General features: G+C 44.5%; 1 protein-coding gene and 1 pseudogene across 2 annotated transcripts; both read left to right on the plus strand.

Moving 5' to 3' along the window:
• Positions 1-776: 776 nt before the first annotated feature.
• HS3ST1 (heparan sulfate-glucosamine 3-sulfotransferase 1) lies at positions 777-42,853 on the plus strand. 2 transcript variants are annotated; one of them, XM_049886503.1, is made up of 2 exons: positions 777-1,019; positions 40,297-42,853. In XM_049886503.1, exon 2 carries the CDS (start codon positions 40,410-40,412, stop codon positions 41,358-41,360), a length of 951 nt encoding a protein of 316 aa, XP_049742460.1. In that variant the 5' UTR covers positions 777-1,019; positions 40,297-40,409; the 3' UTR covers positions 41,361-42,853. The 2 variants fall into 2 exon arrangements, with proteins under 2 accessions (XP_049742460.1, XP_049742459.1); XM_049886502.1 differs by lacking the exon at positions 777-1,019 and adding an exon at positions 1,030-1,717.
• Positions 42,854-46,293: 3,440 nt separating this feature from the next.
• Positions 46,294-46,404, plus strand: LOC126077640 (uncharacterized; annotated as a pseudogene).
• Positions 46,405-72,089: the final 25,685 nt, after the last annotated feature.

Genomic DNA, 72,089 nt, shown 5'->3' on the forward strand with positions numbered 1-72,089 from the left:
TGTGTGTATATATATCCTTAAAATAGCCATGTCAAGATTAATCTGATGCAAAGTAGGTCATTAAAACCCCTAAAATGTTATGCTTCCAAAGGCAAGGCGTTGCCTGGGCCTTCAATTGTCTTCTGGCCTTAGCAGGTAGCCAGAAAATGCTGGTCATATGTTGCCTTTAAAAGGAGTTCAGATAACTACATGAATAAAGGGTTCAATTTCCTGTAGAACTTCCCTGGTATGGGAGAATATTTTTAAACTAAAAGAAGCTAGTGGTGGACTTCTTAAACGTAAATTACAAATTCAAATTCTCCCCAATATTTAAGATGTGGAAGATACATTGAAATATCACCTAAACTAAGTTATTTTGATGTGCACTTGGCTTTTTCTTTGAGAGTGGGAACACTTGCTCCACTGCCTTTCCGACTGATTTGCTTTGGCTCAGGTAAGCAGGCAGCCCAGCTTCCCCCAGGTTCCAACCCCAAACCCGTTGCTGCCCAGTGGATTCTGACTGGTCGCTAAGCTAAAGGGCTTTGATTAGAACTCACCAGCTGCTCGGCGGGAGAAAGATGTGGCAGTCTGCTTCTGTAAAGTTTACAACCTTGGGAACCCTATGGGGCAGTTCTACTCTGTCCTATAGGGTAGCTATGAGTTCCAACACCGCCGGGGCCGATTTCTTAACGCTGAAGGTGACCTACAGGATGCTGGTTGCAGCACAAAACTGCCCAGCTTCCGGCAAGGGGGGCGGGGCAGGGAGATCCTGCTTAATTTCTTCGCTGACGTTTGCAGTCCTGGTGCAGTAGCACGGGCAGAGAGAATTCTCAGCGCTCTCCTTGTAAATCGGCCTCCACTCCAGGACGCGAAACCAAAGAGGGAGGGCGTGTTCAACGGCGACCCGACGCGCTAGGGAGCTGGCTCCTGGCGCGAATCCCGGCTCAGCCCGCCGCCCGCGTTCCAGCGGAACCGCGGTGCGAGCTTGGGAGGATGGCTTCCTCCGCTTCCCCGGCGGCGCGGGAGCACCAGCGCCTAAGGTGGGTCACCTGCCGGGAAGAGAGAACGGGTACCAACGCACGTGGAAGGGAGCGCAGATTCCGGGACCTTGCCAAGCTGGGGGGCGGGGAAAGGGGTGGGATCTGGGCTCGGGGCTGCCCTTTCCGAACTGGGCTGAAGGAGAAGGCAAGCCGTCCCCAGGTTTATTGCGACGGCCGAGTCACCCAGCCCACAACCGGCCCCACCCAGCCTCCTCCCCCTGAACTGAAACCCGAGGAGTCTCGGTGCCTGGTGGGCGGGATCGACTCGCTCTAGACACGCCCGCGGGAGCTGGGAGCCAGGTCGCGCCTCCGGGGGCTGAGTGCTCCGCCGGGCGCCCAGCGGGCTGGGCTCGACACAGCACCTGAGTTGCCGAGCAGCAGTGGGCGCTCGCGATCCTCCTCTGCCCAGTGCGCGCTCCCTCCGGGCCGGACCTCCTTCTCTCCTCCTCTCGCGCCAGCTCCTCCTCCTGCTCCTCCCCTCCACGGTCTGAGTGCCTAGTCGTCAGCCTGCAAGGTCCCGGCGCTCGGGCAGCCAAGAGCCGTCGCCACTGCCAGGTCTTACCGGGCGCCAGCACCCTTCGCCGCCTGCGTGCATCGAAGCTCGCTCCTCCCGCCGCCAGGACTTGGCGGCGCTGCCCATGGCCCAGCCCCAGAGTCGACCCCGGGCGCCCGACGGGCTGGACGGCGGAGCCGCTCAGGTGAGTGCCTCGCGCGCGGGGCGGGGGCTCTCACCTGGTTCCCTGCACTTAGTGCAAGCAGATGGAGTGGATGCAGGGACAAGGAAGGAGATGTCCGAGGCTTTCCCCTCGTCATTACCTCCTGCCCTGGCCCCTTCGCACTGCAAGTCCCGAGGGCAGGGACCCGCGTTTCTGACGCTTAGGGGATTGGATATTATTTTCCCCCTCGCGTAGTCGGAAAGGTTCGCTCCTGCTGGCCGCCACGCGCCCGCCGCTTCTTTTCAGCACTGTGCCAGGTAGGGGGAGCGCGGTGCTCAGCGAAGCCCAGTACCGCCGAGACTGGGAACTGGGCCAGGCACACAGTAGGCAAAAGTCACCCGGCCGAAGGAGCATCTAAGGTGGGAGAGGCTGGTCTGTTTTGCCTCTGCCTTGGTTGGAGTGGGAAGGAGATGGGGCATCTCCCGAGGGGCGGAGATGCTCCAGCAGAGAGAGGAGGCAACAACCCAGACTGTGAGTGCCCTCTTTTCTCCAAATGTCAATTATACAATTGTACGCGACTCCTGATTTTTCGTGTTGCTTTTTACTTTTTTCCTTGGTTGCTATTTCGGGCACCGTGGGTAGGGGCGGCGGATGCGTGTGAGGAGAGACAGCGTGTGAACTCTCGGTGGGAGCGCGTACCCCGCTGCTCAGTGCTCGGGGAGACTCGCCAAGCGTGCGGTCTCCAGGTGCGCTCTCCCGGAAGGCGGCCGGCGCGCGCTGCTCCCCCTTCTGGCCTCAGCCTTCCCTGGGAACTGGCGGTGGGCTCGGAGAGCTGGACCGGGAACGTGGAGACACGGGCGCGACCAGAGCCGGGATGCGGAACGTGAGGGTGGCGTGTCCGGTTATTTGCCCGCGCCGTAGGTCTTCCATCTCATCCCCTTCTCCGGGCAGGCATGTGCACACTCTTCCTTAGGGTCGGGGTTGCATCCTTCCCCGCGGTCCCCCACTTTGCAGGACCAGCCTTATCCTTCTCTAGTCTTGCGCGAGTCTGGCTCCACCTCCTCCCCCAGTCTTTTCGGAGGGCTATTTTTATCCACAACTTGTGTCAGGATGCTTTTCGGGGATTCTGGGAAGACGACTCCAAATCCTGCTAGCAGGGAACGGCAGGGAGAGCGGCGGAGGAAGGAGTGTAGCCAGAACTCTCCGAGGGAAACCCCGCCGCGACTGGCCCCAACGCGCTGCCCGCCTTCCGCCACCTGCTAGAGGAGCGGGTTCCCGGACCAGTACACGGGCGCACGGGCGCCAGGTACTCGGCGGGCCGCTGTGGCTGCACACCGGGGCGTTCTTGCTTGTACCCAAATCTCACCGTTTTGTTGCTGTTCTTGTTCAAATGCAATTATCAGCTTCTACCCAATGGTTAATTCCCGGAATTCTGTCTTTTCTATTGATTTAAGAAGGGGAAATAACCCAATTTCTGCCTCTCTCCATTTCTAAAACTCATCGTTTGACGTTCAGAGAATTATTCTTGTTTGCCGCTTTCTGGGTAACGACTGGGTGGAATCAGAATGAGCCTGACCTAGTGAAATGCCAGGGGATGAAAGATTCTCCTGCAAATTGTCCTTACCTTTTGTATTTCCAGTGCTTACACTGCATCCCCCACCCCCCAGGATTGCAGAAATAACATATTGAATTGGACCATTGTGTTACATAAGATTTTTTCCAGCGCTAGGCAGGCAGAGAGCTTCTAAAGGCACCTTTCCCAGCTTCTGTTACCCCATCTTACTCCTTCAACCGAATTTGACTGTGATGGACAACTTCATGACGAAGCACTCGTAAGTCAAAGCAGTTAATTATGAAGGCAGCTTGGAGTGATGATTCCTTCCTAAGGCTTGTTGAGTGATGTTCCTGGACTGAGGGTCCAGGCTGAAGCCTTCTGGTGTAAAAGGCACTGTAGCTTTAAGATGGGAGATTTTTGCTCACAGAAACTGGTGCGAAAGTGGTACCTTGAACTTAAAAATGGGTGTCAGGGAAAAACAGATCTTTGTTCTCTTCTTGGTACTCATAGTAAGAAGGCTCATATCGTCCTGCATAAAGCAATGTCTGGTGCAGTATGGAGTCCTGGTAGTACAGCAGTTAAGCCCTTGGCTGCTAGCCCAAAGGTCAGTGGTTTGAATCCACCAGCTGCTCGGTGGGGGAGAGTCAGCTTCCATAAAGATTACAGCCTTAGAAACCCTATGGGGCAATTCTGCCCTGTCCTATAGGATCTCTATGAGTCCAGATGAACTGGAGGGCAGCCTGAAGGGGTGGGGGGAGGCACAGTGTAGATCCTGAGCGAAGGAAATGGGATCTACCTTACATGGACTCTGCAACAGAGTTGGGGCTCATCCTTTTGTTTTTAAAAGAAGAAATCCTTTTCATAGAAAAAATCCCCGGAACTCTCTGAAGGGAAAAACTATGTGGAAGCTTTTCTTGCCTTGAATTTAAAATTGAGGGTGACTAGAAGGGGATTACTCTGTCCTAGAGAGTTGCCGTGAGTCAGAATCTACTCGAAGGCAAGTTTTGGTTTTTGATTTAGACGGGGGTTAGCAAAATGGGCTGGGTGGTGTAAAGTTGCTTGAGCAGGGTGCCTTTCCCAGACTGTGGCATCTGCCCACGGTGGCAGCTACTTACCCGCGGTGGCACCTACACTCCCAAAGTGGCACCTACCCACCGACTGTGGCACCTATGTACCAAACTGTGAACCATGAGTTGTGTTCCCTGTGTTGAGGCTAGAGTATGGAGGGAGAGGTAGTCAAATAGTAAATGTATTGATTGATGTCTTGATAGGAGCTGAGTTTGTTCCCCTTGTCAGCGCTCAGACACTGAGTTCTCAGGGGACGCCTCCAAACCAGGGTCCTTGTGAAACAGTTGTGGAGGAGCCAGGGCACAGCTGGAGAGCAGTGACTTCCTAGCTGCTGCCTGGAAAATGCAGCCACTTTCCATCTTGAGCAGAAGGCAGTAACTTACCAGCTGGTATAGGAAAATACCAGGGTTGTTCCCTATCAATTTGGTGTTAGTATCTTTCCTCGCCCCTCTACTTGATCTAGTGCTTTCTTTTCAGGCTGTCCTTTTCTGGTAGAGGAAGGGCAAGAGTGTTTGTGAAATTTGGAGCCAGCTCCTTGCCCCACGACCTTACGCAGATTTTTTTTTCCTTTTGGCACCTGGGCTTCTTACTCTGCAAAATAGGGCTAGCAGGATTATTGAGAAAGAGACAGTATCTGTGAAAACCATTTTGACAGTTCTAAAATGCTGGTGACATTCTGCAGGGTCGTTTCATTTGCCCTTCCTGCAATTTTAATTTTCAGTCTATTTTAGTGTACATTTTAATTGGAGTTTCTGTGCATCTGTGTGAATTACATATATTAAACATTCAGCAAGGGAGAGGTTTTCGTACAATGTGCCAGTGTCTTCTTGTCATCGCTCCACCTGAATTCCATCAGCCCCAGACCTCACTGCTTCTCAGAACTATGGGTTTCTTGTTTTCAGAATCAGAGTTAACTTTTTAGAGGGCTTTTTTTTTTTTCCCCTCCTTTTAGCTTAATGTGTTTTATATATCTTCAAAGAACCTATGTTTGCAGGAAGGACCCTGATATTAATTCATTAGAAAAGGAGAAAAGTGAAGACGAGCGATTTGGTTGAGGAAAAAGTGTTATGTCATCACGCTCACAAGATGGTCTGGGTCTCCCTTGTCTAAAAAGAAGTGCTTACGGCCTGTGAACTGCTGTTCAGGTGTCGTTCAGAGCTTGTCCCTGGAACCTAGCTTAATGCCTGGCACTTAATAGACATTCAGTAAATATTGGGGATAAGTGAATAAAGGATTGAACTGAATCTTCACAGCAACCCTGTAGAGCAGATGGCAAAGTTTCTATTTTAAAGACTCGGAATCCGAAGATCAGAAAATGCAATTAATTTTCTGAAGGTACAAAAGATTCCAGATTGGAATTCAAGTCTGTTCTCATTCAGCAACACTCTCTGGCTGGTAGTGTACTCCCGTCCGTGACCATTTGAAATCCTACTAATCCGCAGTGGATTTTTGCTGGGCCACCAAACACCCTTCTTATTTGGGGCACACACCCCCCACCATTGAGTGATGATTTTGGTAGGAGGTGGGACTCTCTCTTCTTGTCCACGGCTCCTCACCCTGCACAGAGCTCAGTTTGGATGATATCATCTGACTCCTGGACTCTTGCGGGACTAGCTAAAAGACACAGGGGCAGCTGAGGGTTTATTTGCCACCTTGGGCCTTGAAACCAGTGACGTCAGCAGCAGCACATCCAGGTCCCAGGGTGTGGTCCCAGGGGTGCCGTTTCTGTGGCGTGATCTTGGCGGGTTCCCTGGTGCTCACTTTCCCTTCATTCCTTCTCATTTCCAAGCCTGTCTTCCCAGCTTCTCTGTAATTCCTAGAGGTAACCCACCGTCTTCAAGCGAATCCCTTTTTCTCTCTGAGTTAGCCAGAATTGAAACCAGCTGATGCACAGCCTCTCAAGATTTATCTTCAGGGCTGCTTCTGGCATGAAGCATTCTCAGCTTCCTCTCTCCACAGGGAGTTAAGTCCATAGCTTTTGCAGGCCGTTAGAATATTTATTGGGCCATAGTTTGTCAGTAGTTATGTGGTACCACTAGAGGTCTAGAAAAATGAATACATTATTCTTACAAGGAATAGCTTGAACATAATGGAAATAGATCCCAATGGGGCATGCTTTCCTCCTTTTTTTTGTCGGAATGTATGCTTTTTGGTAATTTTCCAGCAGGGGGTCGCAAACTCAAGTGCCTTCAGAGGCCAAGGAAGTAACAACCAGAGTAAAGCATGAAGCAGGTTGTGTGTGGGGCGTGTGCCTTGGTAGAGGGAGAAGTTGTTTGCTGTGGGCTCGCTTAGTCCCAGCATACTCTTGTGAGTCAGACCTCAGGCTCAGTCTTACCAGATCTGCTTTTTTTTCCCCCAAGATAGGCTGTAAGTTCACGATTATATGTGCAGTCTCCGGAATTTTAAGTGTGGGCTACAAATTCAGCATTTCTAAATAACACCAGGTTGGCCAGACAAAACGCTCTATAAGCTGTAGCCCTCATCTCTGCTGCCCCCCCCCCCCACCAAAATGTGTGTGTATGTATTCAGTTGCCATCAAGTTGACTTCAGCACATGGCGACTCCTTTTGTGTCAGAGTAGAACTATGCTCCGTAGGGTTCCCAGTGGCTACTTTTTCAGAAGTAAGTCTCCAGACTTTTTTTCATGGTGCTTCTGGGTAGATTCAAACCACCAACCTTCCGGTTAATAACTGAGCACTTAACCATTTGCCCTACCCAGGGATTCCTCATTTCCCTCCCACAGGCCTCCAGTGTCTGACTTCCAGTTTCTGGGGATCGAAGGGAAATTTCTTTGGAATATGAGATACAGGAGAACCAGATACCCGGAATACCAAGGCACGTGTTCTAGTTCATTAACATCCCTTCACTTGACCGAGGCAGCATTTGTAGTGTTGTTTTAACACCTGTTTGTGGCACTCCTTCCCTTCGTTTTAAGAAGCAGTCACAATGAGCACATTTATTTCTGTAACACATGTTTATGGAACTTCCACCACGTACCAAGTATTGTTCTACTCACTGGTGACACAGTTTGGAATAAAACAGATAAAAATACAAGATAAGTAAATTTTCTGTTGTATCAGATAATGACGTGGTAAGGCTAAAAAATATATCGGGGAAGGGGATGTGAAATGTCGGGTGCTAGGGTGAAGCCTTGGACAGGTGGCCAGGAATCTTGCAGTTTAGCCTCCGGCGCCACATAACCAAAATGAAGCTTCATTGTTCAACCCTAAAGATTTTGGCGCATGGGAGTTTGGACCTTAGGTTATATCCTGGGCATGGCTCTTGTGGCAAAATCCCTGATATTGGATTATACTTGTAATTAAAAAAACAAAAACAAATCTGTTAAGCACCTTCTGCTGATTGATTCAGTATCACTATGTGCCAGACACACGAATATTAGCACACAGTGATGAACAAAACCAGTCAAGGCCTGGCCCAAAAGGAAGTGATAGACCAGCGCAGGAGACGTTAATAAATGATCCAGAGGGATCCCAAAAACCAAAAACCTGTAGCTGTCGAGTTGGTTCCTACTAATAGCAACCCTATAGGACAGGGTAGTACTGCCTCATAGGGTTTCCAAGGAGTGGCTGGTGGATCCCAACTGCCGACCTTTTGGTTAGCAGCCAAGCCCTTAACCATTGCTCCACCAGGGCTCAGATGATTGAAACGCGTTCACACCTGAACTAAATGGAGTTTGGATGCTCAGACCTCTTCCATTCAGCACCTTTTTAACTGACCATCAGGTGCCAGAGTCAATTTAGACAAGTGCTTCTTGGCACTCAGCTTTGACCCCATCAGAAGGGTAGGTTTTTTGGAGCTTTGAGTTCTTTCTCCGGCAATGGAATTTTATATTACTGGCAGTCCGTGAGTTGTGAACTTCCGACTTAAGTACAACCCATAGTTTTGTACCAACCCTGGTAAAGCCTAATTGTATTAAAAATTCGAGGTACATACACTAGTTCATAATAACAAAGGGGTGCTACTTTGTGATGTTAAAGATGTTTTAGTGTATTTGGGAGTGTTTCTTGAATGTTTTTGATGCATAGAAGGGTACGCCGTATACCATGTACTAAGACAAACATCTGACTGACATTTGATACCAACCGTACCTAACTATTGTGACTTGCGTACAAATTAGACTTAAAGACATATTTAGAAATGGAACTTGTTCGTAATCTGGGGACTGCCTGTATTACCAAAGTCCATTTTCGTACAAAAGCAAAACATTTAAGAAAATATGTTCCAAGTATGAAGTATAGTTGCAGTCTTGGAGATACTGATACACTTTCCCCCAAATCTGCCTCAACCATTGATACTGACTGTTGTAGGCAGGACAATTGTCCAGAAGATTAAGAAAAAATAGTATTGTTCTTGAGAAACGTTATTTATATCCCAAAATCCATTGCTGTCAAGTCGATTCTGACTCACAGTGACCCTATAGGACAGGGTAAAACTGCCCCAGAGGGTTCCCAAGGCTGTAATCTGTAGGGAAACAGACTGCCACATGTTTCTCTCGCAGAGCACCGACCTTTCAACTTCCAGTCAAGCACTTAACCACTGTACCCACCAGGGCTGATATTTTGGAAATAGATCACCGGGACTTTTTTCCAAGGCACCACTGGGAAGACTTGAACCTATAACCTTTTGGTCAGCCTCTGAACATGTTAACCATACGCGCAACTGACAGACCATAATTCGTACGTACCAAAACAAAACCAAACCCGTTGCCAGCGAGTTGATTCCGACCCATAGCGACCGTAAAGGACCGAATAGAACTGCCCCATAGGGTTTCTAAGGAGCAGTTGGTGAATTCAAACTGCCAACCTCTTGTTTAGCAGCCCAACCCTTAACCACCACACCACCAGGGCTTCAGTTCTTAAATGAAGATGATAAATGCATAGCGCTCTGGCTGCCTGATCAGACAGACCCTCCCTGAGAACACTCCCCTCACCCTCCCCTTCTGCCATCATCCTATTTATTTCTTTTGCAGGAAGAATTTCGATTGTAGCCGTGGTGTTTGTCTGGAGGCATCTTATTACTTCATCTGCTCTCTTGACTATTATCCTGCAGGCCCCAACCAGAATACATGCCCCTAAGAGCAGGGACCCTGGAGGCGTTTGTTCACTTGTCCTACCAGTTTCTAGAACAATGTCGGGCATAAAGTAATTGCTCAGTGAAGAAACAGCAGGCAGCATTTCCGCCTGGGGGCTTTAGGGAAGGGTTCATGGAGGAAGATGTATTTAAGAAGAGATAGAGGCACTGAGACAAAAGCCAAAGAAGAATGATACAACTTGTCAGCAATTTGTTCAGCCCCGAAAATCTCACGGAGAACTCATTTATCCGTTTTGTTGTTGTTGCTGGTTGCCATCAAGTCAGCTCAGACTCACGGCGACCTTATGTATAACAGAACTAAGCATTGTCTGGTCCTGTGCCATCTTCATGATCATTGATGTGTTTGAGTCCATCTCTCAGTTATTGTGTCACCCACCTCATTGGAGTTTTCCACGTTTTCGTTGACCCTTACTTTACCAACATGGTAATCCTTTTCTAGCGATTGGTGTTTCCTGATGACATGTCCAAAGTAAGCGAGCCGAAGTCTTGCCATCCTCGCTTCTAAGGAGCATTCTGCTTGTATTTCTTCTAAGACTGATTCGTTTATTCTTCTGGCAGTCCATGGTATATCCACTATTCTCTGCCAGCACCACAGTTCAACTCATCAGTTCTTCTGGTTCCTTTTTCATTATCCAGCTTTGGCATGCTATGAGGAGATGGAAAAGACCATGGATTGGGTCAGATACACCTTACTCATCAAAGTGACACTTTAGCTTTATAAAGCTTTAAGGAGGTCTTTTGCAGCATTATCTATTTTTTGTATCTTCATTGTGAAAAACAGGCATCTTTGCACAAACTCTTTGCTGAGTAGGTCTGGGCTGTGCAAAAGTACTCTGAACTAGAAGAATGTAATAACAGCGATTTTGACTTTCATATAGTACAATCGCATCTACTGTCTCCATTAACACCTGTATCGTTCCGGGGAGGGAGGCCCTGAAGCTTTTCAGTGCCTTGTCTTTATATATAAGGAAACTGAGGTCCAAAGAGGTGAAGCAACTTCTCCCAATCCCCAGAGTGTAAACGGCAGACCCTGAGTCCGAAGCCATGTTTTTTCTGCCTGCAGCGAGCAGATGTCTCAAGCTGGAGACTTGTTAAATCCCCGGAGGACTGAGTAGCCAACATTTGCTATATAAGCAAAGACACGCATTCACATTTAAGGCATTCGCGTTTCCTTTTATTTGTCAAGAACTTTCATTTCAGCACTTTCTGAGATACGTTTTGCATCTTGTCGAATTTTTCCCTAGAATTCCTGCAGATGAGATCCACATACACCGTGCAGGAGGTTGTTTTATGTAAATGTCTTTACTCTTTAGTTTGGGAGAGTCAATCAAAGTCCTGTATCAGCAGTTACAATACAGTGGGAGAAAGGTGATTGCCGATGCAGCTGAAATTCAAAGGCACATTAGCCCAGCTATGCTCAAAAAAATCAGCCCTTGAGTGGCATGGAGTGAAAGTGGGCTGAATGCCTTCTCTGGAAAAGTTGCTTGTGCTTTATTTAAATTATTTCTTAAACTGGGTTTTTCCCAGCGTCCTGGTTAGGAAGGAGGTGGTGGTTGTGTGTGTTGGTCGCCACTGAGTTGATTCCAACCCACGTGTAACAGAGTAGAACTGCTTTATAGTGTTTTCTTGGCTGTAACCTTAATGGAAGCAGTTCACCGGTCATTTCTTCCATGGTGCGGCTGGTTGAGTTTGAACCACCAATCTTTAGGTTAGCAGTAGAGTGCAAACCAAGTCTAATTCCAGAAATTCTGAAAATTTCTGATGTGTCCCTTACTTACTGTGTCATCCTGAGAAATTGATGACTTTTCTGGGTCTCAGTTTTCTCAACATTGTTATAAGGATTAAAGGTTGCCAAAATAAAGTGCCTAGCATGACGCTCAATAAAAGGTATGTTCTCCTGAAAGGTTGTCAGATTTAGAGAATAAAAATACAGAACGTCCAGGTAAATATGAATTTCAGGTGAACAGTGGATAAGTTTTCAGTAAAGGTGGTGTCGTTATCGCTGTGGAGGCGGCTTCCACTCCAGGTGATCTGATGTGGAACAGAACGGTACCCAGTCCTGTGCCATTTCATGATCGTTGGCATGTTTGGGTCTCTTTCTTTAGTATAGGGGTGTCCCAAATAATACTAAATACTAAGAAAGTATTCATTGTTTATCTGGAATTTAACTCAGCATCCTGTATTTTATTAGGTGTCCCTGTTGTGGCAGGAGCTCTGTTGGCGCAGTGGTTAAGAGCTCAGCTGCTAACCAAAAAGGTTGACAATTCGAATCCACCAGACACTCCTTGGAAACCCTACGGGGCAGTTCTACTCTGTCCTATAGGGTCTCTTTGAGTTGGAATTCACTCAATGGCAACAGGTTTGGTTTTTGGTTTTTATTCTTATGGCAAGTGTGGTGCAATGGTTAAATACTCGGATGCTATCCGAAAGGTTGGAGGTTCAAACCTACCTGGCCACTCTTTAGGAGAAAGACCTGGCAATCTGCTTCTGTAAAGATACAGCCAAGGAAACCCTGTGGGGCAGTGCTACTCTGTCACATGGGATTGCTATGAGTTGGAATCGACTCTTCTGCACCCAGCAACAACAACATGTTTGTGGTGAACAGTTTGAAAACGTTCTGGAAATACAGGATGTTAGAAAGGGAAGAACACTGTGAAATGACGTCACTGGGGTACGATTCTAGTTCATGGCCCAAGCGGAAAAAGAAGGCTTGTGTTAAAAAATGGTTAGCAACAGCCAAATCAAGCAAAGCCGTATTTATCTGTTAGATGAAAGGAACCAGAAAAATCCTAAATCAAGCCAGGTCTTTCAGTGCATTTAATAAGCGAGTGAGCTTCTCTTTCATGCCATGCAGGCGTGAGCCAAATTATTCCCGTCAGCCTTTGAGAAGAAGATGTTTCAGCCCGGAGAGGCCACCAGGGTAGTGTTGAGTCCACTATGGCAGTGCCTTATTAAATACAAATATTGTTCCGAGCTCATTACGGCAGGGCTGGAATTAGAAAGGCTAACAGCTCACGCGAGGGCACCGCTGAGCACACTAAAGGATCCTCTGGGCTCTGAAAGCTCACAACTGAAATTGTGCCTGTAGCAGATGAATGTAAAGCTCATAAAACTGTTAGGGCCTTTCAGATGCGTTCCCACCAAGCAGGTGACCTCAGGTTATAAATTTAGTCCCCATCTCCCCGAAGACTACTCAAGTGTGTTGTGCTTAGCATGGCTGTGAAAATGTTGTGTTTCCATTCCAGGTAATAACATGGCAGGGAACTAAATTAACAAGACTTCTGTGCCATGTGAACTTTCCAAAGCAGAGTGTTTCACTTTCTTAAAGGATGAAGTATCGCTCATGCTGAAATATCCAGTTTGGGTTCCATTTGCTGTTGTTAGCTGCCACTGAATCAGCCCCCAGCTCAGTGGTGACCTCACGCACAAGGGAACTAAATGCTGCTCGGCTCTGTACCATCCCCATGATCGGTTGAAGATAGGAACATTGTGACTCATAGAGTTTTCATGGGCTGATTTTTGGAAGTCAATTGCCAGGCCTTTCTTCCTAGCCCATCTTAGCCTGGAAGTTCCGCTGTTCAGCGTCATAGCAGTATGTAAGCCTCCACTGACAGACAGGTGGCGGCTGTTTATGAGGTGCATTTGGCCGGGAATCAAACCTGGTTCTCCTGCATGGAAGGCGAGCATTCTACCACTGAACCACCACTGCCTCCATCCTGTTGCATATATTTGTAATTTTTAACTGAGGTTGCTTGCCTAACAATGCACTTCCATGGCATATGGGGCAGAAGACAGACCAGCATAATGGTTAACATGCAAGTTTAACCAGCAGGAGAGATCTAGTTAGAATCTGCTTTTCTGCTTTTCAGCCATGCAATAGTATGTGAGTTACTTCACATCTCTAAGCCTCAGTTTCCTGATCTGTAAAATGGGCATAATTGAAACTATTCCTATGGACTAAACTAGGTATTTATGTCAAGCATTTACACAGTGTCTGGCTCATACACATTGCTGTTGAGTCTATTCTGACTCATAGCGACCCTACAGGACAGAGTAGAGCTGCCCCAGAGGGTTTCCAAGGAGTGGCTGGTGGATTCGAACTGCCGACCTTTTGGTCAGCAGCCTAATCACTGCACCACCAGGGCTCAGCCTTGGAAACCCTCTGGGACAGTCCTGCTCTGTCCTACAGGGTCACTAAAAAAAATGGCAACAGGTATATTAGGTATGAATCTTTACGGCACCAGATTGCTACATCTTTCTCCTGAGAAATGACTAGTGTGTTCCAACTGCCAGCCTTTTGGTTAGCAGCTGAGCGCTTACCTTCCAGTACCACCAGGGCTCCTCCTGGCTCATAGTCAACATTAAAAAAAATACATAAAAAGTAAGATATTATTAGTAAGATGACACAAGAAAGCATAGAAGCCTCTGAGTTGCCAAAGTCAAGGTCACATCACACAGAGCATGAACCGAATCTCATGCATCCTCTTCCTGGAGAGAGCCGCAGTCTTTTGCCTTTGTTTCTTTAATCTTAATTCATATAATTACAGCAAACCTTATTATTTCATTTTCTGGGACAAAAGATTAGAAGCAGCGATGTAGAAAAGGTATGAAAATAGATGTCAGGAGGAGTCACAGGCAAAGCACAGAAGGAGAGAGGAAAGGAGCGAGGGAGGGACAGAGAGAGGAGGAGGAGAAGAAAGAAAACCACTGAAAACAGACAAAGGGCATCAAAGGGCATGAACCATGAATGTCCTGTGACATTTTGTGACAGGGCAGCCTTTAGGTGCTCCTGATTAAATCCCAGGACGGTCTTTTAGGTAAATGTCACTCCACTCTCCCTGTCCTAAGGTTTCTCAGGATCCCAACCTAATGCCCGCATGACCTTGAGGGAAAAAACATAAAAATGATGCTGGTCAAACTGGAAAGAAGTGGAACGTGGTGTAAACAGTGAGGCATGTGCCTTTCTCGCTGTTCCCTGACAACGTAAAATCACAGATAAGACCTGAGTGCCATCTTGTGGAGAGACCCACTGCCCTGTCCCCTGGTGGTACCCCTCCAATGGCATGGGGGTTTTTAGTTTGTCTTTAAATTTCCGTTAATCAAGCTTCAGGTCTTCTAAAAGAGAGCTTCTGGGTGATTTCTCTTCTGTCCCAACTCTTTCCTGTGGAATAGTGTGTACGGGCACACTGGCCTCCTCCCAGTCACTCCAAGCCGGGTCTACATGCACACAAGCTGCCTGTTTCTAGGGTGATGGAACCATCCTGGTCAGACTTTCCATGAGGCAAGAGAATCCTGGGGTCCATGCTCTATGCCTGAAGCAGTTGGGAGTTGACAGTGACTCGGCGCTCCTAAGAGCGTCCCCTGATTTAGGGGCGGGTGTTATTTGAGGTATTTGACAGTGGGGAAATGCTGTACTTTCCCTTATCTGTAAAATGAGATGTACTTAATAATGGATTTTGCTGTGACAGTCACATTTTATAATGTATGTAAAACACCCATTAGAGAGCCTGGTACTGAGCACCTATTACCCACCAGTTGGTGTTGAGTCGGTTCCAACTCATGGCGACCCCATGTGTGTCAGGGTAGAATTAAGCTCCGTAGGGTTTTCAGTGGCTGATTTTTCGGAAGTAGATCACCAGGCCCTTCTTCCAAGGTGCGTGTCTGAGGACTAGAACCACCAGCCTTTTGGTTAGCGGCCATGCATATTAACCATTTACACCACCAGGAACTCTGAGGCATAGTAAATGCTTTGTAATATGGAAATTAATAGCAATCATTAGGTTTTCTTGCTGATAAGCATGATTTTGTTCAGAAAGCAGATCAAGGATGCCATCGAGGATCTAGCCACGCTTCACCTTCCGTTGGGGGGAGTCTGTCTCCTCATTATGATCCTTCCCGCCCAGTGGCGTTAGGGCCACAGTGACCCCATGTAGCCTATTTCATGACACTGCCCTAAAGTATGAAGAGAGCGTTGGGGCTTCACTTCTCTTATTCAGGGAGGGAAAGCTTTCTCAAAAGCCTCCAAAGAATTTCCTCCTCAAGTTCCATTATCCAAAAACTAGATCATATGCCTACAGACAAAATTTATAGAAGGGGAAACTGAAGCACAGAAACATTTGCAAGCAATTGAAGAGAAACATGAATCAAACATGGTAACCCTGAATTGATCCCTCTTGCCTTTGAGCAACTGTTACAGTTAGGTTTGTGTATGTTAGTTGGTGATGGATCCTGCCGGGCTTCATAATTTCTCTTATATTGCTGTCTTCAGCTGAAACACACATCATGTATTCTGGTTTTGCTTTTTTTGTCCCTCCCCAGCTCAGTAACTTTTATAGCTGGCTGCCATCTGCAATATTGTTCTATGTTCATTTTTCCCCTGACCTGAGCCATCTTTGCAAAACACAAATCCAGTCAGGTTCCTGCATTATCTGTCCCCTGGTGCAGGATGTTCAGGGATCCTCATTATTCACAGTATTAGTTTAAGGGCAGGAACTCTGGATTGACGGATCTGGGCCCCGCTGTAAGACTTCATCCCAGTATCCCCTTGGGCCAGTTTATAATCTCTCTAAACCTCAGGTATCCACTGAAGATTTTTAATTATGGATTCTTTCATATCTTACTTATTTAATGTTTGATCTATTCCACTAGAATAAGTTAAAGAAGGATGGGGACTTTGCCTAGAACCGCCAAACCTGGATCTGTCTCTGGCAGACAGGTGGCTCCCAAGAAATAATTGTTGAATGAAAAATCCTTGCACCCTAATGCCCTCCCATTTCATAGTTGACGGGATTAAATGAAATAATGCATACAGAATATAATGCAGGTGGTGGGTGCCCAAGATCCCTGGGTGGCACAAATAGCTGTCAACTACTAACCTAAAGGTTGGCTATTCAAACCCACCCAGCAACACCACGGAAGAAAAGCCTGGCAGTATGTTTCCATAAAGATTATAGTTGTCGATGTTGTTGTTCTTGTTGGTTGCCATCCAGTCAGTTCTAACTCATTGCAGCCCCATGTGTATAGAATTTTCAAAGCTGTAATCTTTCGGAAGCAGATCACCAGGCCTGTCTTCCGAAGTGCCTCTGGGTGGATTGGAACCACCAGCCATTTAGCTAGCAGTTCAACGCTTAACTGTTTGCACCACCCAGGAACCGCTTCCCTAAAGATAACAGCCAAGGAAAACCTATGAAGCAGTTCTATTCTGTAACACATGGGGACGCCATGAGTCAGAATCAACTCAACGGCAACGGGTTTGGGTTTTTTGGGTTTAGTGGGTGCACAAAAATTAGCTCTTCTTTTCTAGCTTTATTTTTTTATAATAAAAATAATGATAAAGCCCAAGTTTCCCAGCATGGCGTTCACATCCTATTTCACTCTGACTCAGATGTACCTGTTAAGCCTCATCCTTCATTCTTTATGATAGAAACACATAACCTGACCGCAGGACCGTCCGCTATTCCCCAGATCGATCTGGAATGCAGCTTCCCCATCCTTGGTACATGCTGGACCTCCCTGCCACCCTCTCACCAGCTTCACCATGTTCTCCTTAAAGATCTCTCTTGGCTGCTGTCTAGATCTACTGTCTCCCCTGCCCATCCTAGATAACTGTGCTTGTGGTAGTCTCTGTGGATCTCCATCATCTAGGCACGTAATGGGGTTGTACTTGCCTTCCTGGAGTCCCTGAGTAGTGCAGACAGTTAAAGTGCTTGGCCATTCACTGAAAGGTTGGAGGTTTGAGTTCACCCAGAGGCACCTCAGAAGAAAGGTCTGGCGATTTACTTCTAAAAATCAGCCATTGAAAACCTGTGGAGCACAGTTCCACTCTGATACGCATGGGGGCACCGTAAGTTGGAGTCAGCAACACCTGGTACTGGTATTCTCTTTCCTATTTGAAGTTCGACATGACTGTGCCTTGCTGGGGCTAGTGAACGGGAGGGGAAGTGTTGCTTGTCATATGTGGCCTGAAGCTGTAAGAAGAGCATTTTCTCTTCCTTTTCTCTGGCATGATAACCTGCAATTTCAGGACACCAGCTGTTCTGCCTTTATGGGTCCCTGGGAAACAGGTGAACAGAGTTCCACTACCAACCCTCGAGGCGAGAAGGCACTGAGATGGGGGTGCTTATCTCAGTCTCCCCTAGTGAGTCTTGAGTGAGGGACACATTTTCGCTCCTTTTAGAGTGTTTCTTCTCACACAGGTGACATTGTTATAATTGCTTGTTGACTTCTCTGCCTCCCTCAGGAAGCAGCCCCCGGGGAGCAGGACAAACCACTCCTTGTACCACGAAATATCACCTGTGCCTAGTCAGGGGCATTGGTACACCATTGCTGGGTGACACATGGATTCATGAGCATGAGAAGGGGTAGGAAGGTCTCCAGGTCTGGCCAGCTCGGAGGTGAAAGTACCATGATTCTAAGTAGACATATCGGGCTTTTGGGATACCGGTGCTGTGGTTCAGACATCTGACTTGAGATGGCAACTGCTGTTTGTAGCCTCCTTGTTGCTGGATTTCCGCTCATGGCAAACCCGTGCATGCAGAGTAGAACTACTCCTTAAGGTTTTCAAGACTGTGACCTTTTGGAAGTAGAACACCAGGCCTGTCTCCCAAGGCACCAGTAGGTGGGTTTGAACCACCAACCTTTCATCAATTAGTCGAGCACTTAACCGTTTGCGCCATCCAGAGACTCCTCTTGTAGCTCCCCAAAGGAATTAGAGTGACCTGAGAAAATGTCCTCGGGGTTAGTTCATTGCCACCCAGTGCTCTGTCCCTTCTGGAGCTCTCTCATCCTAGATATTATGTGTGTCACAGGGCTTCAGACTGGTTCAGACCGGTTCATTCATGGCCCATGAAGTGAAACCAGAACAGACCAGAGTTTTTAAAATTTGGGTGATCCAGAACCATAACCGGTACAGGAAAAATTGTGGGTCAAAGCCCTGGAATAGGAGACTGGAAAGAAGTATAGTGAGCCGTTTCAGGAACCTAATGCCGGGAGATTGGATTATCGTCAGGACTGAGGAGAGCAATACACATTCAAAGTGGCACAGTCGGCCACCATCTTTGAGTGGGGCACTGCTGTTTCTGACTTTGTGTAAAATCTGACGGGCAAGAGATTTGGTTGCTATGCAGTGTGTACGCTGCTCTTGTTTTCTAAGAGGGAGATTACGTTTCTAGTAGAACTCTGATCTACAATTTTTCCCATTCCGGTTATGGTTCCAGTTCACCTAAATTTTAAAAATTCAGGTCTGTTCTGGGGTTGCTTCCTCAGCCGTGACTGAACTGGGAAGAACCAGGTCAAAGCCTTGGTGTGTCAACCTTTCCCAGCCTGGAAGACCCCTGTGTTGGAACATCCTCTCACTCTGAGTCTGAGAGGTGGAGCCTGTGTTTGCCTGCTCGTAACCCCCAGCCTGCTCTCTGCAGACATTCACAGGAGCTACAGTCTCTGGGTTGTCATCAGGCCTTTGTTGGGATTCCAGTTACTCAGGCCACCAGCCTTGCTATGATTTACACACACACACGTTTCTAAAATCATCTTCGCCTGCTGCCTTTTCTTACTTGAATTGTTCTTTAAGGTCCTCTGTCGAAGATGATTCACAGGCTGGTTGTTTCATTAATAAAAAAAATAAATAATAGCCGTGTTTTAAGCACATTAGATTAAGAGCCACTTTATGCTTTTGAGTCTGCTTTTTCTTGGCTACGTGTCTCTGTCTGCATAGCAATCAATAGAGAAATATTTTCAGCTTTCACTGAAGAAATTTTTCTTACTCGTCAATTTCTTGAAAGTTGGCAGCCCCCTTCTTTACTTATGGTAATTATTTAAGGCAGACAAGAGTAGGTGTTATAAAACCAAAATTATTACTTTCCTGTCTCTTCATTTTACTTTTCAAGCTAATATCATCCAGCTACAATTGATTAGCTAGTATCATTGAGGTCTCAATTTATTGAGGGTCTACCATCTGCCACTTGGGAGCAGTGGTGGGTCAGTGGTAGAACTCCAGACTTCCAGGTGGGAGACCTAGGTTCAATTCCCAGTCAGTGCATCTCATGAACAGCCACCACTTGTCTGTCACTGAAGGCTTGTGTGTTGCTATAATGCTGAACAGGTTTCAGTGGGGCCACCAGGCTAAGATGGATAATTTACTTTCGAAAATCAGCCAGTGGAAACCCTATGGATTACAGTGCTTCTGTCTGCAACTGATCATGGGATGGCGCAGAACCAGGCAGTCTTTTGCATCGTTGTTCATGGGGTCACCATGAGTCAGGGGACAACTCTGTGACTGCTAACAACAGCAACAACCATGTGTCAGGTGGGTGAGGGTTTTTGCCTGTACTGAAAAACAAAACCTGTTGTTGAGTTGATTCTGACAGAGTAGAACTGCCCCACAGGGTTTCCAAGGAGCGGCTGGAAGATTCACATTGCTGACCTTTTGGCCAGCAGTTCGAGCTCCTTACCGTTCTTACAGTCACTCCATAGTGTAGGCAACGTTTCCTTTTTACAGGTGGGGAAATGAGGCCCAGAGAGGGAAGGAACTTTCCCAAGGGCCCAGCACTAAGCCAGGATTTAAATCTAGGTTGATCTGTCTCCAGTTGCTTTGACCTTACCACGTGGTTCTTTTTATTTCTCTGTTTTCTTGTTTCCATGCTTTACCCTGGATTTCAGTTAAGTGTTTTGTCTCCACTAGACCTCTTACGTCTTCTCCAAGAAACATATCCCAGACTCCATATTCTTTACCTCCTTTAAGTTGCTAAAATATTATCTATTTTATAGCCACTTCCCTCTCATTGGATTGTGTGTCTCTCCACATCCATTTTTCCTCTTACACGGTAGCATCCTTAGGGTGAGGCCATATCTTACATCTGTCTCCCTCAACTGCGTTCAGCTGAGCACCTGCACCCAGGAGGCCTGGGAACCTACATCCTAAGTGGGTGGTGTACGCTCCAGACTGTGTCTGAGTGTGCTCATTTTACAAGGTGGGGAGGGAAGAAGGAGGCTAATAATGGTAAGAAGAAATCTGCCGAAATCCATTTCTGTGACTCATGCTATGAAAAGCCTTTCTCCTGACAAATCTAAGCATTTGCAGAAAAAGTATGAAACGCGAACCCAGAAATCTTGCGCAATCTCCAAAGCCTCATTTAACCTGATCCATCATTGTTTGGCCAATCCTACTCATTCTCTATGGCGTGTTGGACACTGATGAGTCTACTGGTTAAGTTCTGGTACCAGGCTGGAGTGCAAAGCCAGGCCTGCACGTTCATGCAAGCTTGTCGGGAGGTGAAAGTGATTGTGAAAGGAGAAAAGCAATGTGACTGATTGGTCAAGGTGGATGCAGTCAGATTTATCCCTTTTACATCTCTGGAAACTCATCATAGTGTCCTGCTTTACAAAAGCAGGATTATCTAGGCGGTGTTAGCTTCATTAACACGTTAATGGCCTTGAGGGGGTATGAGAGTAACAGGAAATCTTGAGAACTGGATTACCACTGGAGTTCTCTCTCTCACACACACACACATACATACACGCAGACGCATCAATTGTATGTAGCACTTTCCTCTCAGAAGGAGCTGGATTGAGGTACTACATGAGTGAGCACCACTAAGATCCTGTCAAGTGCAGTCGGCTCCACAGAAAAAGCGATTTAGAAAAATCTATGGTGTAGATTCCTACTTGTTTTCTTTCACTCCCCAGTACCTTTGTGTTTTCCTTTCATTCACTAAGAATTGTAGGAAGAAATACAGTTACTGGGAGATGATAACTCATTCCCACATCATTTTTTTTTTAATCTTGAAGCACAAAACAACCCTTTCCTGAAATGTAGCTATGTTAGAATTCTTATCACATAAGACATTAATAAGGCCCAAATGGTTTTTATGGGTGGTGTCTGTATATCCATGGTTCAGTTACCTATGTAGCTCTGAGCCCTGCTAATGAATGGCTGTCCTTAGCCTTCTCAACAATCCTAACCCTAGCATAGCCACCATTCTAGTGTTTTGTCCAGTGGTGGTTAAGCATCCTTTAGACATTGTTACCTAGTCTAGCTGACCCACCACTTAATCAAACCCTAGGTTCAATCAATATTCATTGAATGAATGCTGAATACAACCTGAGCAGGACCAGAGTAGATCGAAAGAAATACACTCGGAACGCGCCTTAGAAGCAAGGATGATGAGACTGCACCTCACATACTTTGGACACGTTATCAGGAGGGACCAGTCCCTGGAGAAGGACATCATGCTTGGTAAAGTACAGGGTCAGTGGAAAAGAGGAAGACTCTCAACAAGGTAGATTGACACAGTGGCTGCAACAATGGGCTCAAGCATAACAACGATTGTGAGGATGACATCGGACCAGGCAGTGTTTCCTTCTGTTGTACATAGGTTTGTTGTGAGTCAGAGCCGATTCAATGCACCTAACAACACCACCACCCAAGGTTAGAATCTTTTCCCACTAAAGGCTGTATAATTCCCCTCTTACCAAAAAAGACCTCAGTGGCTTAGAAATGCAATAAGGGTCACTGCCTTTAGCCTATGAGGAGTTAGACTGATGCTGGTACATGTGACAGAACTTTGTGGTTTACTCTAAACAGTATTTGTTTTCTTTGGAAACCCTGGTGGCATAGTGGCTAAGAACTACAGCTGTTAAGCAAAAGGCTGGCAGTTGCAATCCACAGGGTGCTCCTTGGAAACCGTATGAGGCAGTTCTACTCTTTCCTATAGGGTCGCTATGAGTTGGAATCGACTCGACGGCATTGGGTATTTTGTTTGCTTTGAATTTTAGATAATATTATTTTGTCAAGACAAACAAGTATATGTTTCTTAATTCTCTAAAGATTTCACTCTTTAGGTGGTTAGAAAACAATATGTAGCCATAGCATCTATAGCCCATTTGCTTTCTTTCGAAAACAAGGATGCTGAGGCTCAGAGTATTTCTGTGACTTTCTCCAGGTCATAGAGAAGTCAGGACAGAACTGGAGCCTGGGTCTGGCTCCTAACCCACAGTTCAGCACCCTGTTCCCACCAGTATACTGGGCCTTCCAAGCAAAGGCTCTTTTGTGGAGATGCTTTTTAAGTGGCTGAAAATCTCTGTACTAGCAGCGGTTATCGATTACCTGAAATAGACTTTTCTTTTTTTGTTTCTGCCATTTGTTTATGTACTTACTTAATTTTATTGTGCTTTAGGTGACAGTTTGGAGCCCTGGTGGCACAGTGGTTAAGAGCTGTGGCTGCTAACCAAAAGGTCAGCAGTTTGAATCTACCAGCAGCTCCTTAGAAACCCCAGGGGGCAGTTCTACTCTGTCCCATAGGGTCACTATAAATTGGAATTGACTGGACAGCAGTGGGTTTTGGTTAGGTGAAAGTTTGGAGCCCAGGTGGCACAATGGTGAAGAGCTATGGCTGCTAACCAAAAGATCAGCAGTTTGAATCCACCAGTCACTCCTTGGAAACCCCCCAGGCCAGTTCTGCTCTGTCCAGGAGGGCTGCTATGAGTCGGAACTGACTTGATGACAACAGGTTTGGTTTGGCTTAGGTGAAAGTTTACAGAGCAGATGAGCTTCTCATGCAACAATTTATGCACAAGGTTGCTTTGTGACATTGGTGGGAATCCGTGCAGTGTGTCAACACTCTCCCCTTTATCCGCTAAAACAATGGAAGATGGAGCTCTGATGAAGACACTGGTAATAACTGTCGCTTGATGAAGGTTTTCTGTATGCCAGACCCTCTCCTTAGCACTTTATAGAGTAATAAACAGAACAAAAGGTTACCTGGTCCCATGCTTGGCACTGTTAACCATCCCCATGTTTCAGATGAGAAAATGTGGCACACACAGGTCATAGAACTGGCTCACGGTCACAGGAGGGAGTAAGGGAGGAGCCGGGATTCACACCCACTCTCCACATACCAGCCTCCCCTCTGAGCTCCTGGAACTTGCCTTGACTATTACAGCCTTTCTCCCCCTGGTGCCAGCTTATTTCAGATGTTTTAGTTAAGTAATAATAAATAGGTACTATTTTGAAAGTATAAAATAGAAAGCATTTTGCAAAAAATAACTGATCAGATAGGTGATGATTTGACTTAACATATCCCGTTGCACTTAATGTGAAGCCATTGAACTCCAGCAGAAGAGATGATTACAGAGACGGTTGTATCATGTGCAGTATCTAGGTTCCTTTCCCCAGGAAGATCAAACAGCATCTAAAGATTTCAGGATGAGTGGGATAAACATGCAGGCATCCCGTGTTTAAAGTAAACCTATTGGAGATGGTTTAAAGCTTGAATCAGAGGCAGTGTGAGATGCTCATTCATTTTCCAGAACGCAAAGCTTCAGAAATAAGGAATAGTCAATTTGAGTAATGTTTTTTAAAGTCCTCAGTTAAGAAATGAACAGAAATCACAGTGGTGTGTCTGTGTGTGAGTGTGGGGCAGGGGGAAAAAAATAAACAAACAAAAAAAACTAGGCACCCTTGCTTTATTCATTGCTATCACATGAACAACAACAATTTAATTTAGAAACTGAAATAAGAACGATAGAAAAGCAAACCCAGCTCAGTTTCCCAACTTTAATTACTTCCATGCCTGTTTTGCCACTAAGCTCCTTGCAGGCAAGAATGTGTCTTACTTGTTGCTCCCCTCCTGGTGCTTTTCACCATGGCCATAACTACTAAGTGCTCATTTAAATGTTTGCTTTTAAGTGAGCGAATTAAACCAAGAACAGGCCTCTCCAGAAGGAAAGATGCAAACAAGCTTGCATGCCAAGCCTGGGCCGAGGTTTCCAGATGTTTCCATTCACTTGGCCCAAGTTGAAGCCCGTAAGTAGCAGCGCTGGAATCTAAACTCAGGACGTTCAGCCTCACTTCAGAGCTACAGAGCTGTTCTTCCTCTACCGTATTTCTGATGCGGAGCCCTCGTGGTGCAGCGGTTAAGAGCTCGGCTGCTAACCAAAAGGTGGGCAGTTCGTATCCACCAGCCGCTCCTCGGAAGCCTCATGGGGTGGTTCAGCTGTGTCCTATAAAATCGCTATCAGTCAGAATCAACTCGATGGCAATGAGGTATTTCAAACGCAGGAGACAGATATGGCAGTGTGTTTCCGTAAAAATATATAGCCTTGGAAACCCTATGGGACAGTTCTACTCTGTCCGACGGGGTCGCTATGAGTCGGAATTGAGTTGATGGCTGTGGGATTGGCTTGGTTGTGTTTCTGAATTCCTCAGCAGGGCACTGTAGCCTCTCAAGGGGTGGTGCCTGCTGGCTCCTGCAGCCTCATCTCTATAACTTCCCCCATAACCTGTGCTGCCCATAGCAAACCCCAGTTTAGGCAGATCCTTTCATCCTGCCTGGTTCATCTCCTGGTGCAAACTTCACCTGGAAGAAAAAAATGCCCCTGCCGGATTTGTTATTGTTGTTAGAGGCCATGAAGCCCCTCTGACTCATGGTGGCCCCATGCACAAAAGAACAAAATACAACCCACTCCTGCGCCATCCTCATGATCGGTTACAGGTTGGACCCTTGTGATCCAGAGACTTTTTATTGCCCAATTTTCAACAGTAGATTGCGAGGCCTTTCTTCCTAGTCTCTCTTAGTCTGGAAGCTCCCATTGCTCATCATCATAGCAACATGCAAGTCTCTGCTGACAGATGGGTAGTGGCTGCGCATGGGGTGTGTTGTCCAGGAATCAAACCGGGGTCTTCCTCCTGGGATGCTGGAATGTGTGAATTCTACTACTGAACTGCCACTTTTTAGCAAGCCCCAAGTCTGCTCCAGGATTGTGCCCCAACATTGCCTTTTCTGTGGAATCTCATCAGGCACTCCTCCACCACCACGCTTTCCCTCCTCTGGAATCTCTCCTCAACCAAAACCAAACCTGTTACCGTTGAGTGGACTCCAACTCCTAGCGACTCTATAGGACACAGTAGAACTTCTCTGTAGGGTTTCCGGTGAGTGGTTGGTAGATTTGAACTGCCAACCTTTTGGGTAGCAGCCTGAGCTCTTAACCACTGCACTACCAGGGCTCCAGGGATCTCTCCTAGTTGTGTCTAGATTCATTTCACACTGAGACGTAGTAATCAGTTCTCTTTCCTGTGTATCTTTCACTTTCCAGGGCACTTCTTGAGGTTAGTAGCTGGATTATTTCTGGGGCCTCAGGTGCAGATGCAGTATTAGAAACATCTCATGGATACCTTCTAAAAGTGTGAGTGATCGCGTGTTGGCTCCCGACTCATGGCAGCCCCATGCACAGCAGAATGAAGTACTGCCAGGTCTGCACCCTCCCCGGGATTGAGTGCAGATTGGACCAGTGCAGTCCACAAGGTTTTTAAGTGGCCGCTTTTCGGAAGTAGATCTCCAGGCCTTTATTCCTAGGAGTGGTCACTTCATAGGCAGAGTATAGACCTTAGGTCTCAAAATGGCTGCTCACATCAGTCTTTGCAGACTTGCCCTTCAGTTTGCTGCCTTTGTTTGCATTTTTTTTTCTTACCTGCACTATATTTGGCGACTAATATTCATTTATTGCATTCATGAAAAATCAGGAGTTTCTACATAAACATCGTTAGCTAAATCTTGAAAAATCAAAAGATGAGATGATGCTGGTCCCTCCTTTCCAACAACACCCGTCTGCTGATGTCTGCAGTCCCCACCTTCTTTACCCAGATCATATGTACTGCTGCTTGCCACCGTCCCTGCCTGTCATCATACGTTGATGTCACCTGAATCCAGGAAGCAGTTGTGTTTGCTCCCTCTGGAAAGACATGCATGGCAGAAGAGGTCCCAGGCAAACTCACTCCTTTCCTATTTCTTCTGAGGGCTGGTTCAGGTAATGAGGCAAAAAATTCTCTCCACCTTTGTCCACCCAGGGGAAGAAATTTCTTTTGTCTTCACGTACTTATTTTCAGCTACAGACTACAGGTAGACCCCAACTAACAATGTATTCGAGTTACGATGAACCACACTTATGACCTCTGGTATTTTTTTTTTACATCTCGTTCTTAGTAATAGGTACTAATACAGTGTTGCAGCTCATAATTCACTGATATTATCACTATCAGACCAACCCCCAAAGACAAATAAAGATCAGATTTATAAAGATACTCATAATAAAGCCAGAGCCCGTTTCTCTCAAGTTAATTCCAACTCATAGCAACCCTATAGGACAGAGTAGAACTGCCCCATAGGGTTTCCAAGGAGTGGCTGGTGGATTTGAACTGCTAACCTTTTGGTTAGCAGCTGAGCTCTTAACCATTGTACCAGCCAGGGGTCCCTGATAATAAAAAGTAATAATAATAAAATTATTGTTCATTAGAATAGTAATGATAATGAAATGAATAATAATAATGAAAACTAAAAAAAAAAAAAAAAAAGGCATTTGACTTACATCAGAACTGACTTAACTATGGAGTTGTTAGAATGGAACCCCATTGTAAGTCAGGGTCTACTGCTATTCTGGTGTTCCCTGCCCCAACACAGAAGAAGTACAGATTCCCAGGTGGCTGGGGTCCAATGGGGTGGGACTCAGGAGACCCTGGATTCTAACTCAGTTCAGCCCTTGCTTGCTTGACCTTCGGGTTCCTGTTCTCTGCCTACCTCAGTTTCCCCTTTTGCAAAATGATAAGACGGGATAAGATGATGGCACATGGCCCTTCTGCTCTGATGCCCTGTGTCATTTGTGCCTATTTGTGCAAAATGTATGGGGCTAGGGGGTGCTGGGAAGATGAATGTCTGTTTTTCCCCGCAGGCGAGGCTCCTGCAGCTGAGATGGCACCTCTCGGGAGGTTGGGCTGCCGCCTAGAGCAGGGAATGAAGCCACACACATCAGAGTGGCCTGAGGAGCCCTGCTTCTTTCTCCAGCATGCTAGCGTGGCTCCGTTTTGCACTCAGCTGCACTGAGCAAAATGAGAGACCCATCCGCCCTCCTGTCACCCAGCTCCACCGCGCTCCCGGTGCAGTGCGCTCAGTTTCTAATGAAGGATTTATTTAGGTCACTGCTGCCTTCTGTGCTCAGCAACGCAGATTGAGCATGTGGAGAAGAAGCGGCCTCTCCTCCTCTTCCCTCACCAGGCAGCCGTGGGTGCACACCTGGCATCTCATCACTCACCCCTGGGGCATTTAGAAGGCACCTATTCCATGCCCCTTCATAAGGAGAGAGTGGATTCTTCTGGGGTGTCACTGTCCTTCCTTGAGCCTCCGCCTGGTTGAGTCACTGCAGTACTGGATCATGAGCAAATGCGTTTGACTAATTATTGTCCCTGGATTCCATTTATGCTGCACAACGTCCTTTTTTTTAATTTGGGATAAGAATAGCTACTGTGATTTGAGGGCTGTCCACGAGCCAGGCACTACGTTAAGCACCCCGTGTATACTAGTTTATTTAATTCTCACAATAAGTGTGTGGGACCAGTGCATTCGGTCTGAGGCTTTGGGTTTCAGGGCCATCTGCGGACTTTAAGTGGTGAGCCTGAGATGTGAGCTCAGGTTTTTTTTGTTTTGTTTTGGTTCTGCAGGAGAAAGATGGGGCAGTTTGCTTCCATAGAGATTACAGTCTTGGAACACCTATGGGGCCGTTCTGTTCTGTTCTTACAGGGTCACTATGAATCGGAATTGACTCAGTGGCAATTTTTTTTTTGGGCGGGGGGGCTCTGTTAATTCCAGCATCTCCTGTCCCTTCCCTCAAGAATTGATAGTATCACCTCTGTGGCCTGACCCCCTCTGTACTTTTTCTACCACAGTTATTTTCAAACTGGATTTACAAACAAACTACCATAACAATAGCTGGAAACAAAAAGCAGAGAAATAATGCATGTTCCCACCCAGGCCTAATAAATCAGAATGAGGATGGGCACAGGCATCAAAAACTCACGGGGCTCTTGGCATTCCAAGAGCTATGGACCAGCTGCCCTGGGAGCTTGCTAAGTAAATAAATACATGCATACATACACAAATAAATAAATAAAACGATTGTCATCAAGAGTTCTGTCCAACTCATGGCAGCCCATGTGTGTCAGAGTAGAACTGGGCTCCATAGGTTTTTCAATGGCTGATTCTCCTGAAGGAAATTGCCAGCCCTTTCTTCCAGGGTGCCTCTCTATGGACTGGAATCTCCAGCCTTCTGGTTAGCATCTGAGCACATTGATGATTCGCACCACCCAGGGACTCCTTGTGGCTTGTCAGAAATGTGGATTTGCAGGCCTCTCTTGGACCTCCTGATTAGAATCTGTGTTTCTAACAAGATCCCCAGGTGACTGCTGTGCACAGTCACCTTTGGGAAGCACCACACAGGGTGGTTTTTACGTGCAGCCCAGGCTGAGGACCAAGGTGGGGGGAGTGCTTTAGTCACCTCCGGTCTGCAACTCGTTATCCAGACCTTTTGGCCCTAAAGTCACCTCACCTGGAGAAGTGTGTTGTGTGGGTTGATTTCAGACCACCCTACAGGGCAGCTCGCATTTATCATTCACGGTTTATCAGGCAGGTCTCAGAAACTCAGAAACGACATTGAAATTTAAATCTTCTGACCCAAAAACCCCTGCTCCTGTTAACCACATGACGTTGCCCTCCTTGGCTTGCCAAGAAATCTCTTTCCTTTAATCCTGGTGACTCCCTCACCCATTCTCCAAGAGTTAAATTCATTCTGCCCATGACCCTTTATAGGTATGGAACCTCCAAGCTTTGCCCTGGTTGCAAGGGAGAGCAGAAAGGCTGAAGGAGGGAGATGCTTTGAAGAGTCCTCCTCTTTATCAGAAGGGAAAACAAGGCCAACGGCATGCTCCGTCCCCTCCCTCCAGACAGTGAATGTGGCCCAAGGAAACTTATTAACATTGTGTGGACGGACCTTTGGTCCTTTTTTTGAACTCTTTGCACCCTACCCCACACGTCCCAACAATTACTGTAAGTAAATCTAAACAAAACTGAATGGCAGTGTTTGTCAAAGACCTTCATGTATAGGCAATTTCAGCAAGGTAAATATTTATGCAGGTCTTGAAATACCAGTCGGTAGACTGACAGGCACAAGCGATATCTGTTTCCTATTTCTCGGTTCTCAAGATGACCTGCCGGGGTGGAAATTTGATACCACTGCAACGCGCTCTTAACACAGTTGTGCAAAGATGAAAAGAGAGACATTTTTTGACTCTTAGAGATGAACAAATAATCTTATACTGTCGATCGCCCAGGAGTTGGGTTAGATAAGAAGCGTCAGCTCTGTTGTTCAAACTGACTTTATTAAGTTTTCAGTACATTTCCAGAAAATTAAGTCTCCACGCCATGAGATGCTTGGAAAGAATTCTCGCATAGCAGTGGAATAGATCTGTTTTCTGCCGTCTTATCTTTTGAGCAAGCTCTCCCTTCTGCCTGGAATGTACTCCCCACTGCCCATGGGGAGACATCACCATTCAAAGAGAAAAACACGTGGGCTTAAAGGTAGTTCGTGGAGTTTTAGTTTTGACACATCCTTGCTCTGTGACCTTGATGAGACTGTTTACACTTGAAGAGCGTATTTCCACGCTTTTCACAGAAAGATGGGCAGACCAGTAATATTTGTTGAATGCCTGTTCTCTGCCAGGCACTGTGCCATCTATTTGACCGGTGCGATCTCATTTAGTGTTATTAGCATCCATATGAAGTAGGTTGTAGGCCATTTTACAGAATGGCACGTGGAGACTCAGAGAGATAAGGAACTTATCTGATGTTACTTAGCAATAGGGATTTCTAGCCTGGTTCTGCCTGGTTGTAAATGCTTCTTTGTTTTTCTACTACTCTTCATCACTTTAAAATACTTTTCTGGAAACCGATAAAATGAGAATAACCACTTGTTATACTGTAAGTGAGGGTAGCAAGACTTTGACTAACTTACTTTGGACATGTCATCAGGAAGGACCAACCACTAGAAAAGGACATTGTGTTTGCTAAAGTGGAGGGTCAGCAAAAACGAGAGAACTCCCAATGAGATGGATTAACACAATAGGCAAAAGAATGGGCTCAAACATACCAATAATCATGAAGATGGCGCAGGACCGGAAATGTTTCATTCTGTTATACCTAAGGTTGCCATGAGTCCAAGCCAACTCAAAGGCAAAACACAACAGCAGCTCTTGTTGCCAATGTTAACAGAGGCGATGTACACACAGGTGCCTTCCCACCTGCACATAGTGAGCGCTCAGCTAGTGGTTTCTTCCCTCCTAACCCTTTTATTAAATCACATAAGCTACTGTGGTTGGATATTTTGATCACTCTCTTCCCTGAGTGGCACAAACCATTTGCATTCAGCTACTAACCTGAAGACTGGTGGTTTGGACCTACCTAGTGGCACTGTGGAAGAAAGGCCTGGCAACCTACTTTCATAAAGATTGCAGCCAAGAAAACCCTATGTAGGAGTTCCACTCTGTAACACATGGGATCACCAGGAGTTGGAGTCAACTCAACAGCACTGAGATTGTTACCTGCCTAGAGCTTCTTGCTTGTGCCAGTGGTCCTGCCATCTTTATTTGAGGGGCTGTGAAGACATCCTTCAGACAGAAGACAGGCATGAACCTTCTCAATACGTTAACTTTACTGCTCGTGAAATATTCTAGCTATTTCATTTTATTCGTGAATACTTTCCACTGGTGGGACTGAGAGAATATATTATACTTAATTACGTGTGCAATCTAGGTCATGATGTGAATTATGTAATAAGGAGACTTCAGGAGAAAATTAAAATATTTTTAAAGGGTTACTTCATAGCTTCCCCTCCTTTTTTAATTAAAATATTTTCCACACTCTTCGGGTGATCTTGTCCAACCTACATTAGAGATTTCCAACACCCTTTATAGCATCTGGTTTCTGTTTGGCTTTCTAGGGAATGGGACCCTCACTACCTTTTGAGACAGCCTTTTTTGTAATCGGACTTAGTTTTTCTCTCTATTAAATAAAAATCCTTTCCCTGTTACTTCCAGCCATTTGCTTAACTGTCTACTGCATTCGACAAGTATATTCAGCAAATAGGATCCAGCAGTGGTGATTCAGTGGTAAAATTCTCGCCTTCTGTTTGGAGGACCCGGGTTTGATTCCTGGCCAGTGTACCTCATGTGCAATCACCACCTGACTGTCAGTGGAGGCTTCTGTGTTGCTATGATGCTGAACAGGTTTCAGTGGAGCTCCCAGACCAGGAAGAAAGGCCTGGTGATCTGTTTCCAAAATCAGCCAGTGAAAACCCTATGAATCACAGCAGTCAGATCTGAAAGCGATCATGGGATGACCCAGGACAGGACAGAATGTTGTTCCATTGTGCATGGGTTGCCCTGGGTCGAGGTCTGACTCAAGGGCAGCTAACAACAACCTACTACATACCAGAAATTATGCCAGAGAAAGCCACAGACAAGGAGGCTCTGAAATTTACATTGCTCGATTGAGAGACAGATGGTGAACATGGAAATATAATTTCAGATGATATATGAGGAATATAAGATGGGAAAGAAAGTGATTAAAGAAAGGAGGTGGTTGATGTTGCAGGGAAAGCCAGACATTTGTAATAAAATCTGAAATACAATAAAGAGCCAGCCCCAGAACGCCTGGGGCATAGCAGTCCAGGAAGGGGAGACAAAAAAAAACAAGAGAAAACAGCTGCCATCCAAGCAATTCTGACTCATGGCAACCCTAAGTATGTAAGAGTAGAACTGTGCTCTGTAGGGTTTTCAATGGCTGATTTTTCAAAAGTAGATTGCCAGGCTTTTCTTTAGAAGCACCTCTGGGTGGAATCAAACCTCCAGTCTTTCAGTTAGCAGCCAAGCACTGAACCATTTGGACCACCCAGAAACTCTTTCCAGAAAGAGGGAATAGCAAATAAGAGGCCGAAAGGCTAGGATGAGTGTAGTGTGTTCAAAGGAGCAGAAAATTCAGTGTGATGGGAGCTTGGCTTGGTGAAGCAGAGTAGAGGTGAGTCCAGAAGGGCAGGTGTCTAAACTTGGCGCCTCTGGTACCTGGAAAGGAGTTCGGATTTAATTTCTAGTGCACGGAGAGCCTCGCTCTGGAAAATCTGGTGGGCTCTCCTTATGTTCCGCATGTCTGACATGTGGCTAACATCTTCACGGTGGGGCCCAAGGAAGCTTAGTGGTTCTGACACAAAGGACTCTGACTGATCACAGTAGGACGGCAGAAACAGCCTTCCCGATAATAGAAAGTGAACAGAGGTGGGGCTGCATCTCTCTTCAGAGCTATTAACCCATCTACAAAGGAAGGGAGGGGGTCCATTTTGCCCATCCTAGCAATTCTGGGGAGCCCCAGGGTGGTGTCAGTGGTGAATGAGCTTGGCAGCTGACTGAAATCTCGGTGGTTCTAGTCTCTCAGAGGCGGCTCAAAAGAAAGGCCGGGTGATCTACTACCAGAAAATCAGCCACTGAAAACCGTGTGGAGCACAGTTCTACGCTGACACACATGGGGTGGCGATGATGGGAGTCGATTCAATAGCAACTGGTTGGTAGCAAGCCTGGGGTCTTCACAGAAATTCTGTCCTTCATCAAAGAACGGGATATGCAACGGCCCCAAAGAATCAAGCCTAGGGTCCTGGGGACTACTTGCACACCAACCCCAGGCATCGCTGGGGAGGGGGTGAAAGGGACAGCGAGGTCCCTGGCTTTGCTGCCCAGACTGGGTTTGAATCCTAGTTTTGCCTCTAACTTGCTAGACAGACTACTTAACTTCTCTGAGTCTCACTTTCTCTTAATGATACGGGTTCTCTTGAGGATTTGCAGGGAGAATTCTAGAGAACCCTGTGTGCAAACTTGCCAGCCTATTCTCTGTCCCTTACCAGACCCCTCAGATGGGAGCTGTGAGCATTGCTTTTGTCCAGGGACTTGGCCTTAGCTCCAGGCTCTGTGGAGCACCTTATATCCAGGTCTGTGCCAGCTAAGGGCTCCCCACTTTCTTAAGGGCCCACTTGTTCAAGAAGCTCCCTGGTTAGCTTCTTGCAGGAGAATCATGGATTCAGCTGTGTGCTGCCTATACAGGCTCAAGCTTGCCTGCCTTGTCTTTTTCCTGCTCAGGAAGCTTCTAAGCTGTGCGTGAGTAAGGGGCCTTACTCTTCAGAGTGTGCTTTCCGTATTTAGAGAGCTCTCAGGTTAAGAGCAGCTGCTGTGGTCAGTGTCCCACGTTTCTCTGATGTCCCCCTCAGCCACACGTGGCCACAGCGTGCTTGAAATGTGGCCAGCCTAAATTGAAATGCGTGCTGGTGAAGACGTCGTACAAAAAAAAAAAAGAGAGAGACTATATCTTTAATGTATTTTGTGTGTTGGTTTGATAGTATCTTGGATATATTAGATTAATAGAATATATTAGTTTATATTTTTTAATGAAGTTCCTGGAAAATTATTTTAAAAAATGTGGTTCAGATATTTCTATATGAAAGTGCCAGTATGCATTATCTCATTTTGGTCTCAAAATAGCCATTTAAAAAAAAAAAAAAAGCCTGAGACCAGAAGAACTAGATGGTGCCTGACTACTACTCCTGGTTGCCCATACCAGGATCACAATAGAAGGTCCAGGTTGGAGTGGAGGAAAAAAAAGGGGAACAAAATTCAAATTCATAAAAAATATCAGATTTATTGGCCCAGGAGACTGGAAGAATACCCAGATTATGGCCCTTAGATACCCTTCTAACTTGGAACTGAAGCCATTCCCAGAGATCACGTTTCTGCCAAATAATAGACAGGCCTATAAAATAAGCAATAACACCCATGAGGAAAGTGCTCCTTAGGACACTCATCTATATGAGACCAAAAGGGCAACATCTGCCCAAAAGCAAAGATGAGAAGGCAGGAAGGGAGAGGAAAACTGGGCAAATGGAAATGGGTAACTCAGGATGGTAATGGGGAGAGTGCTGACACATTGCAGGGATGCAACCAATGTCACAGAATAATTTGTGTATAAACTATTGAATAGGAAAATAATTTGCTCTGTAAACTTGCACCTGAAGCACAATTAAAAAAAATTAAAAAAGCTACCGTTGACTCTGACTCATGGTGATCCAATGTGTGTCAGAGTAGAATTGTGCTCCATAGGCTTTTCATTGCTATGACCTTTTGGAGGCAGATTGCCAGCCCTTTCTTCTGAGGTGTCTCTGGGTGGGTTTGAACTGCTAGCCTTTCGGTTAGTAGCCCATTGCTTAATCACTTGTACCACCCTGGGACTTTGAATCATTTGGACCTTGTGGTATTGTTACCGTTTTTACAGAGGAAAACATTGAGACCAAGCAAGAGAGGCTAAGTCATTTGGGATAAGGTCAGAACTCCTTACTCTGTAGCCTGTGCAATTCCTTTTTTGACCCTTCTGCTAAATAAAATAAATGGATGTGTCTGACCACCTGCTGTGCATACCCCATGTATCAGCTGAGTCCAGAGTTGGCAACTTGGGGGCTGTGGCTGTGGGTCGTCGTTCTTTGAGACCTAACCATGCCATTATTTTATGTAAAGATCACAGGCATGCTTTTGGAACAGCACTGATAGCAGAAGGAACACAGAACTGGCATGCAGGGGCCAAAAATTGTAGACCTAGATTTTCTACATGAACTTGGGCTGGTCATCTCAGGGCCTCCTCACCTGTCAAGGAAAGGTGGGGACTAAATGAATCTCCTCTGCTCCAGTGTCCATCGTCCCGTTGTCAAGGTCACCACAGCCCAGCTGTCCAGGCATACAGGGTCAACTGAGCTTGGGGATCTTTTCTTGTGGAAAACTGTCATCGAAAGGTCCAGGCATCTGGCTTTGCCACTGGAAGTCCAAATTACCAAACCACCACAGGAGGACACTTACACCCAGTGGTCACTGTATGTGTGTGAGATTGTATGTTCACTATATATATATATAAATGTACATTTTTTAAAAAAATTGTCTTCCAGTTGACCCCAACTCATAGTGACCCTATAGGTCAGAGTAGAACTGCCCCACTGGGCTTCGAAGGAGTGGCTGGTGGATTCGAACTGCTTACCTTTTGGTTAACAGCCAAACATTTAACCACTGCGCCTCCAGGGCTCCATATAAATGTATATAGTATATGTAAGTGTACCTTTTATATGTATATATACACACACGTAAATATAATATGTGTGTAGTATATGAGTGTGTGAGACTATAACTTTTTGTTTTTCATTTATTTCAAATCTTTTTGGAAGGAGAAGGGACTAGTCTGGATATAAGTAAATACGTGTTGAGATGGTATAACAGTAGAAACACAGACCTTTGAAACTACTAACTGCCCAGGTTTTTTGTTTTTTTTTTTTGTAAAAGATAAATTTGTGTGCTTAGTCTCCCTGCCACTGTCTGCGGGTCACTCCCCTCTGGGAAGAAATTGCAGGTATTCACTCTGCTAACCAGGACACCTCAGGCAGAATGGAAGGAGCGTGACCAAGGCAGACAATAGGAATTTCAGACCCGGCCTCTGTCCCTGTCACCAAGGAGCTGAATGATTCGGTCTGCCTTGGTTTCCTGGGTCAGAATACAGAACCAGAGGATGAGGATAAAAATGTTCACCACACAGAGTAAAGCCATCTAGTGCTACTCCCTGCACCCCTGCCCCCGCCACACACACCCCAAACATGTAAAAGGCAATCACAACTAGTCCATTTGGTCAACCCACACAGACAGTTGAAAAGGAAATGGAATTTGACTAAAGCGTACTGAAACAGTCAGTGGACTAAAATAAATGGCCTGTTAAATTGAGCTCATCCAATCTGTCAGACCAACCTTAGACCACATCTTTGCTTGGCCATCCCTCCCTACATTTTTTTTTTTTCCCCTAAAGAGTTATGTCGGCCAGTCTCTCAGGTCCCTCTCCAATGCTCTGCGTTCTCTAAAGTCTGCCGTCGTTGTTAGCTCCCATGTAATCGGCCCCTGACTCGTGGTGACCCCGTACCCAGTGGGATCGGACTGTTGTGCTGATTTTCAGAAGTAAGCCTTTCTTCCTAGTTTGTCTAAGTCTGGAAGCTGTGTTGAACCTGTTCAGCATCACAGCGACAGGTAAGCCTCCATTGACAGAAGGATGGCGGCTGTGTATGAGATGCGTTGGCCGAGAACTGAACCAGGGTCTCCTGCCTCGGAGGTGAAAATTCTATCACTGAACCAGCACTGCCCCCCCCCCAAGGCTAACATCTGTTTAATTGCTTGCTCTTTAATATATGGTTTCAAAGAAGCTAATGCAATCAATATCTGAGAGAGCAAGATCAACTGATTTGATCATAAAAATGACAGCCCTGGATTTTGTTCTTCGTTTTACATCCTGGACAAGTTTAAACTGATGCAATGAATTTTAAACCTACCTGGAGTATAAAGGCGCCAATGAGTCCCTGGGTGGAGAATATTTTCACTGATTTTATAAATTCCACAGTCCCCAGGGCCGACCTATGTCTAATCCTGCCCTTCATGAGTTTCAACAGGAATCACTTAAGCGAGAGCTTCTGATTGCTTCTTTTTTGGGAGAGTGTCAAACACATACTGTTGTCTGCCATCCCCTTGAAAACCTGGACCATGACTCATTCGTCTTTGGAAACCCCATAGCGTGTATCCCAGCAATGCCTGTGTTCCTCAAGTTCCTTGAGGAACTTTAACACCTAAGTGTAATAAATATCAGGTGGGTGACGAGAACTATGATACGGGGAAGGCAGTTTTGGAAAGAGAGCCCTGCATTTATAGTTTTGAACTTGGACTCTGCCATTGTGTGTGTGTTTTAATTATACTTTAGGTGAAGGTTTACAGAACAAACTAGGTTCTCATCATACGGTACACATATTGTTTTGTGACTGTCTTAGTCATCTAGTGCTGCTACAAGTGGATGGCTTTAACAAAGAGAAATTTATTCTCTCACAGCCTAGTAGGTTACAAGTCCAAATTCAGGGTGTCAGCTCCAGGGGAAGGCTTTCTTTCTTTGTCAGCCCTGGAGGAAGGTCCTTGTCCTCAATCTTCCCCTAGTGGAGGAGCTTCTTAGGCACAGGGACCCCGGGCCGAAAGGACGTGCTCTGCTCCTCGTGCTGCTTTCTTGGTGGTATGAGGTCCCCAACTCTCTGCTTGCTTCTCTTTCCTTTTTATCTCAGAGAGATGAAAGGTGATACAGGCCACAACCCAGACAAACTCAGGATCAGGAATGTGACCTGGGTAAGGGTGGTATTACAATCCTACCCTAATCCTTTTTAACATAAAATTACAATCACAAAATGGAGGACAACCACAGAATACTAGGAATCATGGCCTAACCAAGTTGGTACACACATTTTTTGGGGGACATAATTCAATCCATGACAGTGACATTGGTTACCAACCCCATGACATCTCAACACTCTCCCTTCTCAACCTTGGGTTCCTTATTGCCAGCTTTCCTGTCCCCGCCTGCCTTCTAGTCCTTGCCCCTGTGCTGGTGTACCCCTTTACTCTCATTTTGTTTTGTGAACCTGTCTAATCTTTGGCTGAAGGGTGAATCTCAGGAGTGACTTCATTACTGAACTAAAAGAGTATTCGGGGGCCATATTCTCAGGGTTTCTACAGTCTCTGTCAGGCCAGTAAGTCTGGTCTCTTTTTGTGAGTTAGAATTTTGTTCTACATTTTTCTCCAGCTCTGATCGGGACTCTCTATGGTGATCCCTGCCAGAGCAGTCAGTGGTGGTAGCCAGGCACCATGTAGTTGTGCTGGACTCAGTCTGGTGGAGGCGTGATGGTTGTGTTCCATTTAGACTTTTGGACTAATATTTTCCTCGTTTCTTTGGTTTTCTTCATTCTCCCTTGTTCTTGACAGGGTAAGACCAGTGGAGTATCTTAGATGGCCACTCAAAAGCTTTAAAGACCCCAGACACTACTCGCCAAAGCAGAGTGTAGATTTTTGTGTTTTGGGGCAAGGACCAACTCATCTCTAAATTGGTGGTGATACCTGTCCTGCCTTCTCACCTTACAGGGCTGTGGTGAGGGTCAGCTCGTCAGACTGTGAGGCCACCTTGTACGTTTGAAAGCTTTGTGCACGTGCAGGCAGCATTTCCCCTGGGAAAATGAGTGCACATACTCCTGTGCTACCACCGTCACTCGTGTCACGCTGACGCCAGTATTCAGGTTGCATCAGATAACCTTTGCCAAATTCATGCTCCAGTAAAAACCACCCCAAACCCCAGTGGCTTAAAACCACAGTCATGCATTCTCACTCATGAGCTGGGATGGCTGTGCCACACCCTATGGACTTGTGGGGTGTCTCCGCTGCATGTGTCTCCCATCCTCCTTTGGAACCAGGGTCCGGCCAGGGTACCTTCTTCTCATGGTGATGGCAGAAATGCAAGAGGGAAGTGGAAATACCCAGGGCCTGTTCAGGCCTAGGCAGGGACTGGCACATTGTCACTTTGCCCACACGCTATTGGCCAAGCCCAAATCAGGTTGCTGGGAAGCATAGTCCCCCCACACCGAGGCCATAGCAAGTGACAGATGCAGGGAGGGGTGAAGAATGGAACTGGTCATTTAACCTTCCATACATGTTCAACTGCCTCTTGGATCGGGAGCCGCTAGAGGGCAGGACTGATGCCTGCTTTGATGTTACCGGCCCCTCTGCCTGGGCCTGGTGGGTAATAGGTATTTCATTGCTGCTAGCTGATTTTTAGCTGAAGTCCAAACCGCCTTTCCAACTCTTTCCTTTATAGTAGGAGTTGGCAAACTGACCCACTCAGTGGACTAAATCTGACTCTGGGTGTGTATGGCCAGAGAGGTAAACATTTATATGGTTGAAAAACTTCGTAAGAATAATTTGGACATTAAATTTATATGAACATCAAGTTTCAGTGTTTTTTTATAAATAGTTTTATTGGAACACAGCCACATCCATTTGTTTACATATTGTCTGTGGCTGCTTTGGAATCCGCAAATGGTTAACTTGCTTGGCTACTAACAGAAAGGCTGGAGGTTTGAGTATACACAGAGGTGCCACCGAAGAAAGGTCTGGCAGTCTGTTTCCTAAAAATCAGCGATTGAAAACTTTCTGGCGCACATGTCTACCCTGATGCACATCGGGTCACCATGAGTCAGAGTCTGCACTATAGCAGCTATTTTCTTGTTTGGTTGGTTGGATGATTTTTTTTTTTTTTTTTTAACGGCTGCTTTTGAGCTATAGGAAACCCTGGTGGCATAGTGGTTAAAAGCTACAGCTACTAACCAAAAGGTCAGCAGTTCGAATCCACCAGGCGCTCTTTGGAAACTCTATAGGACAGTTCTTCTCTGGCCTATAGGGTCACTATGAGTTAAAATCCACTTGATGGCAACGGGTTTGGTTTTTTGGTTTGGTTTTTGAGCTATAAGGAGCCCTGGTGGTGCAATGGTTAGAGGCTCAGCTGCTAACTGAAAGATTGATGGTTCGAACCTACCAGTGGCTCCGTGGGAGAAAATACCTGGAAATCTTCTCTGGTAAAGATTACAGCCTTGGAAACCCTGTGGGGTAGTTCTGCTCTGTCCTACAGGGTAGCTGCGAGCCGAAGCTGGGCACACAGCTACATTAGAGATAGAGTTGCCCATAGGTGGCGCAGTTGCACTGACAGCTAACCTAAAGGTTGGCAGGTCTAGCCGACTGTGGAAGATGGTACTGTGGAAGAAAAGGCCTCCCGATCTGCTTCTGTTGAGACTGCAGTCAAGAAAACCCTATGGAGCAGCTCTACCTTGTAAGGCGCGTGCGGTCGCGGTGAGTTGGAATGACTCACCTGGCAACTAACAACAAGAACGGAGCTATAGCAGCACAATTGGGGTGGTTGATGCCACAGAGACCCACAGAGCCTAAAACATACCGTGCCTGACCTGTTACAGTTAGAGCTTGTCACCCCCCTACTTTATAAAGATGGTAGGGGTGCAGGGAAGGGAATAGGCTCACTTAGGCCAGAGTTGTTAGCCCCTAAGTGCTACATTTTGGGTTAATACTTTCCTCCCTTCTTCCCTAGTAATCGGCGGCCTGCGACATCCATGTGTCACTGACCAGCAGGAGGCATCCCCCCACGGCAGCACTTCATGACCCAGTGGCGCCCGGCCCACTGAAGCCACGGTGGTGTCCAGCATGGCCGCGCTGCTCCTGGGCGCGGTGCTGCTGGTGGCCCAGCCGCAGCTAGTGCCTTCCCGCCCCGTCGCCGCGGGCACCGAGGCCCCAGACCAGCCAGGCCGGGAGGAGCTGCTGCAGCAGGTGGCCACGCTGGCAGACGACCACCTCCCGGACAGCGCGGCACCCAACGGCTCCGCCCGGCAGCTCCCGCAGACGATCATCATCGGCGTGCGCAAGGGCGGCACGCGCGCGCTGCTGGAGATGCTCAGCCTGCACCCCGACGTGGCGGCCGCCGAGAACGAGGTACACTTCTTCGACTGGGAGGAGCACTACAGCCACGGCCTGGGCTGGTACCTCAGCCAGATGCCCCTCTCGTCGCCGCACCAGCTCACGGTGGAGAAGACCCCCGCGTACTTCACGTCGCCCAAAGTGCCTGCACGGGTCCACAGCATGAACCCGGCCATCCGGCTGCTGCTCATCCTGCGCGACCCGTCAGAGCGCGTGCTGTCCGACTACACCCAAGTGTTCTACAACCACGTGCAGAAGCGCAAGCCCTACCCATCCATCGAGCAGGTCCTGGTGCGCGACGGCCGCCTCAACGTGGACTACAAGGCGCTCAACCGCAGCCTTTACCACGTGCACATGCAGAACTGGCTGCGCTTCTTCCCGCTGCACCACATCCACATCGTCGACGGCGACCAGCTCATCAGGGACCCCTTCCCCGAGATCCAGAAGGTGGAGAGGTTCCTGAAGCTGGCGCCGCAGATCCACGCCTCGAACTTCTACTTTAACAAAACCAAGGGCTTTTACTGCCTGCGGGACGGCGGCCGGGACCGCTGCTTGCATGAGTCCAAAGGCCGGGCACATCCCCACGTCGACCCCAAACTCCTCAGTAAACTGCACGAATACTTCCACGAGCCAAATAAGAAGTTCTTTGAGCTGGTCGGTAGAACATTTGACTGGCACTGATTGCGATCGGCTAGATCTCAGAACATTTTCTGTTCTAAGTTCCACTGTACAGTTAGAGGGGGGGAAAGAATTTTAAAAGGGCATTTAAGCTATAATTTATTTGTAAAATCCATAAATTCCTTCTGTACAGTATTAGATTCACAATTGCCATATATACTAGGTATATTTTTCTACTTGTTAAATTGAGGGCATTTTGTATTGTTTTTCATGGTTGTTAACATTGTGTAATATGTCTCTATATGAAGGAACTAAAATATTTCACTGAAAAAAAAAAAAAAGTTTTTCTGGAGACGTTGTCTTTTTTTAATAGAATTAACTTGCCCCCAACACAAAATAGCTGTCTGTGTCACATTCATTGCAGGATCTCTATTCCTTTGTAATTTTAAAAAAACAAAGAAAGAAAAATGGGCTTTCTTTTTTTTTTCCATCTCTATTATGCCTCTGCTTTCCTCTCCTTTCTGCATTGCTCATTTTAATTTTTAATGTCTTGTTGTGGCCATCAGATTTATTTTTTACTTGCATTGTAAGATTTATGTTCAGTGAGATTCCCTGTTATTCTTGGAAATGGCAATTTCACCTATTCTGGACTTCAGCAATTCTGGGCAAGGCCCTGAGTGTGGATGTTAACCCCATGTAAACTCAAAATGGACAAAGCAATATTAATGACCAAAAAAAAAAAAAAAACCAAGCCAGTTGCCCTTGAGTCTATTCTGATTCATGGTGACCCCATGTGTGTCAGAGTAAAACTGTGCTCCTCAAGGTGTTCAATGGCTGATTTTTCTGAAATAGATCGCCCGGCCTTTCTTCCAAGGTGCCTGTGGGTGAAATGAAACCTCCAACCTTCCTAATAGCAACTGAGCACATTAATTCGTTGTACCACCCAAGGACTCCATATTAAGGACAGGGGAGTATTTGATGACTGCAGTAGGTTCTAGGGGATTCATGTTGGCTCTAAATACTCTAAAGAGTATTTGCATCACTCCCACCGCAATGGCTGAGATCTATGAAAGGGGAGATTAAACTTTGATCTTGGGGTTCTATACTTTGTCCCAGGTGGCAGTGAACTTCCTGAAAGTCACTTAAAATAGAAAGGAGAAATTGCAGAATCAATGTGGTCCCCATACTGCAGATGGCTGTGAAAAGCTGACTAAAGGGGTAGCTATTTGTTTAGGCTGGTAACCTGTTTATTTCCTGAAAGCTCAATGTGCATTTATAGATGTATCTATCCATTGCATTGAGATACAAATTTATATCTCAAATAAATTATTTAAAACTCAGCTGTGCATGTGGACTTCTGAAGATGAAAGAGAATTTAAATCCCTAAGGGTTCAAATTGCTAAAAGAAAAGGGCAGAGTGGAGGGTAGTACCTAAGGAACCTCCTGCATCTGCCCTCAGAGGGAAGAGGCCAAGAGTTCACTTCCAGTTCTGCTCCTGAACAGCTGCGTTATAGGAGGTGGGTCCGTAAGTCCCTCTGAGCTGGTTTTCTCATGCAGCCTGCATTCATTCAGTCAGCCTTGGTCAGAATTAAATAAATGGCTTTTCTTATCATTTCAAACAGATTCATTACCGTAAAACAGAAAATGCAAACAAGCAAAATAAACCTGCTTCCTGACATAGCTTGTACTTAAGGACGAGGAAAGAACCTGATATTATTGATGGTCTCCTACTTGTAAGAACTAAATTAAATTTCCCCGAGCGAGCCCAGGAGGCAGGAATCATGATGGCAAGTTCGCAGGGGGAGGAAATGGGCCCAGAGAACATGTGAGGCACTTGCCCAAGGTCACAGTCACCATAAAAGTCAGGGCTTGCAGTCCACTCTATGTCTCTATGGAACCAAAGCTCAGGTTATCTGTTTATTTCTATGCGACTCTTTCTGAGCTTCAACAGGAAAGTCCTGAATTTGGAGACAGTTTCTCTTGGCGTATCCCATTCCTGGTGCCAAATGTCTTCCATCTCCAGAAGTATGCCTCGGCCAGAGGGAAGAATTAAGAATGAGCCTGTATTATTCTCAGCAGTGCTATTGGGGAAGTGAGTCACCTCGGTTAGGTCTGGGTAGCTCCAGCCAGGCCTGACCTCAGCACGGCCCATGCCCCACCCCAGGCTGTGCCTGGGCTGCGTAGAGTGCCCCCACCTCTTCAGATCCTGAGTGACCACCAACTCCCAGAGGGTGCGGCAGAAATATTTATAGCAGACTTCCTGTTGATATACTTGAATCTTCAGAAAGCTTCCTTCTGCAGCACATCACTGAACCTCCTTTCCATCCTATCCATTCGAGAGCTGAGAAAAGAGAGGCCCAGAAGGCTTAAGCCGAGTTTCTAAGGCTGCCCAGGAATTTGGTGACTGAGCACAAACACCAGTGTGAACCTTCTGACTCTCCAGTGGATGCACTTTGTAAAATACCTATTAGTGCCTGCGCTCTGATGGGATTAGTAGGGTTGTAGCATGGACTCTTGGGACAAGGGGTCATGGGTAAGAAAGGTGGAAGGCTGAAACAGGGATGAAGACCTGATCTATCTGTTGGGGCTGGCACAGTTGGTGATAGGTGGTAGTCCCATGTAAAATGATCAGTGCGTATAAGTAAATGCCAAAAATTGTTGATTTGAGGGTGGAGAATTGTGACTAAGAGTGTGGCCATGCAGGTCTACCCGTGGCAAGGAATCAGGGGTCCTACTGCTATGTGTCTTGATATTTTTATGGTGGAGCCCAAACCAACCTTCTGGAAGATTAGAGGGGTAAGAAGCCATCGTTCCACACTTAGCCCAGGTACTGAGATCTCGTCCGACTAACTCAGGTTCAGAGGTCCTGCAGGAGATGCGGGCCCACCCTGATAGAAGTTAAAATGTAGTGACTCGGGCCGAATGAGCACCTGGGCCCTCCCAAGCACACCTAGTACCAATTCACCTGCCCTGACTGGCCCAAGCTCAGCAGCCTACCTGGGGCCTCTAGGTGGTTCCCTCCACAGAGGGGGCTGACGGCGGCTTAGCAGGAGAGGCTAGCTGTTTTATCTGGAATATGCGCTGCATTGGATGCACTTTCTGGCCGGACAGTCCCTCCTCCCTCCCTCTCAGGAGTTAGACAGTGCTGAAATCCTGTGAACACTATTTGGTTATCAACTCACAGCCTGAAATTGTGCTAGTGTAGCAAAAGTGAAGTGCCTCTGCACCCAGGGTGCCATGCTCCTTCTATCCCGGGAGACTGTTACTCAGCTAAAGGGGGAAGTAGGGCAGAAGAGGCCAGAGCCCTACATGCCTGCTGCTTGCAGGGGTGGAGTCAGAGGTCACCTCTAAGAGTTTTATTCTTCCTTTTTTTTTTTTTTTTGAGCCTCTAAGAAGTCCCTAAGGAGCCCTGGTGGCACAGTGGTTAAATGTTCAACTGTTAACCACCGAGGGGTAGGTGGTTGGAACCACCAGCTGCTCCACGGGAGAAAGATGTGGCAGTTTGCTCCTGTAAAGATTACAGCCTTGAAAACCCTATGGGGCAGTTCTACTCTGTCCTATAGGATCACCGTGAGTCAGAATTGACTCAACAGCAAAGCGTTTGGTTCTTTTTTTGTTTGTTAATAGGTCCCTGTTTGGCACAAATGGTTTGCACTCAACTACTAACTGAAAAGTTTGTGTTTTGAACCCACCCAGCAGTGCTGTGGAAGAAAGTCCTGACGATCTGTTTCCATAAAGATTATAGCCAAGAAAACCCTATGGAACTCAGTTCTACTCTGTAACTCATGAGGTTACCAGGAGTCGGAACCGATTTGACAGCAACTAGTTTGGTTTTACTATGTGCCTAGCAAGGTATTAAGCAAGCCCTCAGGAGAATAATAGAAAATGCAAGAGGAACCAAAAGTTATTCATAGTTCTGGGTTTAAATTAAAAAAGATGAGATGAGATGAGATGAGATGAGATGAGATGAGATGAGATGAGATGAGATGAGATGAGATGAGATGAGATGAGGAAGCCAAGGAAATGGCATTTAGCTGTGTGCTTGAACTTTCTCATTTCATTCAACCCTAGCCCGGGAGGAGTCAACTAGTCCCATTAAAGAGAGGAAAAAACTGAGGTATAAGAAATGGCTCAGCCCTAGAGTCATTATTTATTTGGTTTATTTTTAAAAGTAGAAAGAGAGAAACAGTACCGGCTCTAGGGGGATAGTTGTACAGAGATGGGGGGTACTGGCATCAAGTAGCACAAGTAGAAGGTCAGAGATGGCAGAGACTCCCCCACTACTTGGATTCCCAGAAACAGTAAGAAATCAGTAGTCTTCCCAAAGGTCACTTCACAGAGATATGACCCAGATCATATAACTTATGGACAATAGGGACCCTGCCCTTTCCATGGGAAAGTTTCTTGGAAGAATTGCACGGGGCCAGAGCATGGAAGGCAATGGGCGTAAAGAGAGCAGGACATTCTGGGCAAGGACAGCTTGAGGAACCAAGACAAGTGATGATGGAGTGGGAGGTGAGGAGATGAAGGCAAGAAACTTGTCTACTGGACACACCAAATAGATTAAACCCATTGAAAGTCCAGTGTGTGTCAGGTACTTGTGACCTCGAAATCTGTTTACCAAGGCAGAAGTTTTGGAAGCCTACTCAGCAGGCAACCATGAGTTTTTGTCTCCCATCCAGGTGTATCTGTAATTAAAAATGTCATTTAATGGTCACCCACTATGTGTTTGACATTTTAAATATGCCACTTCTAATCCACATAACTCCAAGAAGTGAGAAATGTTATGCTAATCTTAAGAGGAGGACACTCAGGCTCTGGAGTCAAGACTTGCCCACGATGACAGAACCATTGTTACAGTGGGAATTTAGTCTCCAATGCCTTAGCTCTTTCTGCTCAGGTTTTTTTTTTTTTTTCTTTCTGAGTCCATCCAATTGCTGGTAATAGCAGTGTTATGGATTGAATTGTGTCACCAAAAAAGACATATTGAAGCCCTAGAGAAGGTTAGCACTCCCCTTGACAAGGATGGAAGAGGCCTTCAGGCCTTACAACACACTTACGGTTAAGACGTTGCCACTCACTTTGTGGCATCTAACCACAGTTTTGGAGTCCTGGTGGCACAGTGATTAAGAGTTCAGCTGCTAATCAAAAAGGTTCAAATCACCAGCCGCTCCTTAGAAACTCTGTGGAGCAGTTCTACTCTGCCTATAACCTATAGCGTAGCTATGAATCAGAATCTACTGCAACAATTTTTTTTCCCCTACCCTCAGTACCTATGAAGGCAACCATGGTTGAAGATAGGGTCTTTGAAGATGTTTTAGTTCAGATAGCATGAGGCCGTACTGGAGTAGGGTGGGTCCTAACACAATATGACTGTTGCCCTTATAAAAAGAGAAGAGACACAGAGGGAAGAAGCCCAGGTAAAGTTGGAGGCAGAGATAGAGTTATGCTGTAGCTGTAACCCAAGGAGTGCCGAGGATTGCCAAGAACCACCAGAAGCTAAAAGAAGCAAGGAAGTGCCTTCAGAGAGATCATGGCCCTGCATCCAGAACTGTGAGAGAATACATTTCTATTGTATTAAGCCACCCAGTTTGTGATACTTTGATATGGCAGTCCAAGGAAACTAACCCAGGCAGGATAGTAAGGCATGGTTAGATAGATCAGTTTAGTTGATTGGCTAGGGTGTTTGGGTCTAGTTCACCCTGGTATTAAGTGCTTTACTACATTTTCCTCAAATTTCTTGGTTAGATTTAAAAAAAAAAAAAAAAATCCACTGCTGTCTAGTCAATTCTGACTCATGGCGACCCCATGTCTGGGTGGCACAAGTGGTTTGTAATTGACTGCTAACCTAAAGGTTGGTAGTTCAAACCCACCCAGCCCCTCTGTGGAAGAAAGGCCTGATAATCTGCTTCTGTAAAGATTGTAGCCAAGAAAACCCTATTCCGTAATACATGAGGTCACCCAGCTAAGTAACCTGAAAGAAATAGTAACTAGAGTCAGGATACCTGGGTGTGACTCCTGGCTCTACTAATTATTACCCTTGTGGCCTTAGGTTCAAACTCTCAGAGCCGTAATTTCCTTCTCTGTATAAATGGGCTCATGTTTGCAACTCTGTTTTCAGAGAAATTCAGTGATATAAAGTAGGTAAAACCTATAAACTTGGTGGATATGTGGCTTAGTGGTTAAGAGCATGAAGGACCTTGAGAGACAGACCAAAAGTGGTCTTGAACCTGGGTTCATCTTCTCTCTGCTATGTGACTGCAGCAGTGGCTGTTGGTGCCCCAACTAGATGCCATGTACCAGGGCAGTGCCCTATCCCAAAGCTGCATGAAGGTTGGTTGCTAATACCTCACCCTGTACTATTTTCTGGAATATTTCCCTTAGTTAGCAGGAAGATGACTGGAAAATCATGCCCACCATGCTCCCCCCTCCCCACTCCACTTTCCTTGGAACGCAGTCTGTCATTGATGAACAACATGGAGTAAAGGATGGACATCCTTGCCTTGAGGCAGGATAACCTCTGTGGTACAACTCATGTTCCAGATCTTTTGTGATTAATTTGACGCTCTGAGGAGTCCCTGGGTTGTGCAAATAGTTAACACACTCAGTTGTTAATTGAAAAGTTGGAGGCTTGAGTCTACCCAGAAAAAAAAAAAAAACAGTGCCATCGAGTCAATTCTGACTCATAGCGAAGCGACCCTATAGGACAGAGTAGAACTGCCCCATAGAGTTTCCAAGGAGTGCCTGGCAGATTTGAATTGCCAACCTTTTGGCTAGCAACCGTAACACTTAACCACTATGCCACCAGGGTTTCCATAGTCTACCCAGAGGTACCTCAAAAGAAAGGCTTGGTGATCTACTTTAGAAAAATCATCCATTGAACACTGTATGGAGCACAGTTCTACCCTGACACACATGGGGTTGCCATGAGTTGGAGTCAACCTGACAGCAACTGAAAAGACTTCTCAGAAACAACATTTTTGCTTAGTTTCTTCCCCCACTTTATCCAGTGTCCCTCACTGCCTTACCTATTTCTTCCACGAACCCATTCTCAATAAATGACTTGCCCAAAAATACAAGAGTCCACGCTTCAAATTTGTTTCTAGATCATCCAGCCTAAGACAGTGACTTTGTATAAATGCCTTATTCTCTCTGAATATGAAATATTGTATAGATAATTCATTCAAACAACTGGGCTATTCTAATTTTCACAATTAAAGGAGAGACAGTAGGGAATGAGGCTATTTCATTGGCTGGCACATAATAAGCGTTAAACACAATAGTAGATAAAGCTGTTAGCAAGTATTAGGCCCAATTTTGGCTTATCAGACTACCAAAATAGTATTAATTCACAAATGTGAATCTTAAAGTCCACCTTCATGAAACCTTTCTCCTCCCCACAAATGTGAATGCATTGTTCCATCTTACAGGATGTCGTATCTCTACTGTGACAAGTATTTAGTTTAGATCAAGTATATGGATGCCTCTTCCTCTTGATTGCAAATTTCAAAATAAAATAAAATTAAAAATTAGTTTTTTTTTATTATAATGCCTGGAGCATGGTAGATGGGAGATGCATGTTTGTGGATTTAACAGTGACTCCAGTCCAGTTGTCCATGTAATATGAAAACCACCTCTACCATATCCCAGCCTCATGATCTGGCCAGCCTCCTGGGAGCTCCATCTCTGGTCAAGGCCCTGGTAGGCATTTTACCATGTGTTGTTTTATTTAATCCTCATGAACCCCTGGTGAAATAATCAATCCAAGCTCAACTTTTTCTCTCACCATCATAGCCCCAGGAAATAGTACAACGCTTGGCACAGATTTACAAGTATTTATTAACTAAATGAATCATTCTAAAGCCCAAACCATTTCCACTGTGCCATACTATACAATCCCTTCCTGAATATTGCACCAGTGGGAAATTTAGTACCCTCCAAGGCAACCGATTATATCACCAAACTGGCTATTTGAAATTAACGCTTCCTGTACCCAAACCTATATTCCCCTAGCATCCTCCCATGTGTCTGTGTTTTACCACATGGTGTCATGAAGAACAAGTCTATTCCCACTTTCTCATGCTAGCATACTGGAAATAGCACCGGCCTTGGATTCTGAAGACAGGGTATGAGTGTTTTGGCTCAGCTGTGTGACCTTGGGCAATTTACTTAACTTTTCTGGATTTCTGGTACCTTTTTCTCAAAAGGGAATAATGATCCCTCCTTCACCGAGGTTCTCTGATTATTACACGGATAATGAACAATGTACAAATATAAGAAATTAGAATTCCATAAACACTCTTCTAATATTGAAAAGTAATCCCCTGTGACTTCTAGTCAGTTCTCATGGCTTGTAGTCCTCTACAGAAGGTAAAGGGATGCTAGCAGACATTGTTTGAGGGTTTACTAAAAGCTAGGGGTACATTATCTCATTTAATCTTTACACTAATCCTATGAGACAGGTATGCTATTGACCTAGTTTGATGAATGGGGGAAATCAAGGCCCAAAGAAATTTGCCCAAAGTAACATGACTAGTAAACGGTAGAGGCAGATGTGTTCCCTGGGTGATGTGTCTTAAGCAGTAGCGTGCTTAACCACCAGGATACCCTGCCTTTCAGTGCAAAGGAGAATCTTTCTCCCAAATATGCACCCCTGAAAAGAGGTACAGCACAAAGAGAGCAAATCAAGAGGTGAAGAACTTAAAGTAAATATCAGCAAAAAGACTGTGGTAGGAAGAATTCTAGAATGGTCCCCAAGATCCCTACCCCCTGGTGTCTACACTCTGTATAATCCCCTCCCTTTGAATGTTGATAAACCAAAAACCAGCCCATTGCCGTTGAGTCAATTCTAACTCATAGCAACCCTACAAGACAAAGGAGAAAGACCCCGTAGTGTTTCCGAGGAGCAACTGGGGGATTCGATCTGCTGACCTCACTTTCTTGATTAACCTGTTGCCATGGAGGTGATTCCAGCGTTCCCAAGTGTTTCAGAGTAGAACTGCGCTCCATAGGGTTTTTCTTAGGTTACTTTATATAGCACAAGTGGTGGGATAGTTACTTCTTTGATTATGTCATGTTATGTAAAATTCCAAAGTAGCAGAGTGGACAGAAAGGTACTCATACTTTGAAGAAGGCAGCTGCCATGTTGTTAGAGACCTGTGAGAGGACAAGAGAGCAAGGGACTGGGTAGTAGCTAAGAGCAGCCCCCAGTGGACTTCCTGCAAGGAAATGGAACCTCGGTCCTACAGTTGCGAAGACCTGAACTTTTCCACATGAACTTAAAAAAGAACCCTAATCTTCAGATAAGAAAGCAATCTGGTCGACACCTTGACTGTAGCTGGGTAAGACTCCAAAGTAGAAGTATGCCTGGACTCCTTTCTGCCCCTTGGAAACTGATAAAATATATATATATGTCAGCTTAAGCCACTAAGTTTGTGGTAATTTGCTAGACAGCAACCGAAAACTAATACAAAGACTTAAGTCTATTTTCTTCTTGGCTTACACTCTTTTCTATGCCTTCTCTTAAAAACACATTCACTCTCACGCAAAAAAAAAAAAAAAAGGATGGTTTTTGTTACCCAAAAAATATGTGCCTATTATATAATATCCAGAGCCTTTACATTAGCAAAATTAAGAGTAACCCCATTGCTACTCATTGTGAATGTTTTGGTTTGTATCCTTCCAGCTTTTTCTAAACGTAAATGAATGTGTGATTATGTGCATGTGTGTGTATTAAAAAGAAATCACATGTTTTTTGATAACCCACACAGCAACCTGAAGGAAAATAAACCGCAGCACCAGCAGTTGATAGAGCTGAAAGAGATCTTAAATATCCCTTAAGCCAATTCTCTTGTTTAACGGAAGAGAAGAATGTGAGGTCCAGAGAAGTCACATTACTGGTCAAGCTCACACAGCTAGTTAGTGGCAGTATCCAGACCAGAACCCAGAGCCACTTCCGAATACCTACTGACCTTTACATTTTTTGTCTAATCACTTGTCTAACTCTCCACCAGACTGTTTGCTCCACAGAAAAGGCCTGTTATTTTCTGTAGAAACCAGTGCCTCACACAGTTCTTTACACATTGCTGCTCTTCAGTAAATAATTGTTGATTAAAGCCATACTTCTCAAACAGTAGTGTTTCTAGCGTAACGGAAAACTGAAAAGAAAAGCTGAGTATTCTATGTATCTACTTATTGGTTTAAAGCAACAATTCATTATCTGCCTTGATTCCATTGGTGCACTGGGCTAAGCTGCGCACTTCTTGCTTGGGGTCTCATGCATCTGCAGTCTCTGGTGGCTAGGGCTGGAATCGACTGAAGGTTGAAGTGGGATGGATGTCGTAGATGGTTTGACTAATCACGTATGGTCCTTCAGATGGGATGATTGCAAACCTAGGAGGTGTCTAGGCATCGTTCTCTCTCTCTTCACATGGCTTCTCCACATGGCCAACTTGGGCTTCTGCACAACATGGCAGACTTAACCCTGGATATTCAAAGCTGTATACAGCAGTCCTGAAAGAATGCATGGTGGATTCTATTTTTCACTATTTTTAATTTGGTCAGACTTTTATGTGTTAGCTGGCTTTCCCCAGAACAGGTGTTCCAAGGGACCAAGGCAGAAACTGCAGGGATCCTTATGATCTAGCCTGGAAAGTTGCATAGCAACACTACTGGCATATTCTACCATTTTAATAGGGCCATTGTAGGAAGGACTGTGACAGGAGTTAAAAATGGGAGGTATGGTGCCCTGGGGAGCCCTCTCACAAGATTAGCTACCACAGCTGGTTCCTTTACACTAAAAGGGACAGAATGTCTGCCTAATGGATCTTTGGTCATACTCAAAGGGGAATTAAGATAAGTGTAAGTTTCCATGAACCTTACGGCCCATTATACAAATGTTGTTGTTAGGTGCTGTCGAGTAGGTTCTGACTTATGGCGATCCTATGCACAACAGAACGAAACACTGCCCGGTCCTGCGCCATCCTTACAACCGTTGTTATGCTTGAGCCCAGTGTTGTAGCCACTGTGTCAATCCACCTCGTTGAGGGGCTTTCCTGGTGGTATAGTGGTTAAGAGCTACCGCTGCTAACCATAAAGGTTTGACAGTTCAAATCCAGCAGGTGCTCCTTGGAAACTCTATGGGGCAGTTCTCCTCTGTCCTATAGGGTCACTATGAGTTGGAATTGACTCAACGGCAACAGATACAAATGTAAGGTATCCTTATTATAAGTCCTCCAGTCTTCTATGTAATTTAAACCATTTTGGCCTAAAGCATTTGACTGCTTTCAAAAGTCCAGCCTTTTGATTTGATATAATGGTGATTAAGTAGTTTTGCATAAGCCATTTCCTCCGTAAGTAGAATGCAGGCATGCCCACTGTGTTGTTCTCACTGTGTTTCATTATAGCCCCACCAAACTGTGTGGGCAACAGAGGTACTTAGAACAAATTGGGGGGTCAATTTGGAAACCTGTCTCATAAAAAAAAATAGGCACAAATCCCGGCAGACCTCTAAGACCCTTAGACAGTTTGCCAAATAGGAAAGAGTGTTGCTGAGACTTTTAGCCCTGGATATTTAAAGCTGTACATGGCATTCCAAAGAGAACGTGCAGCAGGCTCTGTCTTCACTCTTTAATTTGGAAGCTCTATCTTTAGTAGCAATTTACATTTTCCACACAATTAAAGACTGTACCTTGTTCTGATTTGCACTTCAAGTATCCAATTCAGCTGTGATATATACATACATATATATATATATACATATATATAATTTTTTTTCTTTTTCTTCTGTTTTTCTGCTTCCCTATAAAAAAAACGGAGTTTTAAGTCCTGGCATTATCACTTAAAATCTGCATACTATGACACATTTGATTAACCATTTAGGAGGGTCTGTTTGCTCTTATGTTAAATGGGAGTGAGATTTTTATTCAAGCAATTGTTGTAGATCTTGAAAGCTGTGTGTACAGCCAGACATGGAGTAGACAGTCACTGTATGTATTTTCATTGCTCTTTTGATACACTCTTTGTCGACACATTCAAAGGGTCCCTTAGCATTCTTCACTCCCTGCCTCCACCCCACTGAGCTACCAGGAGAGACGTACTAGTGACAATGGAATAGCCCTTCGGCTGCCACTGCACCTCTGTGAATGTCCAGCAAATACATACAAAATCAACTAAATTTTATTACATCTCTGAACATAAACATTCACAGCAATCCAAGGCATGGACACACATAATTTTAGAGACAATTATCTGAATTATAAAGGCCTTTTTGCTTTTCTGAAAAATTAAAACAATAAAAAACAAAAGGTGGAATGATCTTCCTGTTCTTTTCTGCTTTATTCATGGTCGGACTGATGAAAAATTATTTAAGGAGAAAAATCTCTCCCACTACATAGTTTGGAAATTTATCTGTTTTGGGAAGGAAGCTGCTAGCTGTTTTTCAAACACATAAAAAGACATTTTTCAATTAGCAGCCAATTGCTCTCATTTTTGCCAAAGCTTCTTTTTTTTTTAATAATTTTTGTTGTGCTTTAAGCGAAAGTTTACAAATCAAGTCAGTCTGTCACACATAACCCTATATACAACTTACTACATATTCCCATTTACTGTCCCCCAATGAGTCAGCCCGCTCCCTCCCTCCGGTCTCTCCTTTAGTGACTGTTTTACCAGTTTCTAACCCTCTCTACCCTCCCATCTCCCCTCCGGACAGGAGATGCCAACACAGTCTCAAGTGTCCACCTGATAAAAGTAGCTCACTCTTCATCAGCATCTCTCTCCAAAGCATTGTCCAGTCCCTTCCATGTCTGCTGAGTTGTCTTCGGGAATGGTCCCTGTCCTAGGCCAACAGAAGGTTTGGGGACCATGACCGCCAGGATTCTTCTAGTCTCATTCAGGCCATTAAGTCTGGTCTTTTTATGAGAATTTAGGGTCTGCATCCCACTGTTCTCCTGCTCCCTCAGGGGTTCTCTGTTGTGCTCCCTGTCAGGGCAGACATTAGCTGTGGCCGGGCACCATCTAGTTCTTCTGGTCTCAGATTGATGTAAGTCTCTATTTCATGTGGCCCTTTCTATCTCTTGGGCTCATAGTTATCGTGTGACCTTGGTGTTCTTCATTCTCCTTTGATCCAGGTGGGTTGAGACCAATTGATGAATCTTAGATGGCCGCTTGTTAGCATTTAAGACCCCAGATGCCACATTTCAAAGTGGGATGCAGAATGTTTTCATAATAGAATTTATTTTGCCAATTGACTTAGAAGTCCCCTTAAGCCATAGTCCCCAAACCCCTGCCCTTGCTCCGCTGACCTTTGAAGCATTCAGCTTATCCCAGAAACTTCTTTGCTTTTGGTCCAGTCCAGCTGAGCTGACCTTCCGTGTATTGAGTATTGTCCTTCCCTTCACCTAAAGTAGTTCTTATCTACTAACTAATCAGTAAATAACGCTCTCCCACCCTCCCTGCCTCCCCCCTCTGGTAACCACAAAAGAATGTGTTTTTCTCAGTTTATAGTATTTCTCAAGATCTTATAATAGTGGTCTTATACAATATTTGTCCTTTTGCATCTGACTAATTTCACTTAGCATAATGCCTTCCAGGTTCCTCCATCTTATGAAATATTTCACAGATTTGTCACTGTTCTTCATCGATGCTTAGTATTCCATTGTGTGAATATACCATAATTTATTTACCCATTCATCCGTAGATGGACACCTTGGTTGCTTCCAGCTTTTTGCTATTGGAAACAGTGCTGCAATAAACATGGGTGTGCATATATCTGTTCGTGTAAAGGCTCTTGTATCTCTAGGGTATATTCCCAGCAGTGGGATTTCAGGGTTGTATGGTAGTTCTATTTCCAACTTTTTAAGAAAACGCCAGGTAGATTTCCAAAGTGGTTGTACCATTTTACATTCCCACCAGCAGTGTATAAGAGTTCCAATCTCTCCACAGCCTCTCCAATATTAATTATTTTGTGTTTTTTGGATTAATGCCAGCCTTGTTGGAGTGAGATGGAATCTCATCGTGGTTTTAATTTGCATTTCTCTAATGGCTAATGATCAAGAGCATTTTCTCATGTATCTGTTAGCTGCCTGAATATCTTCCTTAGTGAAGTGCGTGTTCACATCCTTTGCCCACTTTTTGATTGGGTTGTTTGTCTTTTTGTGGTTGAGTTTTAACAGAATCATATAGATTTTAGAGATCAGGCGCTGGTCGGAGATGTCATAGCTGAAAATTTTTTCCCAATCTGTAGGTGGTCTTTTTACTCTTTTGGTGTAGTCTTTAGATGAGCATAGGTGTTTGATTTTTAGGAGCTCGCAGTTATCTGGTTTTTCTTTGTCATTTTTAGTAATGCTTTTGTATTCTGTTTATGCCTTGTATTAGGGCTCCTAAGGTTGTCCCTATTTTTTCTTCCACGATCTTTATCGTTTTAGTCTTTATGTTTAGGTCTTTGATCCACTTGGAGTTAGTTTTTGTGCATGGTGTGAGGTATGGGTCCTGTTTCATTTTTTTGCAAATGAATATCCAGTTATGCCAGCACCATTTGTTAAAAAGACTATCTTTTCCCCAATTAATTGACACTGGGCCTTTCTTTGTCAAATATCAGCTACTCATATGTGGATGGATTTATACCTGGGTTCTCAATTCTGTTCCATTGGTCTATGTGCCTGTTGTACCAGTACCAGGCTGTTTTGACTACTGTGGCTGTATAATATGTTCTAAAATCAGGTAGAGTGAGGCCTCCCACTTTCTTCTTCTTTTTCAGTAATGCTTTACTTATCCGAGCCTTCTTTCCCTTCCATATGAAGTTGGTGATTTGTTTCTCCATCACATTAAAAAAGTCATTGGAATTTGGATCGGAAGCCCATTGTATGTATAGATGGCTTTTGGTAGAATAGACATTTTTACTATGTTAAGTCTTCCTATCCATGAGCAAGGTATGTTTTTCCACTTATGTAGGTCCCTTTTAGTTTCTTGCACTAGTACTTTGTAGTTTTCTTTGTATAGGTCTTTTACATCTTTGGTAAGATTTATTCCTAAGTATTTTATCTTCTTGGGGGCTGCTGTGAATGGTATTGATTTGGTGATTTCCTCTTCTATGTTCTTTTTGTTGATGTAGAGGAATCCAAGTGATTTTTGTATGTTTATCTTGTAACCTGAGACTCTGCCCAACTCTTCTATTAGTTTCAGTAGTTTTCTGGAGGATTCCTTAGGGTTTTCTGTGTATAAGATCATGTCATCTGCAAATAGAGATAATTTTACTTCTTCCTTGCCAATCCGGATGCCCTTTATTTCTTTGTCTAGCCTAACTGCTCTGGCTAGGACTTCTAGCACAATGTTGAATAAGAGCGGTGATAAAGGGCATCGTTGTCTGGTTCCCGTTCTCAAGGGAAATGCTTTCAGGCTCTCTCCATTTAGAGTGATGTTGGCTGTTGACTTTGTCTAGATGCCCTTTATTATGTTGAGGAATTTTCCTTCAATTCCTATTTTGCTGAGAGTTTTTATCATGAATGGGTGTTGGACTTTGTCAAATGCCTTTTCTGCATCAATTGATAAGATCATGTGGTTTTTGTCTTTTATTTATACGGTGGATTACATTAATGGCTTTTCTAATATTAAACCAGCCTTGCATACCTGGTATAAATCCCACTTGATCGTGGTGGATTATTTTTTTGATATGTTGTTGAATTCTATTGGCTAGAATTTTGTTGAGGATTTTTGCGTCTATGTTCATGAGGGATATAGGTCTGTAATCATCCTTTTTTGTGATGTCTTTACCTGGTTTTGGTATCAGGGATATGGTGGCTTCATAGAATGAGTTAGGTGGTATTCCATCATTTTCTATGCTTTGAAATAGCTTTAGTAGTAGTGGTGTTAACTCTTCTCTGAAAGTTTGGTAGAACTCTGCAGTGAAGCCGTCTGGGCCAGGGCTGTTTTTTTGTTGGGAGTTTTTTGATTACCGTTTCAATCTCTTTTTTTGTTATGGGTCTATTTAGTTGTTCTGCTTCTGATTGTGTTAGTTTAGGTAGGTAGTGTTTTTCTAGGAATTCATCCATTTCTTCTAGGTTTGCAAATTTGTTAGAGTACAATTTTTCATAATAATCTGATATGATTCTTTTAATTTCAGTTGGGTCTGTTGTGATATGGCCCATCTCGTTTCTTATTTGGGTTATTTGTTTCCTTTCCTGTATTTCTTTAGTCAGTCTAGCCAAAGGTTTATCAATTTTGTTAATTTTTTCAAAGAACCAGCTTTTGGCTTTGTTAATTCTTTCAATTGTTTTTCTGTTCTCTAATTCATTTAGTTCAGCTCTAATTTTTATTGTTTTCTTCTGGTACCTGATGGATTCTTTTGTTGCTCGCTTTCTATTTGTACAAGTTGTAGGGACAGTTCTCTGATTTTGGCTCTTTCTTCTTTTTGTATGTGTGCATTTATCGATATAAATTGACCTCTGAGCACTGCTTCTGCTGTGTCCCAGAGGTTTTGATAGGAAGTGTTTTCATTCTCGTTGCATTCTATGAATTTCTTTATTCCCTCCTTAATGTCTTCTATAACCCAGTTGTTTTTGAGCAGGGTATTGTTCAGTTTCCAAGTATTTGAATTCTTTTCCCTGATTTTTCTGTTATTGATTTCAACTTTTATGGCCTTGTGGTCTGAGAAGATGCTTTGTAATATTTCGAAGTTTTGGATCCTGCGAAGGTTTGTTTTATGACCTAATATGTGATCTATTCTAGAGAATGTTCCATGTGCACTAGAAAAAAAAAGTATACTTTGCAGCTGTTGGGTGGAGTGTTCTGTGTAAGTCTATGAGGTCAAGTTGGTTGATTGTAGCAATTAGGTCTTCCGTGTCTCTATTGAGCTTCTTACTGGAAGTCCTATCCTTCTCCAAAAGTGGTGTGTTGAAGTCTCCTACTATAATTGTGGAGGTGTCTATCTCACTTTTCAGTTCTGTTAAAGTTTGTTTTACGTATCTTGCAGCCTTGTCATTGGGTGCATAATATTTAATATGGTTATATCTTCCTGGTCAATTGTCCCATTAATCATTATGCAGTGTCCTTTATCCTTTGTGGTGGATTTAACTTTAAAGTCTATTTTGTCAGAAATTAATATTGCTACACCTGCTCTTTTTTGCTTGTTGTTTGTTTGGTATATTTTTTTCCATCCTTTGAGTTTTAATTCATTTGTGTTTCTGAGTCTAAGGTGTGTCTCTTATAGACAGCATCTAGACAGATGGTGTTTCCTTGTCCAGTCTGAGACTCTCTGTCTCTTTATTGGTGCATTGAGTCCATTTACATTCAGTGTAATTATAGGTAAGTATGTGTTTAGTGTTGTCATTTTGATGCCTTTTTGTGTGTGTTGTTGACAATTTCATTTTTCCACTTACTTTTTTGTGCTGAGATGTTTTTCTTTGTAACTTGTGTGTTCCTCATTTTTATAGTAGTTGAATTTATTTTTGCTGAGTCATTACATTTTTCTTGGTTTTTATTTTGAGTTATGGAATTGTTATACCTCTTTGTGGTTACCTTAATATTTACCCCTATTTTTCTAAGTAAAAACCTAACTTGTATCGTCCTATATCACCTAGTTTTCCTCTCCATATGGCAGTTCTATGCCTCCTGTATTTAGTTCCTCTTTTTGATTATTGTGATCTTTTACATATTGACTTCAGTGATTCCCTGTTTTGAGCATTTTTTTCTTTTTAAAATTAATCTTAATTTGTTTTTGTGATTTCCCTATTTGAGTTGATATCTGGATGTTCTGTTCTGTGACCTTGTGTTGTGTTGGTGTCTGATATTATTGATTTTCTGACCAATTTCCTTTAGTATTTCTTGTAGCTTTGGTTTGGTTTTTGCAAATTCTCTAAGCTTGTGTTTATCTGTAAATGTTTTAATTTCACCTTCATATTTGAGAGAGAGTATTTTTTTTTTTTTTTTTTTGCTGGATATACGATCCTTGGCTGGCAGTTTTTCTCCTTCAGTGCTCTATATATGTCATCCCATTGCCTTCTTGACTGCATAGTTTCTGCTGAGTAGTCTGAACTTATTCTTATTGATTCTCCTTTGTAGGAGACCTTTCTTTTATCCCTGGGTGCTTTTAAAATTTTCTCTTTATCTTTGGTTTTGGCAAGTTTGATGATAATATGTCTTGGTGATTTTCTTTTTGGATCAATCTTATATGGGGTTCGATGAGCATCTTCGATAGATATCCTTTCATCTTTCATGATGCCAGGGAAGTTTTCTGCCAACAGATCTTCAACTATTCTCTCTGTATTTTCTGTTATCACACTGTGTTCTGGAACTCCAATCACATGCAATTTATTCTTCTTGATAGAGCCCCACATGATTCTTAGGGTTTCTTCATTTTTTTTTAATTCTTTTATCTGATTTTTCTTCAACTTTTTTTATATTGGTGCCAATTGCCTTGTCCTCCAGCTCCCCCACTCTGCATTCCAATTGCTCGATTCTGCTCCTCTGACTTCCTGTTGAGTTGTCTAATTCTGTAATTTTACTGTTAATGTTTTGGATTTCTGAATGCTGTCTCTCTATGGATTCTTGCGGCTTATTAATTTTTCCACTATGTTCTTGAATAATCTTTTTAATTTCTTCAACTGCTTTATCAGTGTGTTCCTTGGCTTTTTCTGTAGATTGCCTTATTTCATTTCTGAGGTCATCCCTGATGTCTTGAAGCATTCTGTAAATTAGCTTTTTATATTCTGCATCTGGCAATTCCAGGATTGTATCTTCATTTGGGAAAGGTTTTGATTCTTTAATTTGGGGAGTTGTAGAAGCAATCATGGTCTGCTTCTTTATGTGGTTTGATATCGACTGCTGTCTCTGAGCCATCTATAAGATATTGTAATGATTTATTTTATATTTGCTCACTGAGTCTTACCTTGTTTTGTTTTCTTTCAATATACGTAGATGGGCTACTAGACTGCACTGTCTTGATTGTTGTAGCCCTTGAATCACTTATGTCCTATTACCAGCTGGTTTAGGCTGTTACCAGATATATAAGCCTAAGAGTCTATTCACTGTTCTTGAGTAGAATCTGATTTTCGGTCACCAAGTGTGTGGTGTAGACTGTCACCTATTCACTTAGAGAAGTAATGGTGATAGTTGTGTGCACCAGATTCTAGTAGCAGCAGGGGGTCACACTCCGGGGGGCAGGATGCTGACAGGGTTCCCCCAAGTGCCAGTGAGGTAGGTATGTCTCTATTCCTAAAGCACTTTGGTGGGTGGGCTCTGCAGTTGTACCTTAGGCACCCAATGCATGTACCTCTACAGATTGGTAGGTGTCACTATTCTCAGACCCCTATGGCAGGAGGCTAGGTGGTTTGGGTGGAGCTTCAGCCCTCAGTTCCCCGTTGTGGGTCAGTGAGGGCTCTGTTTAATAGGTAGAGATATCAGACCTGGGAAACTTGTCTTTCCAGTAATCTGCTAAAACAATTACAGATCCCTATCGGAATTGCCTTTGCATTATAATAGCCACCTTGTTCCCTGTAGGGATGAAAGCCCAAGACTGTGGATCTCATATGCTTGGCTGGAGCTGGTTCTGTATTTTTATTCCAATTTTGGGAAGTCAGGGAAGGATTTTTGGTCCCTGGGTTTTTTGTAGCTGCTTCTCTCAGGCCAGGAGAATGCGCTAGGAAAAGACAAAAAAAAAAAAAAAAAAAAAACGCAGAGCACTTCACTCTCTGGCCCAGGAAATTCCAATGTTAATGAAGCCACCTGGAAAGGGGAAGGGAGGGATCAGATAGATAGGAGAGTGTAGCACCCTGGAATATAGACAAAGTTACTTATCTTGCTTGGTGATGACTGTTTTATCTGAGATTCCCGAGGGGCGTGTAGCCTGCGTGCATTGGTTGGGTTGAGATTGCCCCCGAGGGTCAGGCCCGTGTCCTGTGCTCGTGCTGTCTCAGAAGCTGTGGTCAGTTCCTCCGCTCCCAGTCCAAAGCCCAGTGCCAAGGTTCCCCGGCTGGGACGCCACACTCCAGGCTCCAAAACCGGTTGCTGCCTCCCGGTGACTTCTCCTCCTATCAGCCGCATCACTGCCCTGCCTGTGTGCACTGGCTGGGCTTCCCCCGAGGTCACTTCTGGGGGCTAGGGCTGCATCCCGTGTTTGCACCACCTCAGGATGCTGTGCTCAGCTCCCCTACACCCAGTCCAAAGCCCAGCACCAAGGTTTTCTGACTGGGATGCTGGCTCCAGGGTCCTAAAACAGTTGCTGCTTCCCCGTGGTTGCTCGTTCTCTCATTACCCCCGTCAGTGTGCAGCCTGCTTGCACTGTCCGAGTCTCTACGGAGGTTACCCCAGGGGGCTAGGGCTTAGGGCTGTGCCCCGTGCCTGCCCCTCCTCAGCAAGCCACAATCAGCCCCGCCACTCGGCACCTGGGAACTGTGAGGGCTCAAGGCTGTGGAACGGGTCACCGGTTCCAGAAGTGGCTGCTGCTTCAGGGTGCAGCTTTTTGCTCCCCTGTCACTCAGGTCGACTCTTTAGATCTGTGTTTGATAGTCAGGGTTCGTAGATTGTCATGTATGTGATCGATTGACTTGTTTTTCTGAGTCTTTGTTGCAAGAGGGATCTGAGGCAGCTTCTACCTAGTCAGCCATCTTGGCCCCACCCAAAGCTTCTTTTTTAAAGTTCAGTTCCCCCTCTTTCTCAATGTACAAAGCCAAAAACCAAACCCAACCCCATTTCTGCTGAGTAGATCCCTACTCATAGGGACCCTATAGGACAGAGTAGAACTGCCCCACAGGGTTTCCAAGGAGCGGCTGGTGGATTCGAACTACTGACCTTTTGGTTAGCAGCTGTAGATCTTTACTGTGCCACCAGGGTTCCAGAGTTCTACTTAATTCTCCTCCCCAGGCTCAAAGGAGAGATGATAGCTTTGAAAACAAAATGAAATCTGAGAGATAATTTAGTCATATCCATCTCTTTTTTAAAATCCAATTTTGAAACCTCTACATGAATTTTAAGGTACCCTGGTGGTGCAGTGGTTAAGTGATTGGCTGCTAACTGAAAAGTCAGTGGTTCAAGCCTACCAGTCTCTCTTCAGGAAAAAGATGTGGCAGTCTGCGTCTGCAAAGATCACAGCCTTGTAAACCCTCTGGGGCAGTTCTCCTTTGTCCTATATGGCTGCTATGAGTCGGAACTGACTTGACGGCAAGTCAAGTTTCTACATGAAGTTTGTATTTACTGGCAAGCAAGTCAACCATGCCCTTGGTTCATCTGCAGTATATACAGAAGGGTCTCCATAAAAGCACCAACTGTGTCATCGTTGCATGACAATTATAGTTTCCAACTGCTGCATTATTTATCAGTTTATAGATGGGAAATAAACGTGATACCTAATGTGAAGCAGACCTAATTACTCCCACTATTCATGTGCCTAACTTGTGACTTAGCCTCAAACCAAATAAATCATTTACAGTTACAATTCTAGTGATGGTGCGTTGTTTTTGATTCCTCGATTCCTGAGTGTGTTATTGCCTCTCTAAATTACGTTGCTCCCAATCTACCTGTGCAATATTCAAGATCAGCACCTCAGGATAAATGCGTCAGCAGTCGGATCTTCCCAGGGCAAAAATTAACCTGTGGTCCTGTCAGTTCCTTTTGACACCAATTCCTCAAACATGGTACCTGATCGTACTTTTTGAAATAAATACTAAAAAGATGAACTCCTTAATAAGCAAAAGCAGATGACATGCTTTAATCTCTGTTAAAAAATAACTGAATTAATATATTAAGGGGGGAGCACCTTGACATGCCATAAATTTGTCTTGATTATATCCATCTGGCACTTCAGGTAACTGATAGGCTAAATGCCAGTATATTCCTGTTATGGATTGAATTGTGTGTCCCCAACATATGTGTCAACTTGGCTAGGCCATGATTCCCAGTTTTATGTGGTTGTCCACCATTTTGTCATCTGATGAGATTTTCCTATGTGTTGTAAATCCTACCTCTATGATGTTAATAAGGTAGGATTAGAGGCAGCTATGTGAGGCAGGGCTCAATCTACGAGATTAGATTGTGTCTTAAGCCAATCTCTTTGGAGATATAAAAGAGAGAAGTGAGCAGAGAGACATGGGAACCTGACACCACCAAGAAACAAGAGCCAAGAGAAGAGCATGTCCTTTGGGCTCAGGGTCCCTGCTCTGAGAAACTCCTCAACTGGGGAAGATTGATGACAAGGACCTTCCCCCAGAGCCAACAGAGAGAGAAAGCCTTCCCCTGGAGCTGGCACCCTGAATTTGGACTTCCAGCCTCCTAGACTGTGACAGAATAGCTTTCTCCTTGTAAAAGCCACCCACGTGTGGTATTTCTGTTATAGCAGCACTAGATAACTAAGACAATCCCACATACCAACTTCTTGCTAGATTTTGTTTTTGTTATTGTTAACTGCTGTCAAGTGGGCCCCCAACTCATGGCCACCCCATCCACAACAGAACGAAAAGCTGACTGGTCTTGCATCATTCCTGTGATCAGTTGTGGACTGGACCTTTGTAACCCATAGTGTTTTTATTGGCTGGTTTTGAGAAGTAAAACACCAAGTCTTTCTTCCTAGTCCATCTTAGTCTTTCAGCTAAGACCTGTTTGGCAGCGTAAGATGCAAGCCTCCACTGATGGACTGGTGGTGGCTGTGTATGAGGCCCGTTGGCCAGAATTAAACCCAGGTCTCCAGCATGAATGACGAGAATCCACCACTTTACCACCAAAGTTAGATACCCAAGGAAAAAAGTTACTCGTGCAGAAATAAGACTGACCCTCTGTGTTTAACTTCACAGATATAATTAATCATAAAAATATACATAGTCTTACATAGAGAGAATTTCTGTACTCTAAATAAAGCTGAACTGATTATATATGCTGGCACCTTAAAGTTTAGTGTGATTCTTGCAGTATTCGGTAGTTTAAAAGAAGCCCTGAGCAAGTGGGCATTTTCCCTAATATAGTCCTGGTAAGGCACAGGGTGTCTGCCTTTTATAGGAATGGATGGTTCAGCTAGAGTGGACTCCTTTCAACACAGGAGATTCATTAAGGCATTTCTTTATTAGTTTCCTGGAGTCCCTGGGTGCTGCAGACAGTTAAATACTCAGCTGCTAACCGAAAGGTTAGAAGCTTGAATCCCTCAAAGTTGCCTTGGAAGAAAGGCCTGGCGATTTACTTCTGACAAATCAGCCATTGAAAATCCCGTGGAGCAGAGTTCTAACCTGACACACATGAGATCATCAGGAGTCCCAGTAGACTCCACGGCAACTAGGAACTGGTAAAATTAGTTTCCTAATGTTGCTATAACAAATGACCACGCAGTAAGTTTTTTTTTTTTTTAAGTGGTTTAGGACAACCTCAACTTCTTATCTTACTTTCTGGAGTCAGATGTCCAAAATCAGTCACACTGAGCTCAAATCAAGGTATCCTGGAGCCTATAGGAGAGAATCTGCTTTCTATGGCTTTTTCAGCTTCTAGTTCTGTCCTTGTCTCTTTGTTATTGGCCCTGCTTTTCTTGTGACTCTGAATTTCGTTTCCCTCTTATAAGGATCCGCATGATTACTTACATTGGGCTCACCCCGACAATATAAAATAATCTCCCTATCTCAAGGTCCTTAACTTAATCACATACTCTAAGTCCTTTTTGCCATGTGAGGTAACATATTCACAGATTCTGGGGATTAGGATAGGACAGTTGTTTGAACAAAACAAGGGATTACTGCATGGTTTAAAATAAGGAAGGGTGTGTCAGGGTTGTATCCTTTCACCATGCTTATTCAATCTGCATGCTAAGCAAATAATCCAAGAAGTTGGACTATATGAAAAAGAACACAGCAACAGAATTGGAGGAAAACTTATTAACAGCTTCTGTTATGCAAACGACACAACCTTGCCTGCTGAAAGTGAAGAGGACTTAAAACACTTATTGAGGAAGATAGAAGACTACAGCCTTCACTAAGGATTACACCTTAACGTAAAGAAAACAAAAATACTCACAACTGGACCAATGATAAACAGAGGAAATATTAAAGTTGTCAAGGGTTTCATTTTACTTGGATCCACAATCAACACCCATGGAAGCAACAGTCAAGAAATCAAACAACATATTGCATTGGACAAATCTGCTGCAAAAGCATCTTTAAAGTGTTAAAAAGCAAAGATGTCACTTTAAGTACTAAGGTGTACCTGACCCAAGCCATGGTATTTTTTGTCACGTCATATGCATGCAAAATGTGGACAATGAATAAGGAAGACCTAAGAAGAATCGATGCCTTTGGATTTACAGTGTTGGTGAAGAATATTGAATATACCGTGAACTGCCAGAAGAAGCAACAGATCTGTCTTGGAAGAAATACAGCCAGCATGCTCCTTATAAAGGAGGATGGAAAGACTTCATCTCACATACTTTGGACATGTTATCGGGGGGACCAGTCCCTGGAGAAGGACACCATGCCCGGTAAAGTAGTTGTTGTTAGGTGCTATCGAGCCAGTTCCAACTCACAGCAACCCTATGTATAACAGAAGGAAACACTGCCTGGTCCTGCACCATCCTCAAAATTGTTGTTATGATTGAGCCCATTGTTGCAGCCATTACATCAATCCATCTCATTGAAGTTCTTCCTCTTTTTTGCTTACCTCGTACTTTACCAAGCATGATGTCCTTCTCAGGAACTGATCCCTCCTTGCAACATGTCCAGAGTATGTTAGATGTAATCTCGCCATCCTTGCTTCTAAGGAGAATTCTGGTTGTACTTCTTCCAAGACAGTTTTGTTCATTTTTTTGGCAGTCAATATTCTTCACCAACACCACAATTTGAAGGCATCAATTTCTCTTTAGTCTTCCTTATTCGTGGTCCAACTTTCACATGTATATGAGACGACTGAAAACAGCATGGCTTAGTCTTCGAGGTGATATCTTTGCTTTTTAACACTTTAAAGAGGTCTTATGCAGCACATTTGTCCAATGCAATGTGTCTTTTGATTTCTTGACTGCTACTTCCGTGGGTGTTGATTGTGGATCCAGGTAAAATGAAATCCTTGGCTTCAATCTTTCCTCCGTTTATCATGATGTTGCTCATTGGTCCAGTTGTGAGGATTTTTGTTTTCTTTATGCTGAGGTACAATCCATACTGAAGGCTGTGGTCTTTAATCTTCATCAGTAAGTGCTTCAAGTCCTCTTCACTTTCAGCAAGTAGGGTTGTGCCATCTGCATAATGAAGGTTGTTAATGAGTCTTCTTCCAATCCTGATACCTCGTTCTTTTGCATGTAGTCCAGATTCTTAGATAATTTGCTCAACATACAGATTAAATAAATATGGTGGAAGGATACAACCCTGATGCACACCTTTCTTGGCTTTAAACTACGCAGTATCGCCCTTGTTCTATTCAAAGAACGGCCTCTTGATCTATGTACAGATTTTTCCTGAGAACAATTAAATGTTCTACAATCCCCACTCGTTAATTTGTTATGATCCACACAGTCAAATGCCTTTGCACAGTCAAAGTAAAGTAGTGGATCAGTGAAAAAGAGGAAGACCTTCATCGAGATGGATTGACACAGTGGCTGCAATAATGGGCTCAAACAGCAGTGATTATATCACAGGACCGGGAGTGTCCTCATAGGGTCTCTATGAGTTGGAAATGACTTGAAGATGCCTAACAATGACAACAACAATAACCTAGAAAACTCTAAGAACTGTGCTTGCATAACTATATAATAAATAAATATTCACCATGATTGCTAAAAAAAAAAGTTTTTTTTTTATTTTTATTTTAATTTAGATCTCCACTCAAATATCAACTCCTAGGGATGTCTTTGCAAAAGGTCAACAGTTTGAATCCAGTAGCTGCTCTTCGGAAACCCTATGGGGCATTCTACTCTGTGCTTCAGGGTTGCTATGTGTCGGACTCGACTCAGTGGCAATGGGCTTGTTTGTTTGTTTTAAGTGAGCATTTGTCCTTTTACCGTGTAACTTCCTGTAATTTTCTGTTTTCTTACCATACTTCATTTTTCTTCATAGACCATTACCACTTATTTTATTATGTATTTATTTGTAGATTTAATATTGCTCTAGTTTCCTAGATCTGCCATGTCAAGGCACCACAAATTGAGTAGCTTATAAGAACACAGAAAAGCCCCGATTTTGAAGTGGTTAAGCAGCCCGCCCTGGCTACTTACCAAAAGATCAGCAGTTCAAACCTAACAGCCGCTCCTCAGAAGGATGTGATGGTCTGCTTCTGTAAAAATTATAGCCTTGAAAACACTATGTGATAGTTCTACTCTTTCCTGCAGAGTCGCTATGAGTCGGAATAGACACGGCAGCAGCAAGTATAAGAAGAGAAATTTATTGTCTCATGGTTTGGGAAGTTAATTCAGGGTGTTGACAAGGCCATGTTCTCTCTGTCTGCTCTAGGGGAAGACCCTTCCGGCTTTTGGTAGCCCCAGGTTCCTTGGTGTTCCTTGGCTTACAGATGAGTTTCCATACGGGGTTCTTCCCCTGTGTGTCTTCCTATGAGTATTCTCCTCCTTATAAGGACATCACTCAGATGGGATTAGAACCCACCCTACTCTGTTATGACCTCATATTAACTTAACTGATAACATCTTCAAGACCCTATTTCCAAACAAGGCCACATTCACAGGTCCCGGCATTTGGAATGTCAATATAAATTTTGAGGGGACACAATTCAATCCATAACAAATGTATGTATTTTTTCTTTATTTTCCCCCTTATTGCAATTTCCTTATCTCAAATGTCATTAAATTATTCATTGTACAGATATTTACTCAGCACTTACTATGTGCCAGGCTGTATTTATCAAATTGGGAATACTTCAGTGAATAAAACAGGCAAGCTTGTTTCGGTCATGGAATTTTCTTCTGGTGTTTGTTTTTTATTGATCTTCCCCGCTAGACTCCAGACTTCATGAGGGTAGAGACATTGTATTTTTTGTTTACTCTAGAATCCTGAGAACCTAGAGCAGTGCCTGCCCATAATAGAAAGTCAATACCTGGTGCATGAATGAACGGATTAGTGATCCTTTTATCTGGCACATAGAAATTGGCAGGCAGAACACTGGGTGACTGGATGCATCTCATATTTCCCCCTTACAATTCCGTGTAATCTGTGCTTTGTCCCTACTCTCGTCTATGAGAAGTGAGACTCAGAGACGTCAAATAACTTCCTCAAGAGCACACAGCCAAATAGGGACAGAATCAGAGTTCAAATGCAGATCCATTTGACCACAAGCTCCATGTTCTACCTACTATATCTGTGCAAAACAGTGCAAACTAACTGATTAATGACTAGAAGAAACAGTGAAAGACTTAAGTTACATAAGCTGACTCCCTACACTCAGGGTACTACCACATAACTCCATTTGAAACAGAATCTGAAATTTTTGAAAAACTCAGGGCTTAGGTTCTTGAGGAAATAAATCACTTCCATGGATTATGAAAGAAGAAAAAAAAAAAAAGAGTAATTGACTGGGGCTGTTAATTGCCTTTGTGCTCACGTCAGAATTTCATCCTTGGCCCCCGCTTGCGCACTTGAAGTTGCTTCTTGTCCTCAAGAGATTTCTCAACAGTTTCTCGTGAAGGACCCCAAGACGCTCCTGGGTGGAGAGCCAAGAGTCTGCCTCTAGCTGGGGGCCTCTCTCCCATTCACTGCAGTCCCCTTGGAGTCTTTCCAGAGCCCACTTCTCTGGCCAGTGGCCAGAAGCTCAGATCCGCACTGTTCTCCCAGCGGAGAATTGGAGTGCCTTTATGCACGTGGAGGCTGGATTTCAGGATCAGACTTGGAGAGAATTGCGCAATAAGGCCTTCTCTTCATCTAAACTCTTGTTTAGTTTATCTAGACAACGCGAGGCTGGGGAAGGGGCTGCAAAGACTTCAGTCCAGCCTTTCACTACCCCTGTGATTTTAGACAGTTAGCCACTCTGAGCCTTGGATTTCTTTTTCTGAAAAAGAAGATCATAAGACTAGATGATCTTTAAGTTTTTGACAAGTTCTAAAATGTTATAACATCTCCAAGGGAAGAAAATGAGGAACTTTTTGCTTGATCTTTGGTTATTAAAGCTAGGATTTCCTCCTTCCTTCCTTCCTTCTTCCCTCTCTCTCTCCTTTCTTTCCTCCTTTTCCTTTTTTTTAAGTAAGTAATAACGTGCTCTGGTTAAAAATTAGGACCTTAAGATTGTTGAAATCTTCCTGGGCAGAAGCCATAAAATAATCATGGAAAAGCTGTAAACATGTTCTCATGTTCCTTGGAAGAGGCAACAGGAAGACTCCTGTGGGGCTGACTTGTCTCTTCTCAAAACCATCTATTTACAAGCCTTCTTTCTGGAGAAGTCAACTCTCTTCCCGTCCTGATGTTTTAGATTGAGGATTTCAGCAATGGGCTTGGAAATGTAAACCCGTTTTCCACTTTTTCATTCCCTGGTGTGGTGAGAGTGGCTGAGTCAGTTTCCTGTTGGCTGAGAGTTTGGACCAGGCAAGGGGCCGGTGCAAGGAAAGCAATTGAGAATGTTCTGCCAATGGCACCTAGTCATTGTAGAAATGGAGGTGGTTTTTGAATGTGTATTTGTTTCCTGAGTCTTGCGTATAAGAAAGAAGACATGAAAGAAGGTAGATGAAGGAGCTGATTTCATGAGAGATGGTGTGGAATTTGAGGGGAAGAGGGTGGCTTCTGGGTCCAGTGAAAAAGGCAACTCTGAAGTGGGGGAGGGCCAGTGTCCACATCCACTCCCTTTCTTCCCCAGCTGTAGATTCAGTGGAAGCCGGGGGTAAAAGGACGCCATGCTGGAGTACCCTGGATGCTCAGTGGAATTGGGGTGAGCTAGAAACACACGTTTGTGTATAAGCCTGTTATAGTCTGAATTACGTCTCCCCAGACCATGTGTTGAATTATTTGCCCCTGTACCTGTGGAAGTGATCCTCTTTGAAAATGGGAGTTTCCTTTAGTTATAGTAGTGAGATCATACCAGAGGAGGATGAGTCCCAGAGTTCTTCAATTCTGAGTTATAAAAAGCACTGAATAGGCACAGAAACACACAGAGCAGAGGGACAAATACCGAGGAATGCCAAGGAACAACAAGCAATTCTAGGGGCTACTGATGAGGAAGGACCTCCCCCTAGAGCCACCACCCTGAATGTAGACTTCTTGCCTCCTGAACTGTAATAAAATAAATTCATGTTCTTCAAAACCACCCGCTTGTGGTATTTCTGTTATAGCAGCACTAGGCAACAAAGATAAAAGCCTTTGAATTTGGGGGAGTTGCTATTGTAATATAAACTAAGCTTAACGAGACTAACATACCCACAGGGCAATAACCGTGAGCAGACTAATTTGTGAACACATGATATACTTCTTCAGGGACTGCAGAAAGAACCAGAAGACAGTGATGGTTGGAAATGAGACCCTGCAATCAAGCTGGGGGAGTTCAATGACAGTATCATTTTGGGTTAGATGTGAATGTCACTTTGCTCGGATGCAGAGCTAAAGCTTTTCATGGTGCCCTCTGTGATCCCAGCTCCTACTGTCTGTGGAAGAAAGGGTGTACATGTGAACACTGGCCCTCCCCCATTTCAGACTCAAATCAGTCTGCTTAAGCCTCAGCAATGATCCCTTCAGGGAGAGGAAGCTGAGGCTGGGCTTGAACCCAGGACTATCTCACACTGAAGCCCATGTTCTCCCCATACACTGATTGTTTTCCATCTGGCTGTGTTCTGCTAGGATCTCTGGACCTACATGAGCATCATTTCAATGTATCTATAATCCTATCATGTTATATATTTTACTATCACTACACTGGAGAGGCGATGAGCCTTTCTTACTGAAGACCTTGACATATTCATATCTTACCAAACAAACAAAACACACGCACACAAAAAAATAATGTTTGGAATATTTCATGATTAGTTCCTCTTCTGTGAAAAATGCTTTGGAGTTTGAAAACCTTTGAGCTCTTGTGATGCAGCTGTGGGGCTAGAAGGATTGAAAGGGTTTCGAACGTGAAGGAATTTTATTTTGTTTTGTTTTGTTTCCTTGGCAATCTCATAATTCAAACAACTTCACGTTTTCAAATGTCAGAGTGGCAATGTACTGTAGAGAGTCATTAATAAGCATGAATGGGTTTTTGAGGTTCAGAAAAGTGGCAGCAAATAAAGCGATAGGAACATCAAGGCAGAAAGCAGGCAGATGGTGTAGGGAGCTCCACGTCCTTAGCTGGCTGGCATTGGATCAGAGTTAAGGTCTGCCATGTTGGCTGTGATCTACATGGCCTGTAGAGGAGACTTCTAAAAACAAAAGTAGTAACATTCACCCTGTACACAAGCTGGTGGCTGCCCATTGATGGAAGGTGATTTTGCTTTTTGGCTTTTGCTTGTTTCTAATATGGCATCTGAGGCCTTTTGCACGTTTGGCCCAACTTAACCTTTCTGGCCTCTTCCCCTGCTCCTCTGTATACCTGGATACTTTTCAAGCCACAAGTGCTCCAGAAACATTGGCCTGGATTCCCAAATAGGACATATCTTTTTATGCCTTGCTCAAAACATCTTTCTCCCCTTGCTACTCAGCAGTGGCTTTCACTTTCCTCCCCTTGCTGTTCAGTAACAGTCTACACAACTTTACAGCCCAGCTCTTGGACTTAGCCTCACCTGATCCTCACAGGTAAAAGGACTCAACATCTCCTAGGCATCTCCAAACCACTTTATATTACCCTTGTGTATGGGGCAGGACTTACAGTTCAGTGTCGAGGTCTCTCCTGGGCCTGAGTCTCTGTCTTAGTCACCTAGTGATTCTGTAACACAAGTAG

Source organism: Elephas maximus, chromosome 5, assembly GCF_024166365.1.
Source record: "Elephas maximus indicus isolate mEleMax1 chromosome 5, mEleMax1 primary haplotype, whole genome shotgun sequence".
Taxonomy (NCBI): Eukaryota; Metazoa; Chordata; class Mammalia; order Proboscidea; family Elephantidae; genus Elephas; species Elephas maximus.

Coding starts and splice junctions, on each gene's coding strand:
- HS3ST1 (XM_049886503.1), top strand. CDS start 40,410: ATGGCCGCGCTGCTCCTGGGCGCGGTGCTGCTGGTGGCCCAGCCGCAG.